The 72,089-nt window shown below is 43.9% G+C and overlaps 1 long non-coding RNA gene across 1 annotated transcript; it reads right to left on the bottom strand.

Annotated features, from left to right (window-relative positions):
- Positions 1 to 32,523: 32,523 nt before the first annotated feature.
- On the bottom strand, positions 32,524 to 37,839 carry LOC311004456. The gene is made up of 3 exons (XR_014596306.1): positions 35,938 to 37,839; positions 34,878 to 35,320; positions 32,524 to 33,035 (listed from the first exon to the last, which is right to left on the bottom strand). It is a non-coding gene; the product is annotated as an uncharacterized lncRNA (long non-coding RNA).
- Positions 37,840 to 72,089: the final 34,250 nt, after the last annotated feature.

Genomic DNA, 72,089 nt, shown 5'->3' with positions numbered 1-72,089 from the left:
CGGAGCTGCCTCCGCTGCATTCAGAGACGCACTGCTCCACGCCACAGACATAAAGAGCGCCGCTGGCAACCCCCCCCCCCCCCCCCCCCCCCCCCCCCCCCCCCCCGCTGAGATAATGACGTCATTTAGCGACTTTTAGCGACTTTTACGAAGGCCAATAGCGACTTTGCTTACTGAGGAGTTGGCAACACTGCCGCTGATCAGTAGCCTAGTGGGCCGGTCTGGACAGAAAATGCCCGGGCTGAATTTTTGTCCTGGTCCAGCCCTGCTGGTGGATCTTTATTGAGGACTGAGTTTAGAAATGTCCCAGCTCCCCTGAACGCCTCACGTCACACACACACACGCACGCGCACGCACGCACACGCACGCACGCACGCGCACACACACACACACACACACACACACACACACACACACACACACACACATTTGAAATATTTATTTATGCCCACATGGGACATAAACACTGCCAGTGCAGTTGACAATGGAAGACGGTCAGTCACAAAGCGCCTGGGCGGCTGAACACAGTTACATACAAAATGACCTACAGGTCAGATAGAAAACAGACATTTAAGGATACAAAAAACAACGTCTCCTCCAGATTGAGCGGCTACCAATAATAACTGAGACTGAGCAGCACCTGGCCAACTGATTAGCTCTTCTTTTAGGGAGGCCGGCCATCTGAAGGCCCCTCACAACCAACTTATGCACATGCCCCAGGCTACCAACGTCTGCCTGCACCTTCCTTCATGCACATTCTTCAGTTAATGACACATGAGCGGAGCCACAAACTGTTTATCTGGTGGATCTTTATTGAACACTGAGTTTAGAAAGGTCCCAGCTCCCCTGAACGCCTCACGTCACACACACACACACACACACACACACACACACACACACACACACACACACACACACACACACACACACACACACACACACACACACACACACACACACACACACACACAGCTCCAGTGAGATGGGATGTTTTCATATGACTCCACCAGACATTGCTTTTTATTAAGACACAACACTTTTTAGAGCTGCAACAATTAATCAATTAATGGAACAATAATCGATTATTAAATTAATCGTCAACTATTCTGATAATCTAATAATCAGTTTGATTGTTTTTAAATAAAAAAAAGTCCAGATTCTCTGATTCCAGCTTCTTAAATGTGAATATTTCTGGTTTCTTTGTTCCTTTATGACAATAAACTGAGTCTCTCTTTGGTTTGTGGACAAAACAAGACATTTGAGGACGACGTCTGGTGGTTTGAGGAACACTGATTGATGTTTTTAGACATTTTATTGACCAAACAACTAATCAATTAATCGTTTAAATAATTATTAATGATAATAATGTTTAGTTGCAGCTCCAGTTTGAATCCAGCAGCACATTAGAAAGTTCTTCACAGACAAACTGTCTAGATTTTTGTGTTTTGAATAACAGAATTATAAAATAATGGCGCTACTTTTTCCAGTAACAGTAATCAATAAAGTTCCTGTTTCCCAGTTACAACACCGTTACCGTTAGCAACAATAAAACGCTCCGTTACTTGACTCATGAAGTCCCGTCACTAAATAATAACACAACCTGTTAAAGTGTAGTAATACGTTATAAACTTTACTATCAGTTCATCAACTGGTTGGAAACTACCACTAATAACTATATATAAAACTAAAATAAAAGCATTTCAAAGTAAAGCGCCTAACGCTGCTAAAAGATTCACCAAAATAAAAGCACAAAGCAGAATAGTTGAGGGATGAGCTGGAGGCTGGAGCGAGCGGTGGAGTTGAGTTTACAGAGAGGGACTCCCCGAGGCTCGGAGGTCGTATTCTACAGGAGTATTATGGGATGGCTCAGGCACTGTCCTCTGTGTGTTCATAAACAGACTGAGAGTCACAGTCTCCGTGTGCAGTGAGTTCAGTTTGTAGTTGTGCAGTGAGGTTGCCAGACCAGGATGAAACCCCGACTCCACAACACAACACAGAGAGAAGACGTAAAACATGAAGCAATCCCTTTGATCAGTTATTGATCAGTTATGGATCAACAGTGTTACATAGAAACTTTGATCAAACGTATAAAATCTATAAAAATCTATAAAAAAAACCTCTGAAAAACTAAAGGTGCTGGTTCTGGAGTGAAGACGACTCAACGCTGCCACCTGGCGTCCAGCTGTCGCCATGACGACGATGAGGATGACGATGATGAAGGTTCACTGAGGAATCAATGTTGGATCAATACGACAATACAAAACAAAACCTCTTCAATGTCAAACACAAACAAGAGAAAGAATCAAAGTTAAATAAACTAATAAATAATGAACAAGCTCCGCCCAAAACAAAACCATTCCATTAACAATTAATCTGTTGATTGTTTAAACCATTAATCGATTAGTTGTTTGGTCAATAAAAAGTTAAAAAATGTTTAAAAACATCAATCAAAAATAGTTGACGATTAATTTAATAATCGATTAATTGTTCGATTAATCGATGAATTGTTGCAGCTCTAGTGTAAATGAAGCAAAGCAAAAACATATTTATCAACATAATTAAAGGAGCAATATATTTGTAATTAAAGCCGCAAGCGGCGATGACGGGCCCTCGCTCACCCATGCGACCGCGGGGCCTGAGGCATGTTGGGGCTGTGGCGTGAAGGTGAAAGGGAGGAAAAACCTGGAAGGAGGCAAAAAATGCAATGTTTCGTTCATCCACCAGGTGGCGCTAAGCAGTTGTGGGTGGGTGCGTTCAGGGGCGGCCCCTCATCACCCATGTGAAGTTTGGAGTGAATCGGACAAAGCATGAGGGAGTTATGAGCAGTTAATGGTTCATCCACTAGGGGGCAGTAATGGGATGCGTGCAGGTGTGTTCAGGGTCAGTCCCTCATCACACATGTGAAGTTTCGAGGAAATTGGACAATGTTAATGCAAAAAATGGCACTTCCTGTTTCCACTAGGGGGCGACATGAGCGACACCCCTATCAGATGGAAGAGGTCTCCACCCTGGACCTGTGTATCAAATTTCATGATGATACGAGTTCATTAAAGCCATCAAAAGGGCAAACGTAATTTCATGGCGAGGGACGATAGTCGCCACGTCGCCACACGGACGCCATTACTCGTAGCTTCACAGCGTTCATGATGTAGCTTCACCACCTTAGTCTGCATGTTTTAGAAGTGGAATGAAGTTGATGGGGTCAACTATGTGCCATCAGTACACGTTAAAGGAAAACCTGGCCACTTCCTGTTACCACCGGGGGGCGCTATGAGTAACGTAGGAAATTAATATATCGGGACGTTCAGGGCGGAGCCATCATCATGTCCAGCAAGTTTGAAGCTGATCAGATAAAGTATGTGGGTGTGAGAGCTGTTCGAAGGTCAAATGGCGAGCAAACGAAAAGTCGCCAAAATTCTCAAGGCCCTAGAAGCCACGCCCTTTGACCTACACACATTCTTTTAATATCTTTTGATCAGAGTTGCATCTAGATCAGGGGTCGGCAACAGGCGGCCCGCGGGCCGAATGTGGCCCGTCGGACCTTCCAATGTGGCCCGCGACTGAGTTCTAATAGTTTAAGTACTGTATTTCTCGGTCTCTGTGCCTACGGCGCCTGTAAGTCAATGCGCTGGGACACGGAAACACGTGTCCCAGCCTATGGTCCCAGCGCATTGTTTGTGTGTGCCTGTGAGCCCCAGCACTGGGCTAAGGAAACGCCTTGCAGCCGGCCGCAGCCGTTGGGGAGCCGGCTGGACTGCAGGGTTTTCCCTGCCTGTTGCAGACACGTAGGTGTGTGCATCATGGGGGGCCGTTCAGATGGAGACGCGCGTCATGTGCGCTCCCAACTCAAAAGCTGTAGCGGCGCGCATTTGATGCAACGCGGTTGTTTTTCCGTGCACGTCCGCGGCGCACAGCTGCAGGCGGGTGCACGGACCTGTGTAGCCGATGTCGATCTGGCCCTCTGCGTTGTGTTTCTTCGATCCCACGACCTCCCCCACCGGAGGTGACGATGCTAACCTCTTCGCCAAGAGGTTGACAACCACTTGGCAGGTTGGTTAGCACGTCTTTTATGGGTGGAGTGAGTGCACATCCGCTACACTCACCCCCGCTGAACTCACTCCACCCAGGGCATCCGGGTCACGGCACCACTGTAGCCGATGTCGATCTGGCCCTCTGCGTTGTGTTTTTCACGGCCTGCCCTAGGTGGGGTTTGATCCCACGACCTCCCGCACCGGAGGCGACGATGCTAACCTCTTCGCCAAGAGGTTGACAACCACTTGGCAGGTTGGTTAGCACGTCTTTTATGGGTGGAGTGAGTGCACATCCGCTACACCTGCTTCTCCCCCGGTGTTGTGTCCCGATGCCTTCGGCCTGTGTCTCTCCTAAAGTTTCCCACTGAGCTCTGCCTCGTTTGAAAGGCGAAGGAAGCCCGTGAAAGACGTCGCCTCTGAGATGTAGAATGTGTGTTATAGAAGAGAAACACATGTGTCAGGGCCAATGACTTGTATCATGAGAACAGACCTGATGGTCAGCCTCCTTTCATATTTAAACTGAAAATCACAGGGCATGTCTCAGGATACAAGCCAGCAGTGTAAAGTTCCAGCAGCATGATATGTAAATGATGATATGATGGGCTATGTCAAGATTTTTAATTTTATATCATACAAAACAAAACACCAAAGATGTGTATAAATAAAGAATGATGTGTACAAGAGAAATACAAATATAAAATATAAACAACCAAATTATTAAGCAAAAAGGTTAATTTAATTTCAATCTAGGCCTATTTGAATGTCCGGCCCTCGGGGTGTCTGTTGAGAAAAATTCTGGCCCTTCGACAAATATAGTTGCCTACCCCTGATCTAGATGGTCTGTAGCCAATTTGAAGTCAATCGGGTGAAATCCCTAGGAGGAGTTCAAAAAGGTCAAAAGTTCAAATCAAAATGGCCGACTTCCTGTTGTGATTTCACCATGTCGTTAAGAGGATTTTTCGTGTGTCTTGCAATGTTCTGTAAGCCCATCAAATTTCATGCGTGTAGGTGAAACACAAAGGCGGGGCTGATGTTTTGAAATTTTCTAGGGGGCGCTATTTATTTGGCCACGCCAGTCCTGATGTGCATGCCAAATTTGACGCGTTTTGGGGCATGTTGAAGCCTCCAAAAATGCGATTTTAGGGAGAATACAATAATGAAAGAAAGAAAGAATAATAAACAAAGCAATAACAACAGGGCTTTCGCTGGGCGACTTAAAGTCGCCGCTCGGGCCCTAATTAGTTTTAGTGTCTTAACCCTTCTGTTGTCCTCCGATCTGTTTCCAATGGTCCTTCTTTCCTCCCTTCCTTCCTTGTCTCTCCATCCCTCCTTCCTCCCTCCTTTCTTCACTCCTTTCCTTTCTTTGTTCCTCCCTTCCTCAATCCTTCTTTCCCTCCTTTCTCCCTTCTTCCCACCATCATTTTCCTTCCTTCCTTGACCCAATCTGTTCCCTTTCTTTCTTTCTTCCCTCCCTCCCTTCCCTCCATCCTTTCTTCTTCCTTCCTTCCTTGACCTAATCTGTTCCCTTTGCCCATCCTTCTTTCCTTCCTTTCTCCCTTCCTTCTTCCCACCATCCTTTCTACTTCCTTCCTCCTTTCTTTCCCTTCGTTCTTCTTCCTTCCCTGATCCAATCTATTCCCTTCCTCCATCTTTCTTTCTTTCTTTCCTTCCTTCCTTCCTTCCTTGACCCAGGAGGACAACAGGAGGGTTAAATAAAGTTTGATTCTTTCTGTTTGACATTGAAGACATTTTGTTTTGATGCAACAGTGTTTAGCGAACCACCTTCATCATCATCATCATCATCATCATCATCATCATCATCATCATCATCATCATCATCAGAGCCCCAGGTGCATGATGGGATGCGGCGGCGGCCTGCTGCTGCTGCTACATGCTGCTGGTGACGGTCCGGTATCTACCCGGATTCGGATCCAGGTCCTCGCAGGACTCGGAGTGGCTGGTCTTCCCGGTCCCGGTCCAGATGCCCTGCAGCCGGTAGCTGGTGGAGGTGGTGGCCCATATCACCGCGGAGACGGAGGCTCGGAACGACGGCTTCATGGCCGTGAAGAGGACGAAGATCTGGACGCCCTGAGGACACACAAGGTGAGAGACGCTCAGACGCCGCGGAAACTTCACGACACGCTCTACTAACACTTTGGTTTTATTTCACTTCCTAGATTATTTTCTACACTTTTAGTTTAGTCTTGGGCTGTGTCCTAACCTACTCTCTATCTAGTGACCAGTTGTTGTAGTGGTGTCTGAATGTTTAGTGATTATTAACTCATTGAGTGCCAACCACGTAATTTCTCGTTTTTCGTTCCCATGCGTTGAGTGCCAAAAACGAGATTTTTCGTTTTTTACTTTTTTTTTAAATTATGAAAATAGACACTTTAATACACATTATATGTAAATTTGGGGACTCTACGACGAGGAGAACTGAAATAGATGACGATCAAAGTCACATGACAGCTCATGATCTGGAAGTTTTTCATCATAACTCGGCTTCTGCAAACGGAGTTCTGCATGTGGATGCAGCAGCTGCTCTGCTCTCACCTGCGCTGCTGCTCCAGCTGCTCGAGCTGCTCGGAGCAGAAACAGGAAGCTCTCAGCCGACTGTCCCGCCCGGTCTTCATCTGGAGCAACACCGTGTCCTCCCCAAAGTCCTCCCGCGGTAAAATCTGATGGTCTCTGGGCCAAAGCAGACCGGCATCACCGACCCGTACCACAGAAGGACCACGACCACCGGTGGGACCGGTGTTCCGGAGCCGCTGTGGCCGACTGACCCTCACGTTCCGCGGCGAGAGGCTGTGACACGGCACGGTGCGTCCTTTGATCCAGAAATGCGAGTGTGAGAAGAGCGACAGGCACAAACAGAGCACCTTTCAGAAAAGACGCTCTATCTCCTTTTCTAGAAAAAAAGGAGGGATTTTGGTAAAACCCAGCCATGTTTAGCTTGAGTTTTCTCAGGAACGGAGGCACATAGAAACAAACGGTTTGTGGCCATTTGAAGCATAAAGTTAAACCTTTCAATTGAGCTACAGTATGTGTTGGTGGCAATAATATAGAATACACTATGACTCTACATAAAAAGTCAAAAATGGTCTAAATTGCCAGTACACCTGACTAAAACTTTGGAAAGGAGCGTGGCACTCAATGAGTTAATGTTCACTATAGTGACTGAATCTATCCCACAATTCACCACCAAATGTAGTGAACATCCGATGGTCACTAACCGGAGCAAGATATCCCATCATGCATTGCGGTCACGGATGGCCGTTACCACAGCGGCCCAGAACGACCGGTGTAGCTACCAAATAAATGCAAGTAGTGACCGGTGTAGCTACCAAATAAATGCAAGTAGTGACCGGTGTAGCTACCAAATAAATGCAAGTAGTGACCGGTGTAACTACCAAATAAATGCAAGTAGTGACCGGTGTAGCTACCAAATAAATGAAGTAGTGACCGGTGTAGCTACCAAATAAATGAAGTAGTGACCGGTGTAGCTACCAAATAAATGAAGTAGTGACCGGTGTAGCTACCAAATAAATGAAGTAGCGACCGATGTAGCTACCAAATAAATGCAGTAGTGACCCGTGTAGCTACCAAATAAATGAAGTAGCGACCGATGTAGCTACCAAATAAATGCAGTAGTGACCCGTGTAGCTACCAAATAAATGCAGTAGTGACCGGTGTAGCTACCAAATAAATGCAGTAGCGACCGGTGTAGCTACCAAATAAATGAAGTAGCGACCGATGTAGCTACCAAATAAATGAAGTAGCGACCGATGTAGCTACCAAATAAATGAAGTACTGACCGGTGTAGCTACCAAATAAATGAAGTAGCGACCGGTGTAGCTACCAAATAAATGAAGTAGCGACCGGTGTAGCTACCAAATAAATGAAGTAGCGACCGATGTAGCTACCAAATAAATGAAGTAGTGACCGATGTAGCTACCAAATAAATGCAGTAGTGACCCGTGTAGCTACCAAATAAATGAAGTAGCGACCGATGTAGCTACCAAATAAATGCAGTAGCGACCGATGTAGCTACCAAATAAATGAAGTAGCGACCGGTGTAGCTACCAAATAAATGAAGTAGTGACCGGTGTAGCTACCAAATAAATGAAGTAGTGACCGGTGTAGCTACCAAATAAATGAAGTAGCGACCGATGTAGCTACCAAATAAATGAAGTAGCGACCGATGTAGCTACCAAATAAATGCAGTAGTGACCCGTGTAGCTACCAAATAAATGAAGTAGCGACCGATGTAGCTACCAAATAAATGAAGTAGTGACCGGTGTAGCTACCAAATAAATGCAAGTAGTGACCGGTGTAGCTACCAAATAAATGAAGTAGTGACTGGTGTAGCTACCAAATAAATGAAGTAGTGACCGGTGTAGCTACCAAATAAATGAAGTAGTGACCGGTGTAGCTACCAAATAAATGCAGTAGTGCAGCAGCCTCTCAATAAATGTGTCCAGCTGCCAGAGTTGTCCGGTCGCGGCTACAGACTCCCACAACAAACGTCGGAGCAAATTTCCTAACAAGCGTTATAAACTGACCACAGACTCTGGATAGCGAGGCTAATTTCTGTTAGCCCATCCATGAGGTTTTACATTATACGTTAGCATTAAGCTAGCTGACTTTATGCTTAGTTGTGAGTGGCTGTGTGTGTTTTGAACGTGGTTTCAAATTATGTGGGTTTGATTGAGCAAATTTTGATGCTTAAAGAGCAACTAAACCCCTCAGTTTTGGATGACGTGCTCTAAGCTTGATTATGGGCGGGACTCAGGAGCACTCTCCGATCCGCCCTCCCCCCTCCCCCCTCCCCCCTGCACCCCATTCACACCCGCGAAATCACACAAAAGAGAAAAAAAAGTAATAAACACACATCGACACTTCTGCTAGCGCTAACGAGCTACTAACGAGCGACTCTAACAGCACTAGTAGCGCGGACACTACTAGGAGAGGACGCCAGAGCCGTGACACAGCATCTACAGCTGATCCGCCGGCTCGTTAGCTCGTTAGCTTGTTAACGGCTCGTTAGCAGCTCGTTAGCGGCTCGTTAGCGCCGGATGCCGGCCGCACTAACGATTCCCATTCAGTCAGCTGTTAGCAGCCGTTAGCCGCAGCAGAGCAGAGCGCCTAGCAGCCGTTAGCGGCAGGCAGCAGCCGGTGCTTATTGGTCGGGGAGCTGGTGGCCGGTGACGAAAGCTGCCTCCAAAGCGTCATCTGCCTCCACCTCAGCCAATAGAAAAATTCGATTGTAATAGCCGTGTTTCAACCCATAGAGGGCAGTCACTCTACATTTTTACTACAAAATAACAGATATGTTAATTACTTTTTATTATGTTATTTATGTTTACTGTGTCTACACTTTTTTCCTGATATTTTGATGGGCTGTTGACCGGCCGCCACTGATTGAACCCCACCTAGGGCAGGCCGTGAGAAACACAACGCAGAGGGCCAGACATCGGCTCCAAACGCACCTGTGTGGCGGTGCAGACGCAGAACAGGATGCTGAAGACCAGGTGCTCTGTTCCCGTGGTGACGAGGACCAGGTATCCCAGCGACCAGGACATGCCCAGGATGACGGCCACAGAGAAGCAGGTCAGGAACGCTTGGTTGGTTCTGCAGACGACACCACACGGTCAGCGCTCGCCACACGGTCGGCGCTCGCCACACACACATAGACACACACATGCTTCCTGTCACCTGGCGAGGTGCGGGTTGGTCCTGTAGGTTTCCATGGCGGTGAGGACCAGCAGCACCGTGTTGTAGACCAGGATCAGAGCCACGGGCAGAACGAAGCCCAAGAACAACGGCCGCCCAAAGCTGAAGCGTTGGTTCCGGTCCAGACCGGAGAGCCAGCAGCTGCAGGACCACACGGGGAAAAAAGTTTAAAATTTTACAGAAAAAAGTGGTAAAATAAAAAAATAAAAAAAGTGTTTAAAAGATTCTTGAAAAAGTGGTAACATTTCTTTAAAAAAGGGTTAAGGTTAAAAGTAAAAATAAATAAAAATAATAATAAAGAAAAGTGGTTAAAAAAAAAGTTTTATAGGAAAAAGTGGGAAAGTAAAAAAAAAAAAAAGTAAAAAAAAAAAAAAAAAAAAAACAATAAAGAAAAGTGGTAAAAAAAAGTTTTATAGAAAAAAGTGGTAAAAAAGTTTTATAGAAAAAAGTAAAAATTAAAAAATAATAATAATAAAGAAAAGTGGTAAAAAAGTTTTATAGAAAAAGTGGTAAAATTAAAAAAAAAAAACATTTTTAAAAAGTTAGAGAAAAAGTGGTAAAATTTCTTTTAAAAAAAAGATAATAATAATAATAATAATTAAGAAAAGTGGTAAAAAAAAAATTATAGAAAAAAGTGGTAAAATTAAAAAAAAAAAAAGTTTTTAAAAAATCTAGAAAAAGTGGTAAAATTTATTTTCTTTAAAAAAAAAGTAAAAATAGAGAACCGTCGTATTAGATGACATGACACTGACTAGGGGGCGGAGTTTAACATTGGTTCAAACATGCAGAACTTTATTGACACCTCCTACTGTTGATGTAAAGAAAAGAGAAACACGACCCACAATTCCTCCTGGCGGTATCTCAGCGGGTCGTCGGGCCGGTAGGTCGCCCCCAGGGTGATCGCCATGACGACGGCAGGAGCTCCTGAGACAGAGACAACGAGTTTGAACGGTTCATACAAACGTTTATATGGACGACCACGAGGGACACGTCGATTAAAAAGAGGAATTTAAAAAGCAACTTTAAAGGGATAGTTCAATATTTTGTCAAATTGGCCCATTGCCATAATCCCTATAGTCATAGCAGTAGGTTCGTTACCTTTAATTGTCGGTGCAAGCTGTTTTTAGAACGGCGGAGCAGAGCCGTTAGCTGCTCAGAGCTACGCTACGGAAGCTCATGGGATTTCTTGCTCCGCCGTTCTAAAAATAGCTTGCACCAACAATTAAAGGTAACGAACCTATGACTATGACTATAGGGATTATGGCAATGGGCCAATTTGACTAAATGTTGAACTGTCCCTTTAAAACAGTCATTTAAAAAACATTTAGAAAACACAAAGGTTGAAATTTTCAAACCCAATTTTCAAAAGTATTTTCTAAATCAACCTTTGAACTCAGCGTCTCCTCTGCGTCCGGTTGCTTTTTCAAATCCTTATTGAAATTCCTCTTTTTAACTCCCTTTTTAATTCCTGTGACAGCGGGTTTAAATGAAGCGGGCGCCGTACCCCAGCCCACGGCGATCCTGATCTCGCTGTAGCACGGCGGCAGCACGGTCTTCGCCGTCTTCGCCGTCCGGACGAGGAGCAGCAGCTCCGTTCCGTACACGGCGTTCCAGCTGAAGGTGGCCAGCAGGAAGAAGTGGAGAAGAGCCGCCACCACCGTGCACCGCCCGCTGTCCGCCGCCACAAACTCGTCAGACTCCAGGACGCCGTTGGTCTGACTCGTGGTCGGCTCGTCGTCGTCATGTTGATAGTTCTGCACCCCGGAGAGGAAGGTGATGATGAAGGCCAGCAGGCTGACGTAGATGCTGAGCATCGGCGTCCAGGAGTTCACTTTCTGGCTTGAACGCCGCTGGAAACTGACACAACAACCAGGGGCCGGTCCAGAATATTTTCTGAGGGGTGGCACAAGGGGTACCAACAGTGAATCTGGGGGGGCCGCCCAAAAGTAACAAAAATGAAGGCTGCCACTGATCGCTGTCTTGAATGTTTATATTGTACAGTTACACATGTCTTCATCTTGCTTTTATTGGCCACATTAAATCTTTCAACTTGTAAGGAAGATGCCTGTGACCTTCTCATTTTCCACTTGTCAATATTAAAATGATAGTCAATCAATAATCAACTCTGTCTTGTAAATAAGAAGTCTTAGCATGAACATTACTCAACAGGTGAAAATTGAGAGCAATAACAATCTTACACCATTTTCTATATTTGCTATACACAACACTATAGGATGTTTGCTGTACAGAGTTGATTAAGAGCCTACAGTAAACATAGCAGTGTCTTTATGCTGTAGCTCCCCTGAAAAAGAAAGTTATCAACCAGAAAAGAATAGCTCCCTGGTACAGCCCAAACTTGCGCACTCTGAAACAGAAGACCAGACAGCTGGAAAGGAAAACACATTCCAGCCAACATGAGGAAGACCGTCAAGCCTGGACGGATAGTTTATTAATATATAAAAAAGAACTCCGTAATGCTAGAAGCAATTACTATTCATCTTTAATAGAAAAGAATAAGAACAACCCCAGGTTCCTTTTCAACACTGTGGCCAGGCTAACCAAGAACCATAGTGTCGTTGAGCCATCCATCCCTCCAACTCTCAGCAGTAACGACTTCCTAACTTTCTTTACCGAAAAGATAGTTAATATTAGAACGAAAATTGCCAGTAATGGACCACAGATTACAGTACCCATAGAAGCACCTCCCAGACTTGGTACACACTTGGACAGCTTCTCTCCCATCGACCTGTCAGACTTAACTTCTGCAATTACTTCTTCCAAGTCAGCCACATGTCTGCTGGATCCAGTCCCGACAAGACTACTTAAGGATGTCTTCCCCTTAATTAACATTTCTTTTCTGAACCAAATCAATCTTTCCTTAGCCACAGGCTACGTGCCACAGGCCTTCAAGGTGGCTGTCATTAACCCTTTACTTAAAAAACCTTCTCTTGACCCAGATGTCCTAGCCAACTATCGGCCTATATCCAACCTTCCTTACATCTCTAAGATCCTTGAGAAGATCGTCCTGGAGCAGCTACATGAACATCTGCACAGCAACGAGCTCTTTGAAGCTTTCCAATCTGGATTCAGAGAACACCATAGCACTGAAACAGCACTTGTCAAAGTCTCTAATGATCTTCTTATAGCTTCAGACAGAGGTCTCGTCTCTGTACTTGTACTTTTGGACCTCAGTGCTGCATTCGACACCATCGACCACAGCATCCTGCTGCAGAGACTAGATCATGAAATAGGGATTAAAGGGCCCGCCCTGAAATGGTTTAAGTCATACTTATCTGACAGGTTTCAATTTGTCAATGTTAATAACGACCACTCAGAGTATAGCAGAGTTACGTATGGTGTACCGCAGGGTTCAGTCTTACGTGCGTTCACACCAAATGCTCAATGTAAATGGCGCGATGACACGCGATGGCGCGTCGGGCGGCGCGTTTCGGGCGATACGAGCGACGCGATGAAGCGATGACACGGCCATCGCATCATCGCGTCCATCGCTTGAAGTTGAAAAATTTGAACTTTTCAAGCGTCATCGCGTGACGCTGTGCTGCAACATCCAATCAGTGTTGATATTCAACCACGTCACCGACACAGCTGCAGACACACATTTCAAAACATGGTGGAGAAGAAGATCACTGTGGCTGTAGTCTCGCTCACCAGACCCTCCTTCAGAGAACCTGTGGCTGTGTAAAAAAAAACAAACAACCCAGGGGCTGTGTGTGTTTTCCTCAGATCAATAGGTCGTAATAAAAAAAGATAATGCCTGCAGAGGGTCAGAGGACCTACAGCTTCCTCCTTGTGAATATTTCATATGTATTTATATTTATTATTATTTCTCAGCCATGGTTGAGGAGAGAAAGAAAATAGCGGGAGGTGGGTTGCATCATAGCGCGATGAAGCGATGAAGCGATGGTGAATAGGTGGATATGTCAAGCGACGCGATGCTCGCGTTACGGGCGATGGCATCGCGTCCATCGCGTTTGGTGTGAACGCACGGTTAGGGCCAATCCTCTTCATTCTTTACATGCTCCCATTAGGTGGCATCATCCGGAAGCACTCAATCAATTTTCACTGTTATGCGGATGATACGCAACTCTACTTGTCCATGGAGCCAGATGACAGAAGCCGCCTCATCAATCTGCAAGACTGTCTGAAAGACATATCCTGGATGTCCTCTAACTTCTTGCTACTGAATTCAGATAAAACTGAGGTCATTGTGTTTGGACCTAAACATCTCAGGGACACTTTCTCTAATCAGATCGCTACTCTAGATGGCATCACCCTGACCCCGAGTACAACCGCGAGGAACCTTGGAGTCACGTGCCCCCCCCGTGCCACCATGGTAGACCCGCCTCTGACAACAACGTCCACACGGTTTATTCTACAGCATCGTCAAAGACCTCTGTGTTTCCATGGAGACGCGGCGAGGTGTCTTACTTGTCTTTGAAGTGGTAGACGATGGTGACGGCCAGGCCGAGCAGCGACAGAGACAGACCGGTGATGGAGATCCAGTCCAGGACCTCAGGGTACCGGAAGTCCTCCCTGAAGGACTGAGACAGACAGAGACATGGTGAGGATGGTGGGACGTTTCCCATCATGCACTGCTTCCTTCAGCGCGAGGCGGCGGCGTCGCTCACCCAGAGAGCGGCGAAGTTGGTGGTGTGGTTACAGAAGCAGGTGAGCATGCCACCGGACGAGTTTCCTCTGGAGCAGCCGGCGGCGCTCCACTCATTCACGCCGTAGTCCCAGAACACGCAGGAGAAGTCGTGGAGACGCGTCCCGTTGGGCAGCTGAAACACAGCACGCCACACGTTAGGCCCCGCCCACCAGTGGTGTAGTCAAATGTGTTGTAGTGGGTAAACTGCTTTCTAGGTGGTAAACTTTTCATACTTGTATCACATAGACCGGTGGTTCTCAAACTTTTTATATCAAGGACCCAAAACTGACACAAATTAGACCACGGACCCTCATTGGACAAAACACCAGAAATACACAAACAATCAATGTAAATTTGAATTAGGCGTACATTTTTGAAAGATTATATAGAAATTTCTAGAAAAAAGTGGTACAATTTCTCCCAAAAAGTTGAAACATTTCTAGAAAAAAGTGGTAAGAAAAATATACAAAAAAGTTTTTAACCTCTTCATGCAGAGGCCATTTTTGGCAATTTCCGCCTGTTTTTGTATCACTGCAATTAAAGCTTAATAACCACAGAAGTACTAATCCCACAACTATGGTTTATGGCTTAAATGAAAGACAACCTTTGTCCCTTTACATCTATATGTATAAAATATTGAATTGAGTCATTCCATAAAAAAATGGGCTTCTGAAATTACTTTTTTTTTTGAAAAAAAAAAAAAAACGAGTTTGAAATTTTTGGTGAAAAGGTGATATATCAAAATCCTAATTATAAAACAGGTTGAATTTTACATATATGGTTCACACACTCCCTGTCCACATATGTACCAAATTTTAGGTTGATGTGTAAAACTACTGAGGCACTATAGAGTTTTTCCAAACAGCCTTGGCGATGTACAGTGTGCAAAACCTGTCCAAAATTGTCCAATTTGGCTAAAATGCACACTGCAAGATTTCATTAACGAGAGCCTCTATTGTTTTATTGTACCGAGTACGAGAGGCTTGTTGTGAGCTGAGAAGCGGCTGTTAGCGGCGGATGCTAACCGAAGTTAGCGGCGGATGCTAACCGCTACCGCTAGTCGAATTTAGCATCGAGCTAGCTCAGCACAACGAACGCCCCTCATACTTGTTACCGGTCGAGGCTTTAGTTGTCAGTGATGGTCGGTAGTCAGTCCGTGGCTCCAGCGGTTCACTCGGAATGTATTTATTTATTTTAACTGACTGCTGCTGCTGAGACGACATGCTAGCACTAATACATCCATGCTAGCACTCGATAGCATCCGAGACAGCTAACGTTAGTGGGGATCGTGGGAGGGGGGAGCAGACACATGTCACCACACACAGAACTAGGAGCCCATAGGTGATGATTAAGACGGATTTCATGTAAGTCTAGCGTTTATGTTTGGGCAAAAATCTCCAGACTCAAGCCGATATGTCTCCAGGTAGAGCAGGGCAGACCGGTCACGGTGTAGGTGTGCTCGGGCTGCTGCTAGATCACGGACTCAGCCGTTACAGCCGTACAGTGACGCATGCGCAGTTGAGTACTCCCTGTGGAAAAATTGCAATTTAAACGTCATTCTGCGGTAAAGTCTATGTTTTTTTGGTTTTTATTTATCTTATTTCACTGGCTAGCACGTCTGTATGTTTTTTCCGTCCTGCTATCACGTTAAAGGGTGGATTTGACCATCCCTCCATTCATTTAGATAGGGGTCTGGTCTCTTTGGGCTTTTCGTGGTGTCGCCAAGATGGCCGTCGAGTGGCATGACTTGCCTAGAAGGACTTTGGTTACGCCCAGGAAGCAATACAAACAGGAAGTGCTCCGTGGACTCACCGTCGGTCTGAACTGCAACTCAATGTGCTGCGGCGCCACACGGTAGCCATGGCGACTCTCGACCGAGGCCGACAGGACGCGCACGGTGGCGCGGCCCCGCCGGTAGCGCCGCGACCTTAAGAAGTTGTCGTTCTGGTAGAGGACGAAGCCCAGGGACACGGCGGATGGCGCCTCCTCCTGGCGGCCGCTGGCGTTCCCTAAACAAGGCACAGGAAGTTACACATCCACCACAGCTGTGACATCATACTTCCCCTGTGACATCATAGACTGAGGAAGCGCTCTGACCTGGAGGGAACTGGACGTAGACCAGAGCGTCGGCGATGAACCCGTGTCCGACCTCCGCCGCCGACGCGTTGGTGTCGAGCCGAATCCGGTCGGCGACAAAATTCCCAGACGCTCCTGAAAGCATCAAGACAAGAGGTGAGTCAGCTGAACGTCCAGCGCCACGGCAACAGGGAGCCTCCTCCTCCTCCTCCTCCGACCAGCTCAGGTGTCCTGAAGTGTCAACTCGCTGAGACAATAAAAATAAAGTGTCTATAAAACTATAAAACACTCAAGAGTGGAACTAGGTCACAGTGTTTCTTTACTGGTCGGTGGCGGTGTGGGGGGCGTGTTGTGGCGTTGGTGGTGTGGGGGGCGTGGCGTGGCGGTTCTGACCTAAGAGCGAGGTGAACTGGACGCCACGGGTGTCGGCGGCGAGGAGCCGGGCCGACTGGACGACCAGGTTGGGTTGAACCACCTGAGACTGAGACGAGTTGAGGCTGGAGCTCAGGTTCAGGGACAGCTGGTCCAGAGTCCGAGTCAGACTGAGACGGAGACACGGTGAAGGACAGACAGCAAAGTTAATGCAACAAATTCTGATGGAAACAGTTTGTTTCCAGTAGAGCTGCAACTAATGATTATTTTCATTATCAATTATTCTGATTATTTAAATGATTAATTGATTAGTTGTATGGTCAATAAAATGTTAAAAACATCAATCAGTGTTTCTCAAACCACCAGACGACATCGTCCTCAAATGTCTTGTTTTGTCCACAAACCAAAGAGAGACTCAGTTTATTGTCATAAAGGAACAAAGAAACTAGAAATATTCACATTTAAGAAGCTGAAATCAGAGAATTGACCCTTTGTCAAGTCCCGCCCTCCATGGTTACTGTTGCTAGGTTGGACAAACAATGGTCACGGAAGGGTTAACTCCCATTGGAAAAATGGTGTCTGTGATAGAAGACAGACGTGGCTAAAGAGCGATTGAATAGGACTTTTCCGAAAAGTGGGGAAAAATAATTGTTTTGGTCACTCACTAGCTAGTAGCTAACGACGCTAGCTATCGTTAGCTACTAGCTTAATCTCCACTGATCTCCCGTTTCTCCCCGTAAAACTTCACAAAGTTCATTACACTACACAGACATTAGCAACGGTAATGTTACGTTTGCCAGATAACTTCCAAGGTTAAAGTAATATGTTATAGGCTACGTATGTTTAATGATGTCTTGGGTTTGGGGAATGGGATAAGAATTACTCCGGGAATACGTCCGGATATCGTGAGTCGCTATTGCAGGAACCCCAGGCATCTTTTAACCATATTCAAAAATATGAAGTAGTTTTTGCTGAACAAATTGCTATCTACCTGTTAGTGTTGGCCGATTTTGACATTCTCAGATCGTCCCAATCGCCCTCCCTGGAGATCGCCGATAGACCTATCTATCGCCGGGGTACGGGGGGGGGGGGGGGGGCGGCGGCGGCGGCCGTTCCGTACGTGTTCGTTCGACGGGGGGGGCCATCCTGTTTACCACAGAGATTTTGTGTGCGGCCATATGACTACCTGGCTTCGTCTGATTGGACGTCGACTCGCCAGTGGCTGCATTTGATTGGTGAAACACTGTCATATGACAGAGTATCTGTTGGAAGCAGCCAGAGAAGCGGCTTCATTAAAACAAAACAAACAGATTGCGCATTGGATCAATAAAAAAAGTAGCGAATATGTGTGTGTGTAAAATCGCCAAGAAAACAAAACATCGCCGATCGTCCTTCCAATCGCCAATAGACGATTGGATCGCCAATCGGCACAACCCTACTACCTATCTCGCTTCATCGGGTTTCATCCCAGGGTTGTCCAACCTTAGAACGTTGCGCAACACGTGACATGGGGAGAAGCTCTGATTGGTGGAACAGCAGACCAATCAGAAGGCCAACAAAGGGTCAATTTGGCGTTTAATTACCCCAGCGTGGCGTTGTTCTCCTTGGTGTCGTCCGGAGCGCTGAGCAGCTGGCTGACCGTGGCCACCGCCGCCACGCGGACTTCCTAAAGCACAGACAGGAAGCTGTGGTGTCACGGCTAAAGGTGTCCCAGTGAAAAAGAGGGCGGAGTGCGGTCTTACCTCCGTGGCGTTGGGGGACAGCAGCAGCGTGTTGACGATCTTAGCCGCTGCGGTGACGTTGTCGGCCGTCAGCTCGTCAGGTCTGGACGTCAGCAGCTGAGTGCTGGACGCCAGCGTCTCCAGATCGGCGGCGTCTGTGAGCTGAGACAGGAAACGTGTCATTGCTTCCAGGAAGGAAACTCGAACAGGAAGTTTAACTTTCCGGCGCTCGCGTCTCTTACGTTCTGCTGGATGTTGCCGAGCGTCTCTTCACAGTTGAGGAGGCGCGGTGGAAGCTCAAATCCCACCGATCCAGTCCTGTTGGAACATCTGGTGGAAGCCTGTGGTTTACCAGCTGCATGGGAAGAACACACCCGCTTATTATGGGATGGACAGATGTTGAAATGATGTCAGACAGTGACGTCTGGGTGGATGAAACCTACCATTGATGACTCCAGAGGGACATGTCTCCTTGGAGTAGGCGAACCAGCCGACGGGCGTAGATGGGAATGTGTGATGGTCCACTGTCTTACCTCTGCAGAAGTTCTCTGAGTTCAACAAGACACGAGACGAGACGAGTCAGGACAGGAAGTGTCCAACATCTGGACCAACATCTGGACCAATGAGGTCAGAGAACCAGGAACCAGACTCACCTTCAGAACAGGTCGGTCCGGTGTACTGGTCCTGACAGACACAGACTCCTCCCTGCAACACCCCACCGTTAATACACACTAGAGGAGGGGTGGTGGGGGCTGGAGTCGTGGTGGTGGTGGTGGTGGTGGTGGGGCCTGTGGTGGTGGTGGGGCCTGTGGTGAAGGGGCCTTGAACTGAGGTGGTGGGGGTATCTGGAGCCGCAGTGGTGGGGGTATCTGTAGCCACGGTGGTGGGGGTATCTGGAGCCGCGGTGGTGGGGGTATCTGTAGCCGCGGTGGTGGGGGTATCTGTAGCCGCGGTGGTGGGGGTATCTGTAGCCGCGGTGGTGGGGGTATCTGTAGCCACGGTGATGGGGGTATCTGTAGCCACGGTGGTGGGGGTATTTGTAGTCGCGGTGTTATCTGTAGCCACGGTGGTGGGGGTATTTGTAGTCGCGGTGTTATCTGTAGCCACGGTGGTGGGGGTATCTGTAGCCACGGTGGTGGGGGTATTTGTAGTCGCGGTGTTATCTATAGCCACGGTGGTGGGGGTATCTGTAGCCACGGTGGTGGGGGTATTTGTAGTCGCGGTGTTATCTGTAGCCACGGTGGTGGGGGTATTTGTAGTCGCGGTGTTATCTATAGCCACGGTGGTGGGGGTATCTGTAGCCACGGTGGTGGGGGTATTTGTAGTCGCGGTGTTATCTGTAGCCACGGTGGTGGGGGTATTTGTAGTCGCGGTGTTATCTGTAGCCACGGTGGTGGGGGTATCTGTAGCCACGGTGGTGGGGGTATTTGTAGTCGCGGTGTTATCTGTAGCCACGGTGGTGGGGGTATTTGTAGTCGCGGTGTTATCTATAGCCACGGTGGTGGGGGTATCTGTAGCCACGGTGGTGGGGGTATCTGTAGCCACGGTGGTGGGGGTATCTGTAGCCACGGTGGTGGGGGTATTTGTAGTCGCGGTGTTATCTGTAGCCACGGTGGTGGGGGTATTTGTAGTCGCGGTGTTATCTGTAGCCACGGTGGTGGGGGTATCTGTAGCCACGGTGGTGGGGGTATTTGTAGTCGCGGTGTTATCTGTAGCCACGGTGGTGGGGGTATTTGTAGTCGCGGTGTTATCTATAGCCACGGTGGTGGGGGTATCTGTAGCCACGGTGGTGGGGGTATTTGTAGTCGCGGTGTTATCTGTAGCCACGGTGGTGGGGGTATTTGTAGTCGCGGTGTTATCTGTAGCCACGGTGGTGGGGGTATTTGTAGTCGCGGTGTTATCTATAGCCACGGTGGTGGGGGTATCTGTAGCCACGGTGGTGGGGGTATTTGTAGTCGCGGTGTTATCTGTAGCCACGGTGGTGGGGGTATTTGTAGTCGCGGTGTTATCTGTAGCCACGGTGGTGGGGGTATCTGTAGCCACGGTGGTGGGGGTATTTGTAGTCGCGGTGTTATCTGTAGCCACGGTGGTGGGGGTATTTGTAGTCGCGGTGTTATCTATAGCCACGGTGGTGGGGGTATCTGTAGCCACGGTGGTGGGGGTATTTGTAGTCGCGGTGTTATCTGTAGCCACGGTGGTGGGGGTATTTGTAGTCGCAGTGTTATCTGTAGCCACGGTGGTGGGGGTATTTGTAGTCGCGGTGTTATCTATAGCCACGGTGGTGGGGGTATCTGTAGCCACGGTGGTGGGGGTATCTGTAGCCACGGTGGTGGGGGTATTTGTAGTCGCGGTGTTATCTGTAGCCACGGTGGTGGGGGTATTTGTAGTCGCGGTGTTATCTGTAGCCACGGTGGTGGGGGTATTTGTAGTCGCGGTGTTATCTGTAGCCACGGTCTCAGTTGGAGAAATGTTAGCATTAGTAGTAGTTGGAGTCGCAGCAGTAATCTCTGGTCCAATGGTTGGAGGTCCAATGGTTGAAGGTCCAATGGTTGAAGGTCCAATGGTTGGAACCACAATAGTAATCTCTGGTCCAATGGTTGTGGAGAGAGTGGACTGTGTCACAGCTGTGAGAAAACACATTGTTATCACAATAACAAGTTGATGCTAACATGCTAACACACTAACATACAGTAATAGCCTTCATCATGTTCTGTGGTTTAGTTTAGCAGGTTAGCATGCTAACAACCAGTGGCGGTGTTAAAGGTCCAGAGGTCACGTCAACAGCTATTTACAGTTGTTTCTGTCCACGACGACATCCCTCAGGTGTCGTTTCTCAGTTAGTGGACCAAAGGATCAAACTGGTAATGAAGCTAACCGCTAACCGCTAACACAGAGCAGAAACAACAATAGAAGTTTTTTTTCTTCTCACCCAGAGCGATGGCGAGCAGCAGCCACACGTCCATGCTGAGCAGCTGCAGTGGAGGAAGTGTGAGAGTGATCATAACTCATAACTCAGGTGAGTCGCTTTAATCAGCTCGTATACTCATAAATATATTGATTGATTATGATAAACAGTATAATCAAACGGCTCAGTCCAGAGGTTTCTACCTGTCACTCACAGTAGCTGGATCCTGTTAATGGTTGACACCTGCACTCCAGTCCAGGTAGATCTCTCTCTGTGTGGACCAGAGCTCTGTTGAATGAATGCTGAATGCTGAATGCTGAAGACATTCACATTTTAATTAATCAAATCTTGACAACTCAACCTTTTCTTACTTCTTCCCTTTTTTGTTATCTGACTACTCCTTCATACTTCATACATACTTCTTATGCTTCTTTGAACTTCAACAACTTCAGCACACTTTCAGCTACAGACTTCATTCAACCTTTAAAACGTTCACCAGATTTTCAGCTATTTGTCTATTATTCAGCTTTTTGATATCTTAAACAGTTTGTGATTGGTGACAGTTTAAAATCATGCTTTTGAACCATTTTAGCATTGCTTCAGACTCCTACATCTGATTTGACAGTAGCTATATGAGTCATTCCATAATTAAGGGTACATTTCAGCATATCCAAAACCAAAACATTCTGTATTCTTTTTTGAAAATTAAACTTGATGTCTCTATAGTATACCCCCTTAATGTGCTTAATTCATAATTTGCCAAGCTTAATCTTTAATGTCTATTTAAATATATTTGTGAAAATAATTATTGGATACATTATTTTGTCAATCGTGTTACAGACAAATGTTTGGTCATAGAAAGCATGTGTGAAGTGCTACAGATTTGATAACACATTTTCTTGAAAGCTTTCAGGTCCACTCACCAAGGGTTTTGAGGTTGTTTGTTTAACTAATTGGATTTTATAAATTTTGAGCTTTATCATGTCAATTCTGTGAGATATTACCATGAAGGATGGATCTTTTTTCCACATAAATCCACTGAATCCACTGAAAACACTGAATTCAGAAATATTCACCATATTTATGTAATATCCCCTTATCCAGAGAGAGCCCCAATCGTCTTTGTTACAGTTTATCAGAGTATTTTAAACATTTATGACAAAAAAACCACACGTAACCACACGGCTGCTTCATCTCTACCTCGCTCTACCACTCTCTCTCTACCTCTCTACCTCCTCTTCCTCCTCTTCCTCTACCACTTTCTCTTCTTTATCTTTCTGAAGTGTGTGTGTGTGTGTGTGTGTATGTGTGTGTGTGTGTGTGTGTGTGTGTGTGTGTGTGTGTGTGTGTGTGTGTGTGTGTGTGTGTGTGTTAGTCAGTCAGCTGGATCGGACCTTTGACCTTTTATCTGTGTGTTTTGTCAGTGAGAGAGAACTGAACAATAATTAAACACATGTTAGGTGTTTGGACTCTTCCTCAGCCCGTCTAACAATCAGCTGAAAGTAGAAACCTTGGATTCAGATGACAAGTTTTCTGTTACAGCGTGTTGGGGTCGTTCAGATGGAGACGTATCGATTAATCTGGTCAATAAAATGTTTAAAAACATCAACCAGTGTTTCTCAAACCACCAGACGACATCGTCCTCAAATGTCTTGTTTTGTCCACAAACCAAAGAGAGACTCAGTTTATTGTCATAAAGGAACCAAGAAACCAGAAATATTCACATTGAAGAAGCTGGAATCAGAGAATCTGGACTTTATTTTATTTAAAAACTACTCAAACTGAGTAGGAACTTGGTAATTGTGCCATGCCAGAATGAGCGGTCCGCCGCAAGGTCCTCCCACTTGTCCACAGGAATCTGAGACCTTTTGAGAAGCTGCTTGAGCTGGTCCTTCAGCCGTCTTTTTGGCCCACCTATCGGCCTCGAACCATGAGCCAATTCACCGTACAGAGTCTGTTTGGGGAGGGATGAGTCTTTCCTGCAACGTAAATGGCCGAGGAAACGCAGCTGGTTCTTGGCGATGAGAGCCTCCACACTTGGGAGGCCAGCGCAAGTTAGAACCTTAGAACCTTCCCATCTGATTCCTAAGATTGCCCGCAGCTTTTGCTGGTGAAACCTCTCCAGGGTCCTGATGTTCTTTCGATGGAGAGTCCAGCTCTCTGACCCATAGAGGAGGGTTGGGATTACAACAGCTCTGTAGGCGCTAATCTTAGTTCGTATGGACAGGCCGTGTTGAGAAAAGACGCGGTGGTAAAGCTTGCCGAAAGCTTGATGGGCAGAGCGGATCCGGTTGTTATTGTCGTCGCCAGGATCGCTAGTGTTGTTGATCGTAGACCCAAGATAGCATAGGGGGCGGGACTAGATAATCTTTTGCTTCTCCCGCTTTCCCTTTCGGCCATGTGTATTGTATTACTTGAACTAAGATGAAGTGTGATGATGATGATTTAAATTGACATGCCCGAAATAAACAAATTGATTGATTGATTGATTGATAGCAGAATCTTGGGACCTGTTCAACTGACTTGCCGTGGATGAAGATGTCAAAAGGCTGGAGAGGATGTGCAGGGTCGGATTGTGCCAGGACTTTTGTCTTTCCAACATTGACCTCCAGGCCTGCACTCTCATATGCTTCCACAAAAGCATCGGTGGACTCCTGTAGATCAGCAGAAGAAGAGGCTGGGGCACAGTTGTCGTCGGCATACTGGAGTTCTGAAATGTATGTTTCAGATGTCTTTGTTCAGGCTTTCAGCCGCCGAAGGTTAAAAAGTCCTCCATCCACCCGGTGTCTGATACACACTCCAAGATGAGGGTGAGTTGTTTTGACACGTATCAGAATGGCTGCAAGATAGAGTGAGAAGAGTGTTGGTGCAAGCACACATCCTTGTTTGACACCAACGGCAATTGGAAAAGATGGTGAAACTGATGATCCCTGGATGACAGAACCCCTCATTTCATCGTGCAGACCCTGCACTAGCTGGATAAAGTGTACAGGGCAGCCAAACTTCTCAAGCACACCCCAGAGGATCGCCCGGGGGACCGAGTCAAAGGCCTTGTACAGGTAAAAAAAAAAGACCATTGACATGGGTTGCTGTTGTTCTCTGGCTTTTTCAAGCAGCTGGCGAGCACAGAGGATCATTTCTGCGGTTCCACGGTCTGGTCGGAAACCATACTACTGTCAAATTGGCCCATTGGCATAATCCCTGTAGTCATAGCAGTAACAGAACGTTACCAGACAGAGTTAATAATAATAATAATAATACATTTTATTTGGAGGCGCCTTTCAAGTCACCCAAGGTCACCTTACAAAAAAGGAGTGGAGGCAACATAGCAGCGATAAAAACAAGACAAACAAAACATCAAGATAAAAAGTGAGTGCAGTGCAGAGTGTCTGGATTATAGAGAGTGTGCCAGTTTGAACAGGTGGGTTTTGAGTTGGGATTTGAATGTTGTGATGGAGTCTGACTGTCTTATGTGTGGTGGGAGGGAGTTCCAGAGTTTTGGTGCTGAGCAGCTGAAGGCTCGGGCACCCATCGTGCTGAGGCGTGATGTGGGGGTGGTTAACAGTCCAGCAGAGGTGGAGCGGAGGGAGCGGGAGGGAGTGTATTCGTGGAGAAGGTCGCGGAGGTAAGTGGGGGCTAGATTGTGGAGAGCTTTGTAGGTGAGGAGAAGATTTTTGTAGTGAATGCGGTATTGAACCGAGAGCCAGTGGAGTTGGATGAGAACAGGGGTGATGTGGTCAGATGATTTGGTGCGGGTGATGATCCGGGCAGCTGAGTTCTGGATGATCTGCAGTCTGTTGATGAGTTTGGTGGGGAGTCCGGTGAGAAGGGCGTTGCAGTAATCGATACGTGATGTGACAAAAGAGTGGACCAGGATTTCGGTGCTGGATTGGGACAGTGATGGGCGGAGTCTGGAGATGTTGCGGAGGTGGAAGAATGCGGTCCGGGTGATATTTTGAATATGGGGTGCAAATGAGAGGGTGTTGTCCAGGATGACGCCGAGGCTCTTGACTTGGTGGGAGAAGGGTACAGGGAAACCGTCGATGATGATGGGTGTGGCTGGGGTGTGTTGTGATTTGGCGATGGTGGATTTGGAGCCGATGAGCAGGGCCTCGGTCTTGTTGCCGTTAAGCTTTAAAAAGTTCCTGCTCATCCAGCTCCGGATGTCTTCCAGGCAGGTGATGAGGGAGGTGGGGGGGATGGCAGCGGTGGGTTTGGTGGAGATGTAGACCTGTGTGTCATCAGCGTAACAATGAAAATGGACCCCATGGTGACGGAGGAGTGTGCCCAGGGGGAGGAGGTAGATGGTGAACAGGAGTGGACCCAAGACTGACCCCTGGGGGACACCCAGTGAAACACCCGAACACCCAGACTTGTGATGGTTTAGTTGCACGAATTGTTGACGGTCGGTGAGGTAGGAAGTGAACCAGGACAGTGCAGCACCAGTGATCCCAATGCCAGCCAGGCGGTCCAGGAGCAGAGGGTGGGAGATGGTATCAAATGCTGCGCTGAGGTCGAGGAGGATGAGAATGGTGAGTAGTCCGGAGTCAGCTGCGCGGAGGAGGTCGTTGGTGATTTTGACTAGGGCTGTTTCAGTGCTGTGTTTTGGACGGAAGCCGGATTGGAAAGGTTCGTGGAGATTGTTTGTGTCAAGGTGGGACTGTAATTGTGCGGCAACCACCCTTTCAAGTGTTTTGGAGATGAAGGGGAGGTTGGAGATGGGCCGGTAATGGTTGAGGTCAGCAGGATCAGCTCCGGGTTTTTTCAGGATTGGTGTGATGGCAGCCAGTTTGAGAGTGGGGGGTACAGTACCAGTAGTGAGGGAGGAGTTAATTATGTTGGTGATCATGGGAGAAATGGATGGCAGACATGCTTTGACAAGGGAGGTGGGAAGAGGGTCGAGCTGACAGGTGGTGGTTTTGGCCTTGCGGATGAGTTCTGAGACGGTCTGTTCTGTTACTGGGGTGAAGTCGGAGAGGGAGCTGATGAGAGGTTGGCCAGTGGTGATCATCCAGGGTGGGTCATCAGAGGGAGTGCGAGATGTGGCCAGTTGTTGGTGAATGGTGTTGATCTTGGAGCTGAAGAAGTCCAGGAAGGCAGTGCACTGATTGGTGGAAATGTCTGGAGGGAGGGTTTTAGGAGGCTGAAGTAAGTGGTTGACTGTTGAGAAGAGGACTCTGCTGTTACCTGTACCGGTGTTGATGAGGTTGGAGTAGTATGAGGATTTGGCAGTGGTGAGGGCGTTCTTGTAGTGATGGAGGTGATCCGAGTACATCTGGCGGTGCACAGTGAGTCCAGTCTTTTTGAAGAGGCGCTCCAGTCGACGGCCAGTGGCTTTGAGCTGGCGGAGCTCAGGGGTGAACCAGGGAGCAGTGTGGGTGAATGAGACTGAGCGGGTTTTCAGGGGGGCCAGGGTGGTGGGGGAGGAGGAGAGGCAGTTATTGTAGTGAGTCACCAGGTCAGTCAGGGAGGATGCTGAGGGGGGGGTGGGGTAGGAGCTGATCAGGGTGGAGAGATCTGCGGTGTTGACATGTTTGATGTTTCTGAAGGAGATGGTCCGTTGTTCCTTGCCTTTGTGTAGTTGGGTGTGAATGTCAAAAAGTACAGCTTTGTGGTCGGAGATGGGGAGATCAATGATGTCGAGGTTACTGGGAGTGATGTCAGTGCAGCAGATTAAGTCCAGTATGTGACCTTTGTTATGGGTTGGGAGGTTGACATGTTGTGCGATGCCAAGACAGTCCAGGAGTGATGTGAAGTCGTTAGCAAACGTACAGGATGGGTTGTCAATGTGGATGTTGAAATCACCAAGGAGGATAACAGTGGGGGACATTGCACATACAGATGTTAGTAGGGATGAAAATTCATTGAGGAAAACAGCAGAGGGTTTTGGTGGTCTGTAGATGGTGACAATGATAGTGGGTTTGGGGCCAGTGAGTTTTACAGCTAGACATTCAAAGGAGGAGTGATGGGGAACTGTGACAGCAGTGACTTTGATGTAATCACGGTGGAGGAGAGCGAGGCCACCCCCCCTCCCAGTGGCACGGGGTTTACTAATAAAAGAGAAACCTGATGGGACAGCCTCATTAAGATGGGAGAAGTCGTTTGGTTGCTGCCAGGTCTCAGTGAGGCAGAGAATGTCTAGGCTCCGGTCAACAATAAAGTCTGCTATCAACAGGGCCTTATTACTGAGGGATCTGGTGTTTAACAGACAAAGTTTCAGACAGGTGAGTGGAGTGTAAGAGGTTGCTTTGAGCACGGGGGACAGCACACTGTGATTGACAGGACAGACAGGACGGGCTGTGCGAGGAGGGGGGCGGGGCCTAGTGGACCAGAAGGAGCGGATGTTTGTGTTGCTGTTGTGAGTGACCTGAAAGTTCCGTCCAGAGCCTCGGTGGATGTATCTTGGTCGTTTCAGGATGTAGTGGTGGGATGCAAGCTGAAGTGGGGGGGTCCTTGAGAAGATCCGGAGACGTAACAACTCCGTTGCTGAGTAACGGAGCGGGAGAGACGCGCTCGCGAGAGCCAAGCATAGCGCAAACCAGAGGAGCAGGTTAAAAATCCACATGATGTGAAGTCGGCGGCGACGTAATCCAGCGGTAGATGATGATCCAGGTGGTGATGGTGAAGCCACAGAGCCAGCACAGCGGAGGGAGAGGAGTGGAGCGTGCCGGTTGTAGCTTCGCTGGAGCCGGGGAAGTCAGTTGGACGGCGGCGGGGGTTAGCAGCAGCCCAGCCGGCCAGCAGGTGAACACTGTCGGGTAGCGGTGTAGCAGGGAGGCGGCGTCCTCCGCGTTGACAGCAATCCGCGGGCGCAGGTAAACGTCCAGGAGAGCTGGCAGGGTGGCAGCGGACCAGTCCGAACTGGTGTGCTTCGTGGGGCACACCGGCGCAGGCTATCCAGCCACAGTGCGGAGAGGAGCCACAGAAGTCCCGACAGGTGAGCCCTGTGTCGGCGGAGCTAGCTTCTGGCTAACGAGAGACAGTCGCAGCAGGCAGGCAGAGCCTAAACTGCTGTTTCAGTGTCGCAGAGTGGAAAATCGAGCGAGCCGAATCGAGCAGATGGTTTAGAGGTCCAACGTTCATAAAAGACAAAGCTTGATTAATCAAAATGAAGCGTCAAAATAGCAAAAATAACGAGAACCAGGGGAGGCGCGGCAGCAGCTTGCCAGCGGTCCCTCACACCCGGAAGTCTGTAGCTCTTTTTTGTTTTAGAGGGAAATACAGAGACTGTTGATGAAAAACTGTCCCTGAAGGCAACGTGCATCAATCTATCTATCTATCTATCTATCTATCTATCTATCTATCTATCTATCTATCTATCTATCTATCTATCTATCTATCTATCTATCTATCTATCTATCTATCTATCTATCTATCTATCTATCTATCTATCTATCGTTCTATCTACAGTAGGAGCCACATAGAAATTCCCCTGCCATGCTGCTGCCATGCTGTTCCCATGCTGTTCCCATGAGAGTTCCAGCAGAGCTCCAGCAAAGTCCCAGCAGCTGGAGTGACCCCCTCCTTTTCCTGGGTGTGACTAGTTTTTACTGGAACTCCACCCATTCAATGAAATACATGACATGACCAGGAGATGGCGCTTCTCTCACAGAACAGTACATATCGCCAGAGGCAGCATTTAAAGTGCTGCCCGCTGGTGGTGAGTGGAAATTCACATAATTCATAGAACCACGAGTACATGTTTGATTTAAGAAGTGAAATTATGACAGACCTAGCTACTGGAGATGCGCTGGCCACTGTTTTATCTGGAAATAAATTGTTGTAGCTAATAATACCTACTGTCAATTTTTTTATCACAATTTATTTACTGTGAATCTACATTTAAATAGGAAAAAACTAAGGGAGTGATGAAAGCCTTTTTAAGATGTTTGCAGTTGCAGGTATTCAGTGCATGCCTTCGACCAGGGAATTAGCATTATCATTGCTCAATCTTTTGTTTGCCCTAATGGGCCGCCTATTGGTCACCCATTGTCACACAAATCGCACAGAGCCTGCAATGGAGCTGGCTGTTCAACTTTGAAGGAGGACCGGGGGAGGGGAGGTTATGTTGGAAGGCTAGCTGGACCAGACTCTCTCCTGAGCAACAACACACTCCAAACCCCTGAACATTCACACCTGCTCCAGAGCATTACCATCTCCAAGCATCCCCCACCGATTTGACTATGAATTGATTAGAAAATGAGCAGGTATTTCCTTAAGGTCCTGCTTTAAACATTTTTATTTTCATGATTATCTTACATTATTATCTATCTTACAAAAAATGTTGTAATTTTGCATATGGAGTCAGTGCTGGAATTTCATTTTGGATTAAATTTATTAATTAAATGTATTGATTTTTCACTATAATTTACTAGTTATAGCACTAGCCTATACTGTCAATCCCCCTATAAACCCCATTCCGATTTGATATCACAACTTCACAAACTTGAAGACACCTGCTGCACCTAGTCTAATCTTTGTATGACTGAATTATTCTGCATAAGACCCTGACTAATACTCATAGTAATGCTGCATTAGCATCAAAACAAAGTAGGCTAAATAAAAAATGATCATACACTTAGTCTAAGAAAAAAAGTGGAAAAGTCAGGAGCCCACTTTAGTATTCTTTCAGGGGCCCCAGAATTTCTAGCAACGGCCCTGATTATCTGACTAAACTTGCTTATTTCACTCAATGGACCGGCGGATCAGCTGGTGTGCAGTGCGTGCGCTGTATAGTCTACTATGGTCTCTCTCTCGCCCTCTCTCGATCGCGCTGTACGTCTTCACAAGACACAGGTCGACGTGTGTGGGGTGAGATGGAAATAAGAGCAGAGCGCACCTTCGCTCTCATGTTGAGTTCCATATTAAGACAGGTGCGTCAGTGCCAGTAGATCGCGCGTCAGGCATTTGGCTCTCCTAATGGGAATGGCTGGTTTGACGTGACTTTATCATTAAAAGTGAAAAAAAAGAGAGAGAGAGAGCGCTGTCAACCACTAGATGCGTCAGGTCAGCATAGCGCAGGGGGAGGGATATTAGTATTCTGTGGTGAAAAATACACTCATTCATGAAATTTTATTGTGAATTTTACAGAGGTGCACAGCGCATGTTTACGGTGTCCGACTGTCCGGCGACTAGTCTGACCCCTACACCGCAGCAGCCAGCAACAGACTTTTACAAAATAAAAGCATGTGAGCAACATGCATTAATGCGCAATAAAATAAATGTCGGCGTTGATAGTTTAATGAGTTGCCATAACGCAACTTGCCCAGCCCTAATAAATACACAAATGTAGCCCGTGGTTCTGAGACGTGACGCGCTGTGGTCACTAGAAATGTATTTATTTATTCGCGGATCGGGAGTGAATGAGCAAGCCAGAGATGCACAGCAGATTTCATGGTTGCCGACTGGCAAAAACTGAAAGAGGGGCTTGTAAATAACTGTTTATATTACAGGTTTCACACAAACAAAACAAAACACATCCAGTAGCCTATGTTAAGTCTCAGCTGTGCCATGGCGATTTAATTTATGAACCTCATAATTATTTATTTTTCCTCTTGTTTGAATATAAGGGCGGTCACTTATAGGACCACACTTTCATTTTACACACACAGTCTCATGCGTGTATATTCACGGACACGTTGGCATGTTGTTTATTTATTGGTTAGGGTTTATTTGCTTCAGTGTTACCATTAAAACCAACACAAGGCAAACATTTAGTAGAATGCAAAATCTGTAGACAGGTAAACTGCGAGTGATATACATTTTTATTTGTGCTCTGTCGGTGTTTATTTATCTTTGAAGCTACTTATAGATCGCCTGTTTTGGTGGCAATTATAGCAATTCATCTGAGGGAAAAAAGAAAGGAGGAGGAAAAGTGATTGACAGATTATCTCAGGTCAAAATCACTGCTCCTCCCCGTGGACAAATGAGACACTGCAGCTGATTTTCACACAGGCTGCAGAGGGGCGTTAACAGTCGTGGCTGCGTTCGCTACGTCATCGCGGGGGATTAAATTATCGCCACGGGCCAAGCGGGAGCCCGTCACGGACCCGCCACGGACCCATCACGGTCCCACAGAGGTCCCGACAGGGACCAGGGGGAACTTCTAGGTGGCTACATCCCAGTGAGCAAAAAGTGGTCCAAAATACGTCGAAAAGACGTGTTTTCCGAACGTCCAGAAGACGTCTTCAGAGGAGCCAGAATGAAAGTTTTTATTACGTCTTTTCTAGACGTTGAATAGATGTGTATTTTAGATGTCATATAGACGTCATTAAAATACGTTTCGGGACGTAATTATTGAACGTCCAGAAGACTTCTTCAGAGGAGCCAGAATGAAAGTTTTTATTACGTCTTTTCTGGACGTTGAATATACGTTTTATTGTGGATGTCATTTAGACGTCATTAAAATACGTTTTCGGGACGTAATTATTGAACGTCCAGAAGACTTCTTCAGAGGAGCCAGAATTAAAGTTTTTATTACGTCTTTTCTGGACGTTTAATAGATGTGTATTTTAGATGTCATATAGACGTCATTACAATACGTTTTAAAGACGTAATTATTGAACATCCAAAAGAAGTCTTTAGAGGAGCCAGAATGAAAGTTTTTATTACGTCTTTTCTAGACGTTGAATAGATGTGTATTTTAGATGTCATATAGACGTCATTAAAATACGTTTTCAGGACATAATTTTTGAACATCCAGAAGACGTCTTCAGAGGAGTCAGAATGAAGGTTTTTATTACGTCTTTTCTGAACGTTGGATATACGTTTTATTGTTGATGTTATGTAGACGTCATTAAAATACGTTGTCAGGATGTAATTATCAAACTTCCAGAAGACGTCATTTAAGGAGCCAGAATGAACGTTTTTATTATGTCTTTTCTAGACGTTGTGTAGATGTGTTATCTTGGATGTTATATGGACGTCATTAAAATACGCTTTATTTTTTTTAAAATTATTTTTATTATAAAATAATAATAAAATATAAAGCAAAAAACGCAACAAAGGCATCTCCTTTTGTGTACAACACAGGAGGAAATTATAAACAAATCAAACACATCGACACAAACATCGACAAAAAGAAAACGTTTTCAAGACATAATTATTAAACATCCAGAAGACATTATTTCAGGAGGAAAAACTGCTACTTTAAAGATTTCAAATGCAAATACATGACTACAATAAAACATACTTACTGCACTATTTAATGATTCAGATCAAACTGTTACATTTCTCATAAATATAATATAATGGAGGAATATAAATGCATTTGATAGGTCAATAAGACTTTCAGCTCAACTTAATTAAAAGTAAAATACACAACATCATTGCCTGTGTAATGTATTCAGCTTTAAATTTACAACAAACTACTGTTCACAAACAGTTGTTCAAAACAATTACACAATGCAATGTAATAACGAGTAAAATTAAAACATCACAGAGGTCAATGATTCTATACCAGAAGTCATGCAGCAGATGAAGCAGATGAAGAGACGTCCACCTTCCAATTGCTAGTATTCAGCTGGCTCCTTGGTGCATGTAGGGAAGAGAAGAGGGGAGAAAAAAAAATTAGTTTTTTATATTATTTAAATTATGCGTACAAATAATGCTCTGGCATCCTTTGCTGCATTCTAATGTCCAACCTAAGTTGTGCCACACTGCACCAGTCTCAAACTAGCAAAGATAGGCTATTTAAGTTGTGCTTTACACCTGATGAAAGATAGAACGCATACACTCGCGTGGAAAAAAGTAACCACTAGATGGCAGAAAACTTAATTCATATGAACAAGGAGAAACAAAGACAGCAGGGGTGCATTTCACAAAGCAGGTTCAACAAACTCTGAGTCTAATCCTAAACTCAGAATTCAGAGTTTTGTGTTTCAGAACAGGTGATAACAGTTAGTTCATTCAACTCTGAGTAACTTGACCCTGAGTTACGGGGAGATGAAAAGCCCTCATCAATGGAACAAAGATAACAGGATTCACCATGGTAACCAGCAAAAAAAAGCCTCACCCCTCCCACTTCTCACAGTGGAGTGAACACACACACTACAAAAAAAAAATTAAGAGAGAGAGAAGTGTCTGTGTGGTGTCATGTGAGGGTTGTTCAGATAAACTGAGGGTGCAGAACAACGGCAACGATCAAACAAATCCTCATGGAGAATAAAACATCACGTCCTGTCAGCCGCTGCTTTCAGTCTGCAGCTTCAGATAAAAAGGAGAAACTCAGGGTTAGTTGGAGAAAACCTGCTCCCGACCAGGTTAGGTTCACGTGTGCGTTGGAGGTTGCCATAGTAACTGACTCTGAGTTTCAGTGACCTCTCTTTGTGAAACGGGCTGGAGTTACTCCTCTTTACCTGGTTTGAGTTACCTCCCTTTCTGAAACGGAAAACCCAGAGTTTGCCTCATTTCAGGGTTAACAGACTCAAGAGTTTTCACTAAACCTGCTTTGTGAAACAGACCCCAGATCTGTGAATACCTGGAGTCCAGACTCAATACCAGTAACATCAACATGCTACATGTCGTTTTCAATTCAAAAAACCTACTCTTGGTCAACAAAGCAGCTCCTGGTCTGGCTACACAGTACATCAAAGACAGTTTAAAACCCCAGCAGACTGCCAGTTGGAAATCTCCAACTCTGCAAGTAAAGATGGCTTTTAATATTTATCCACCTAAAACAGTTTACCTACTAATTTTATGACTTTCTCCATTACTGTGTTCTTTTAAAACCAAACTCAGGACCTCTCTATTTTCTTAAATGTTAGTGGACGGGGCACAACAGCTACACTGCACTTGTTGGAAATTGAATTCCACTTATTTTGAGCAACTGAGGTGAATTACAAACAATGCGTGGTCTGGCAGATAGATGCTCATCAATGACTATTATTGTCAGAACAGTACAAATCAGAATAGAACAGAGACGCCAGAGAAATTTCCTCCAGTGAGAGGAGTTGAACCCCTGACACCTGGTATATGCTGACTGTTCTTCATCAGATCCTACACAAGTTTGATAAATGAGGGGGGGCCATAGTCACTATCTTGGGTGTAAAAAAGTGTTGGAAGGAAAATTCTATAGAGCAGGGCTGTCGCCTTCCATCTAGTTTTGACTTGAACATAACACACATTCATCAGAGATGTGATGATTAAAATTTAAACAATAATACGGTAATCTGTAACTGTATTGAAAGCGTTAGCTGTTTCATCTCAATGTGTGTGTATCTGTGTTTGTGTTTAATTCCTAGTTTGTTCATTACTTATGTAGGGGGAGGTGCTATACAAATAAAACTGAATTAATCTGAAATAGGTTTTACTGTATGAAAAAATTTAGAAACAAAACTGCATTTGGTGTAGATCTTGGTCTGTTTTCCTACCTGTTTGTGTGCTGAACTCCCCATCATCTTTTGCTCTCTTGTGGTTCTCCAGCATGATGATCTCACAGGTGAAGCACTGCTGTGGGTCCTTGGCTGTGTAAAATACAGTTGGACATAAAGAATATTCAGTCATATTTCACATCTAGTACTTTGGGATATTTGTCATGTGGGGAGGTTCTTGAACGGTGATCTACCCTGCACACATCAGTGTTTACATAAACAGATATAGATATTTTATTGGTCCCTACAGGGAAATTTAGAAACCTCATGTGAACCTAAACACAAAACCAATGAGGACATCTCTTCGTATCAGGTGGAATTATATGTGAATGAAGAGCACTACCTACCAGGCTGAAGTAAGACATAAAGTGAAGTTGTTGATATTTTGAAGTCCCCAAAACAGCATCACACCATCTTGCCGCGCAGTTCTTGATCTCAGCAGACTGGAAAGAGATGAAGGTTGTGCCTAGTAGAATTTAATGCTACTCCATCTCATATCAGTTAATGTTGTTTTCTTCAATGGCCAGGAAAAAAGAGGTTGTTTCCAGTTTAGAATTATAGGGATAGTTCGCCCAAAATTCAAATTTCCCTCATTATCTACTCACCCTCATGTTGACTAAGAGCTGTGGGAATTTTCAGAGTCCTCTGCTCCTTCTCTGAGTTACGGGGGGGGGGGTCCACGCAGCAGTATTTGTCCATATAATGGTTGTCAACCAACTTTTTTCGTCCACAGAGACACACCAAAAAACATCCAAATACCTCCATAGTGCTCGTCTGTAATGTCCCTCTTGTATTGAAGCCCCCACATGAGAAATTTTTCCGCCGGTCAATGGAAGAGCAGTGAACTGAGACACTGGGAGCTTCCGCTACAAACAAGCTTAAAATATAGACTTATTTCATTTTTTGCGGACCCCCCTGTAACTCAGAGAAGGAACGAAGGACTCTGAAAATTCTCACAGCTCTTGACATGAGGGTGAGTAGATGGAGTGAAATTTGAATTTTGGGTGAACTGTCCCTTTAGTAATAGCCTATTATTAGTATTAGTTAGACAATTACTTACCAGTCCGAGGGGACCATGAGCAGCAGACTGGAAACAACTCAGTCCAGATGAAGTGAAGGTTGTGCAGGAAACATCTGCTGTTCTGCTGCTCCTCTCCTCATCCTCTGTAACTGTACAAGTATATGACAGTCACTTTTCTGTTATTCACCGACTCTATTCATTTACCTGCAGACTTCAGACCTGGTAGCAACATACACTGAAATTCGCTACTTAATACATTGTGAAACTGTTAGTATAGCTCATGTGCTAATGGCAGGTAATTTTTCATCTCAACACACACGTTAATGAAGCTGCACTGGTTGCAATATCGTCCTCACCTTAGTAAGATGCAGGAAAAAAATACTGCCACGGTCGCAATTACAATCGGCGTTCCACGTCCGTTACCCCGCCCGCAGACACACACACACAAAGGCACACACAAACACAGACACACACACACACGCACGCACACACTCACACACGGAGCTACTGAAACCGATGGCACACAAACAAACGTCACAATAATAACAGAGGAATATTATCTTACCTGTTCCTTTTTTGAAGAATTTAAATTCACTTGGTCTTGACCAGGTTCCGCCCGACGGTTTGTCCATGCCTTTATCCGTTTATCCATGGCATAAAAAAATCCACATGACGGTGATGCGCATTGTCGCGGTTACCATTTCCCAGCTGCTGTAGCGCGTATTTTCAAATTTGACGGAAAGGCGCGCCCATTGGCCGCGCTGTGATGACAGTCAAACTAACCAATCACGGTCAAATGCTCAGGTTGAGACAGCCAATGGGTGTTGTTTACTATGGTTACATAGTAATAGGGGGGAAAAATACTTAAACGTTTTTTATATGTGCTTAAAACCAATAAATGTGTGCATTTAGTTAATATCATTCATTGATTCCTTCATGATCAAAAGAGAAAAGAGCTGATGTTATGTACATTGTCCTTTTTAAATACATGAATTAAATTAAATAAGTGAAACATTGTATTTTTCATTAATTTATTGAATACATTTTGAATTAAGTGTTTCTGACAATGAAGAGCACCAGAGGTAGAGACAAGAGACAAAGATGCGGCACTCCATGCATGTTTTTTGATTGAATATTTTGAATGATGTATTATGAAGTTCTGGGCTCACACTGGTTCACACATGTAGAAATGAAGACAACATCCACAGCTGGGTCAAGCTTCAAACCTGATTCTTGCTTCCATGTTCTACCAGGGATCTGCCATGCACTTTTATTGAATTGAGGACCCTTGTCCATACAGTATATTCGTTTTACTGATATACAAGCTGCTCTGGGGCTAGCACCCAAGGCAACTCTGTCGGTGAATTGGCAGCAATGCAAAAAAAGTTTCCTATATTTACATCCAGAATTAGAAAAATTTAAATATTAAAGTGCACAAAAACCATGAACTGTAAACAGAGATTACCTTGGTAAAAGCTCCACATTTATACAGATATACTTTCATGTGCTTAAATAAAACAGAGAAAGATAGTAATGTTTCATTTACAAAATGTGAAATAAATGAAATCACATTTTTTTTCACATTGAAAAAGACTACGGTCGAAACGTCTACCTGCCTGTCCTACATTAAAGATCACCTTATATTCAGAGTGTGCTGGTTTTTCTCCCTTTCAAATAAATGAAATCCACCATAATCCTTACAGGACATTCCTGTAATTTCATTGGCCTTTGCACACTTTCAAAAACACTAAATTTACTTCATAAACATTAGAGTTATACAAGTAATTATAAATAATCTTTTAGCAGAACATCATTGTAACTCCTTTTGGTTGTCTATTGACGTCCAGGACCGGGTCAGGCTGGACGTATAGTCTCAATGTCATATATCAACTAATTCTGGCTGTCATAGACGTCCAGATCAAGGCCTAGCAGAATATCTATTTGTAACTCATTTTGCTTAGACGTCCAGAGCCAGGCCAGGCTGGACATATATTCTCCATGTCATATATCAACTAATTCTGGCTGTCGTATTGACGTTCAGATCAAGGCCTATCAGAACGTCTATTTGCAACTCATTTTGGTTGTCTATAGACATCCAGAACTGGGCCAGGCTGGACGTATAGTCTCAATGTCATATATCAACTAATTCTGGACGTCGTATAGACGTTCAGATCAAGGCCTATCAGAACGTCTATTTACAACTCAATTTGGTTGTCTATAGATGTCCAGTAGCGGGCCAGGCCGGACGTATTGTCTCAATGTCATTTATCAACTAATTCTGGATGTCGTATAGACGTTCAGATGAAGGCCTAGCAGGACGTCTATTTGCAACTCATTTTGGTTGTCTATAGACGTCCCCAACAGGGCCAGACTTGACATATAGTCTCAGTGTCATATATCAACTAATTCTGGCTGTCATGTTGACGTTCAGATCAAGGCCTAGCAGAACGTCTATTTGCGACTCATTTTGGTTGTCTATAGACATCCAGAACTGGGCCAGGCCGGACGTATAGTCTCAATGTCATTTATCAACTAATTCTGGCTGTCATATTTACGTCCAGATCAAGACCTGTCAAAACGTCTATTTGCAACTCATTTTGGTTGTCTATAGACATCCAGAACCGGGCCAGGCCGGACGTATTGTCTCAATGTCATTTATCAACTAATTCTGGATGTCGTATAGACGTTCAGATCAAGGCCTAGCAGGACGTCTATTTGAAACTCATTTTGGTTGTCTATAGACGTCCCCAACAGGGCCAGACTTGACATATAGTCTCAGTGTCATATATCAACTAATTCTGGCTGTCATGTTGACGTTCAGATCAAGGCCTAGCAGAACGTCTATTTGCGACTCATTTTGGTTGTCTATAGACATCCAGAACTGGGCCAGGCTGGACGTATAGTCTCAATGTCATATATCAACTAATTCTGGCTGTCATATTTACGTCCAGATCAAGACCTGTCAAAACGTCTATTTGCAACTCATTTTGGTTGTCTATAGACATCCAGAACCGGGCCAGGCCGGACGTATTGTCTCAATGTCATTTATCAACTAATTCTGGATGTCGTATAGACGTTCAGATCAAGGCCTAGCAGGACGTCTATTTGAAACTCATTTTGGTTGTCTATAGACGTCCCCAACAGGGCCAGACTTGACATATAGTCTCAGTGTCATATATCAACTAATTCTGGCTGTCATGTTGACGTTCAGATCAAGGCCTAGCAGAACGTCTATTTGCGACTCATTTTGGTTGTCTATAGACATCCAGAACTGGGCCAGGCTGGACGTATAGTCTCAATGTCATATATCAACTAATTCTGGCTGTCATGTTGACGTTCAGATCAAGGCCTAGCAGAACGTCTATTTGCGACTCATTTTGGTTGTCTATAGACATCCAGAACTGGGCCAGGCCGGACGTATAGTCTCAATGTCATATATCAACTAATTCTGGCTGTCATATTTACGTCCAGATCAAGACCTGTCAAAACGTCTATTTGCAACTCATTTTGGTTGTCTATAGACATCCAGAACCGGGCCAGGCCGGACGTATAGTCTCAATGTCATATATCAACTAATTCTGGATGTCGTATAGACGTTCAGATCAAGGCCTATCAGAACGTCTATTTGTAACTCATTTTGGTTGTCTATAGACATCCAGAACCGGGCCAGGCCGGACGTATAGTCTCAATGTCATATATCAACTAATTCTGGATGTCATATAAACGTCCAGAACAAGGCATAGCAGAATGTCTATTTGCGACTCATTTTGGTTGTCTATAGACGTCCAGAACCGGGCCAGGGTGGACGTATTGTCTCAATGTCATTTATCAACTAATTCTGGATGTCGTATAGACGTTCAGATCAAGGCCTAGCAGAACGTCTATTTGTAACTCAATTTGGTTGTCTATAGACGTCCCCAACAGGGCCAGACTTGACATATAGTCTCAGTGTCATATATCAACTAATTCTGGCTGTCATGTTGACGTTCAGATCAAGGCCTAGCAGAACGTCTATTTGCAACTCATTTTGGTTGTCTATAGACGTTCAGAACCGGGCCAGACGGGACGTATAGTCTCAATGTCATATATCAACTAATTCTGGCTGTCATGTTGACGTTCAGATCAAGGCCTAGCAGGATGTCTATTTGCGACTCATTTTGGTTGTCTATAGACGTCCAGAACCGGGCCAGGGTGGACGTATTGTCTCAATGTCATTTATCAACTAATTCTGGCTGTCATATAGACGTCCAGATCATGGCCTGGACGGGCCGACGTGATTTCAACCTGTATTGGACGTCCATGGACGTTGCTTGCTCAGTGGGATCTGTATCGTTCTATCTATCGTTCTATCTATCGTTCTATCTATTTATCTATCGTTCTATCTATCTTTCTATCTATCTATCTATCTATCTATCTATCTATCTATCTATCTATCTATCTATCTATCTATCTATCTATCTATCTATCTATCTATCTATCTATCTATCTATCGTTCTATCGTTCTATCGTTCTATCTATCGTTCTATCTATCGTTCTATCTATCGTTCTATACTATAATAGTGGCATAAAATGATCGGAAAAAAAAACAGGTAATCGTTATTATTTGTATAGAAATGAATCAACTAAAATTTCATGACTGTGACAGGTGTGTGTGTGTGTGTGTGTGTGTGTGTGTGTGTGTGTGTGTGTGTGCATGTGTGTGTGTGTGTGTGTGTGTGTGTGTGTGTGTGTGTGTGGCAGACGGGTGAACCCCAGGACTGTAGCTGCCTACTGAGAAGGAGGAAATGATTAAACCACACGGTGCTATACTACTACTGCTGCAGCTCTACTCCTCCTCTTCCTCTTCCTCCTCCTCCTCCTCCCCCCCCATCCCTCCGTCTTACACACAGCTCTGTTGGCTTGACAACCCACGGTGAGATTATCTGGATTATATCATGACACACACAGCGATATGATGAATAAGAGCAAACAGACAGCAGACAATGGGATTAGAAGCAGCTGATGGAGAATTCCTCCTGAGCTGAGCTGCTTTTACATCAACACCACTGATTAATCGTGTTTTCATCGTCATGGGCGATACAAACAGCAACAATAAATGATGAGTAAGAAGAAGAGGATTAAAGGGATAGTTCACCCAAAATTGAAATTTCTCAACTCATTATCTACTACTCCCCCTCATGTGGACTAAGGGCTGGGAGAAGTTTCAGAGTCCTCCGTGGCTTCTCTGAGTTACAGCGGGTCTCGGCGTAGCAGTGCATGTCCATATGACGGTTGCAAATGGATACCAACTGTCTTCGTAACAAAAAGACACACCAAAAAACATCCAAATACCTCCATGCTGCTCGTATGTAATGTCCGTCTTGTATTGAAGCCCCGAAATTGCGAAATTGTCCCGAAAAAAATTAAATAAGTCTATATTTCAAGCTTGTTTTGTAGCGGAAGCTTCTCGAAGCTCCTCTTCCCAGTTCGTCAGATTCGGACGAACTGGGAAGATGAGCTTCCGCTACAAAACAAGCTTGAAATCCATTTGCAACCTGTAACTCAGAGAAGCCACGGAGGACTCTGAAACTTCTCCCAGCCCTTAGTCCACATGAGGGGTGGGGGGTAATGAGTGAAATTACACAATATAGATCAGATACTGAATTATTTTGCAGACCACTAGAGCCAGTTATAATCAGCCAGCGTTGCTTTGATTTAGCTCATTTTCAGTCCCTTTTTTTTATTTGAGTCGATCTGAAACAATAATAAATATTAATTTTTAACTTTATCCTTACTCATCTCTGCCTTTCTTAACCTCAGGTGTGAATATTAACTATTAAAAATGTTATTGGTTATCGGTATCAGTGGGAAGAAAAGGATTTTATTGTGCATCTCTATAGTTCATATGCACACTTCGATAGCAGCCTATTTGTCATATCTTTGTCGCACATTTTGTTGAGATCTTGCAGGCCTACAGTACTATTGTCAGAGATGGAGTATTGATTATTATTAGTGATGATTAATACCAAACGATCCAGGTCCAATAGTTGCGAAGGAGCCACAGATTGAATTGAATTCCTTTTTTAATACCAGTACAAAGGCTTCTATTGAGAGGAAGACAGTGTTTAACAGTAACTGCCTCAGAGGTGGAGAATGTGTTCAGACGTCTTTCTAATGGAGATGAGATCTGAGAGAGAAAGAAAGAAAGAGAAAGTAAGAAAGAAAGTGCAATAATAATAAATGGTGTTTTTGAATGGAGAGGGTGTTAATGGTTCTGTCTGTGTGAGTGTCTCTGCTCCAGCTGATCATTAATCTGAACTATCAGGACTGATAAGAGGATCACTCTCAGGCTGACAGGTGTGTGTGTCAGTGTGTGTTATTGTGTCAGTGTGTTAGTGTGTTATTGTGTGTGTGTGTGTGAGGCTATAGGACTCTAAAGGACCTTGAGTTTGATGGTGGTGGTCATTCACGCTGCATTCCTTGTACATTTTTAAAGGAAGCTCATAATAGACTTCTTATCTGAGCCGAGGAGACAAAGACGCCTTTCAAGACAGAGAGAGAACAAAAAAAATAAAGAGAACTAAAGAGTCTACGAGGCGGAGAGATGGTGCAGACGGCTCTATACCTGACCACACAAAGACAACCGGCTGTAGAGAGAGAGAGGGGGGGTTTAAAGGTGCATTGTGTAGGAATTCCTCCCATCTAGCGTTGTGGTCGTATATCTCAAGCAATTCAATCGTACTTTTCATGCTGCATTCACCTGAAATTTGGCAGACGGCAGACGAACGACAGCCGCTGCACGTAAGGCCTTAAACGTTAAAAGTTTGTCAGATGTATTATAGCTACTTGTTTGATTGACAATCCCATTTGCGGGGCGGTGTTTAGCTCAGTTGGTAGAGCACCCGCCCCGTGTTGAGGCTATAGTCCTCCCTGCAGGCGGCCCCGGTTCGAGTCCCGCGTCGGACGGCCCTATCCTGCATGTCATTACCCCCATCTCTGCCTCCCATTTCCTGTCACACTCTCAACTGTCCAATCGAATAAAGGCATGAAAAGCCAAAAAAAATTACACTTAAAAAAAAGAAAGAAAAAAAAGACAATTCCATTTGCATCAATAAAAATGACTGAGGAGAGATGAACAGACTAAGAAGTTTATCCTATTAGAAAAGAACAGATGTTTTTTATTTGAAAAAAGCTCATAAATCACAGCATATTGCAATATTTTAAAGGTGCACTGTGTAGGAATTCCTCCCATCTAGCGTTGTGGTTGTATATCTCAAGCAACTCAGTCGTATTTTTCACGCTGCATTCAGGTGAAATTGGGCAGACGGCAGACGGACGACAGTCGCTGCACGTAACGGCATAAACAAGCCTCTATGTAAACAAGTGGTCCGTCAGCACGAGGCAAAACAATACATGTGACAATATGTTGTCATGGTGATGTGGTATTGTTTTACCGTCTTTCTCTGGACTTCTGTGACTAAAATGACATCTGGTTTGTTAGCGACGGCCGTCTGCCCGACTGCAGGTGAATGCAGCATCAGTGTAACGCTCCATTCCTCCTCACTGCGTTACCGCGGTGACTTTTCACAGACGCCACCTCCACCTGAGCCGACAGCTCTCCATCAATAAACACCATTATAATATTATTATTATAATATAATGAACAAAAATTCATGAATTTTTTCCTCTTAAGGTATAAATACAAAACAAAACAGTAGGTATTCACTTTTTTTTTTTTTCTAATTCAGGAATTTTTCATACTTTTCGTGTCTTACCTAACCCTAACCCTAACCCTAACCCCCTAACCCTAACCCTATTAAACTAAAAAAAAAGATATAATTCTCACTTATGATGAAAAAAAACTTAAGGGAAAGGAATTGTTTTTGTTGAATCTTTTTATTTTACAAGGGAAATATTAGACTACATCCATAAATGCAAATGGTCATCCAAAAAAACAAATTTTTATGAGTTTAAAATAGAAACCAGATATTTTATGCAACTACTACAAAATATGACAGACAGAAAAGCTGTAAAAACCTTGGAATATTATAAATGACAGTACCTGTATCTTTGTCAGCAGCCTGTGTCTCTGTGTGTGGCCAGTAGGGGGCAGTAGAGACCAAGACAAAACAGCAGAAGCAACAAGAGGAAGTGCCGTCGGTCGGTCGGAGAGCAGCTGAATAATGATTCTTATGTGTCATCAGTGGAAAAAAACACAGAGAGTTCAGTGTTTAAATGTTTTTTTAATTTTATTTTCACTTTTATTTTAAGTGGTTTTCTTTTAAGGGAGGAGCAGAGGGAGAGGGAACAGCAGCAGCTCGTTCAGCTTCCACCTCGTCCCTGTTGCTCTGACTGACACTGTGATGATTGTGTCTAATGGTTGGTGCCACTGATAGATGAAGGATGAAGGATGAAGGAGAGACCATGGATGTATTATATTATCGGGAGAAGAGACTCGGCTGCTGCACTCGGCACAAATATCCACTCTGCTGCTGCTGCTGTCAGAGACTCTCTACCCTCTCTGTACAGTAGGTGTGTGTGTGTGTGTGTGTGTGTGTGTGTGTGTGTGTGTGTGTGTGTGTGTGTGTGTGTGTGTGTGTGTGTGTGTTCAGAGCAGCAGTTTGTTTCTGTGATTAGATTCCTGCTTTAACCCTCCTGCTCTCCTTCTGGGTCAAATTGACACAATCCTTTTCCCCTTCCTTCCTTCTTTCCTTCCTTCCTTCTTCTTCCATTTGATCCAATTGACCTGATCTGTTCCCTCCCTCCATCTTTCTTTCCTTCCTTTTTCCCTTCCTTCTTTCCACAATCCTTTTCCCCTTCCTTCCTTCCTTCCTTCCTTCCTTCCTTCTTTCCTTCCCTCGTCCTTACTTCTTCTTCCTTCCTCTTTTGACCAATTGACCTGATCTGTTCCCTCCCTCCATCTTTCTTTCCTTCACTTCTTCTTTCCTCCATTCTTTCCCTTCTTCTTCCTTCCTTGAACGAATCTGTTCCCTCCCTTCACTTTCCTTTCCTTCCTTCCTTTCTTCCTCTTTTGACCAATTGACCTGATCTGTTCCCTCCCTCCATTTTTCTTTCCTTCCCTTTCCCCTTCCTTCTGTCCTTCCTTCTTCTTCCTTCCTTGAACAAATTTGTTCCCTCCCTCCATCTTTCCCTTCCTTCTTGCCACAATCCTTTTCCACTTCCTTCCTTCCCTTCCTCCTTACTTCTTCCTTCATTTTTGACCCAATCTGTTCCCTCCCTCCATCTATCTTTCCTTCCTTTTACCCTTCCTTCTCTCCTCCCACCTCGTCCTCTCCCTTTCATTGTTCCTTCCTTCCTTCCTTGACCCAGGAGGACAACCTCCTCCTCCTCCTCCTCCTCCTCCTCCTCCCTGCATCATCTCTCCTCTGCCCTATCACAGTGCACTTGTCTCTTAATGTAGTGCATCCTCATCCTTCCTCTCTCTCAACCTGCTGCCCACCCAGAATGCACCTGGCCTATAAGAATGAGCAATGAGCGAGAGGAAACTGTGGAGCGTGTAGTGGCTCAGGGCGCACGGCGGCCATTACGGGGCTAAAGCTCTGGCAGCGTGCTTGATGAGGGGGAACAACGGAGCCTCGCCCTGGGACACTCCATTAAACTCCCCCGCTCTGTCTTTCTGTCTCTAGCTCTACACACACACACACACACACACACACACACACACACACACACACACACACACACACACACACACACACACACACACACACACACACACACACACACACACACACACACACCTTCCTGTACATGACCAACAGCCATGTGTTTTATCTGGCTGTGCTGGTGCTCGGCCTCCTGAAGCTCCTGCAGAAACAACATAATTAACTCTCCTGTTGTCCTCACGGGTCAAGGAAGGAGGGAAGGAAGGAAGGAGGGAAGGATGGAAGGATAATGGGAAAGATGGGAGGAAAGAGGAAGGGGAAAAGGAAGGAAAGATAGAAGGAGGGAGGGTCAATTGGGTCAAAAAGGAAGAAAGAAGTAAGGATGAAGGAAGGAAGGAAGAAAGGACGAAGGGGAAGATGGGAGGGAAGGAAGGAAGGAAAGAAAGAAAGAAGGAAGGAAGGGAAAAGGGAAGGAAAGATAGAAGGAGGGAGGGAACCAATTGGGTCAAAAAGGAAGGAAGAAGTAAGGACAAAGGGAAGGAAGGTAGGAAAGAAGGGAGGAAGGAAGGAAGGGAGGAAGGACGAAGGGAAGGAAGGAAGGAAGGAAGGAAGGAAGGAAGGAAGGAAGGAAGGAAGGAAGGAAGGAAGGAAGGAAGGAAGGAAGGATAGAAGGAGGGAGGGAACAGATTGGGTCAATTGGGTCAAAAAGGAAGGAAGAAGTAAGGATGAAGGGAAGGAAGGAAGAGAGGGAAAAGGATTGTGGAAAGAAGGGAGGGAAAAAGGAAGGAAAGAAAGATGGAGGGAACAGATTGGTTCAAGAGACAACCAAGAGAGGAAGAAAATGGGAGGAAGGAAGGAAGGAACGGGAAAAGGATTGTGGAAAGAAGGAAGGGAAAGATGGAGGGAGGGAACAGATTTGTTCAAGGAAGGAAGAAGAAGGGAGGAAGAAGGGAAAGAAGGGAGGAAAGAAAGATGGAGGGAGGGAACAGATCAGGTCAATTGGTAAAAGAGGAAGGAAGAAGAAATGAGGACAAAGGGAAGGAAGGAAAGAAGGAAGGATGGAGGAGGAAGGAAGAAAGGGAGGAAGGACGAAGGGAAGGAAGGAAGGAAGGAAGGAAGGAAGGAAGGAAGGAAGGAAGGAAGGAAGGAAGGAAGGAAGGAAGGAAGGAAGGAAGAAAGGAAGGAAAGAAAGGAGGAAGGAAGGAAGGAAAGATAAAGGGAAAGATGGGAGGAAAGAGGAAGGGGAAAGGAAGGAAAGATAGAAGGAGGGAGGGAACAGATTGGGTCAATTGGGTCAAAAAGGAAGAAAGAAGTAAGGACGAAGGGAAGGAAGGTAGGAAGGACGAAGGGAAGGAAGGAAGGAAGGAAAGAAAGAAAGAAGGAAGGAAGGGAAAAGGAAGGAAAGAAAGATGGAGGGAGGGAACCAATTGGGTCAAAAAGGAAGGAAGAAGTAAGGACAAAGGGAAGGAAGGTAGGAAGGAAGGAAGGAAGGATGGAAGGAAGGAAGGAAGGAAGGAAGGAAGGAAGGAAGGAAGGAAGGAAGGACGAAGGGAAGGAAGGAAGGAAAGAAAGAAGGAAGGAAGGAAGGAAAGATAAAGGGAAAGATGGGAGGAAAGAGGGAAGGGAAAAGGAAGGAAAGATAGAAGGAGGGAGGAAACAGATTGGGTCAATTGGGTCAAAAAGGAAGGAAGAAGTAAGGATGAAGGGAAGGAAGGAAGAGCGGGAAAAGGATTGTGGAAAGAAGGAAGGGAAAAAGGAAGGAAAGAAAGATGGAGGGAACAGATTGGTTCAAGAGAGGAAGAAAAAGGAAGGAAGGAAGGACGGAAGGAAGGAACGGGAAAAGGATTGTGGAAAGAGGGAAGGGAAAGATGGAGGGAGGGAACAGATTTGTTCAAGGAAGGAAGAGGAAGGACGGAAGAAGGAAGGGGAAAGGGAAGGAAAGATAGATGGAGGGAGGGAACATATCAGGTCAATTGGTCAAAGAGGAAGGAAGAAGTAAGGATGAAGGAAGGAAGGAAGGAGGGAAGGAAGGAAGGAAGGAAGGAAGGAAGGAAGGAAGGAAGGAAGGAAGGAAGGAAGGAAGGAAGGAAGGGAGGAAAGAAGGAAAGAAAGAAGGAAGGAAAGATAAAGGGAAAGATGGGAGGAAAGAGGAAGGGGAAAAGGAAGGAAAGATAGAAGGAGGGAGGGAACAGATTGGTTCAAGGGAGGAAGAAAAAGGAAGAAAGAAGGAAGGAAGGAACGGAGGAAGGACAAAGTGAAGGAAGGAAGGAAAGAAAGAAGGAAGGAAGGACAAAGGGAAAAATGGGAGGAAAGAGGAAGGGGAAAAGGAAGGAAAGATAGAAGGAGGGAGAGAACAGATTGGGTCAAATAGGAAGAAGTAAGGATGAAGGAAGGAAGGAAAGAAAGAAAGAAGGAAGGAAGAAAGGATAAAGGGAAAGATGGGAGGAAAGAGGAAGGGAGAAAGGAAGGAAAGATAGAAGGAGGGAGGGAACAGATTGGGTCAAGGGGGTCAAAAAGGAAGAAAGAAGTGGAAGTGGATGAAGGGAGGGAAAAAGGATTGTGGAAAGAAGGAAGGGAAAAAGTAAGGAAAGATGGAGGGAGGGAACAGATTCATTCAAAGGAGGAAGAAAAAGGAAGGAAAGAAGGAAGGGAAAAAGGATGAAAAGAGAGATGGAAAGAAGAAGGAACAGATCAGGTCAATTGGTCAAAAGAGGAAGGAAGAAGAAATGAGGACAAAGGGAAGGAAGGAAAGAAGGAAAGGAAAAAGGATTGTGGAAGGAAGGAAGGGAGAAAGGAAGGAAAGAAGGAAGGATGGAGGAGGAAGGGAACAGATTGGGTCAATTTGACAGGAGGATTCAAACCTTTCTAACCAGCGACGGCCTGCAGCTGTTGAACGTTACTGCAGCTTCACACTCAACCACGAGGTTTGTTGTTTTTATTTTTACTGCTGCACAAAGAGGAAGACGTGCAGCGTGTGTGTGTGTGTGTGTGTGTGTGTGTGTGTGTGTGTGTGTGTGTGTGTGTGTGTGTGTGTGTGAGAGAGTGTGTGTGTGTGTGTGTGTGTGTGTGTGTGTGTGTGTGTGTGTGTGTGTGTGTGTGTTGGTGTCTCACACTCATAAAGCTCAGACAAGACAGAATAAAAATCAATGGAGCTCCTAAGGAAAGCTGGAGGATCAGCTTTCATAGCCGTGGATATTGATCATGAGTGATGTTTGTTTGCCGACTTGTTTAATGCAGCTCAGCTCCTCATTACTCCGACACTCCGACCGTCTCGTTCCTCAGCAACTAAACGTCTTCAACCTGTTTCCCACAGTTTGTCTGGATGAGAAATGGGCCATGAAACTAAAAAAACTCGACTTTTATCCCAAACACGTTATTTTCCTCTGACGTGATGCAGTGGGGTTGTGTGCTGTGATTGGTCTGGAGTAATCAGCATGCTAATGGGTTAAAGGGGGGATAGTTCACCCAAAATTGAAATTTCACTCATTATCTCCTCAAGAAAGGCAAAAAAGGAGACCGCACACATCAGCTCCCTTATGTGCAGATTTATTAGCACATCAACAATAGTAACGTTTCGAGCGCACTGCTCTTCTTCAGACTAACTCATACACATCATTGAACCTTCCCCTGAGGGTCACATGATGAGTCACATGGTAAAGGGAATGTATAAATCAGAACACACCTTGTGCAAAATAAAAATATACAAAAAATATATCTGTCAAAACTCCATCATAATTTAAATAGATCAAAACCCATCAGGCCGACTGGCCGTCATAAAGATCTAATAAATTAGAGGCGCCTCTTAGCAATAGGATGGCTAATTTTCAAAGTCTAATACAAGGTTATCACATTTTTTACATTATAATCATGTTTAGAGATTTAACATATTTTAGATGTTTAACATGTTTAGAGATTTAGAGATTGTGTGTGGTCTCCTTTTTTGCCTTTCCTGTCTACATTTTTGAGGCCAGCACCTTTTATACTGGATGTGCGCGACCTTGTCTACTCTTTGTACTCATTATCTCCTCCCCCCCATGTGGACTAAGGGCTGGGAGAAGTTTCAGAGTCCTCCGTGGCTTCTCTGAGTTACAGGGGGTCTCGGCGTAGCACTGCATGTCCATATGACGGTTGAGAACGGAGCTCACTTTTCTTGGTCCAAAAAGACACACCAAAAAACATCCAAATTAGAGGTCTTCCTCACGGGTCCAATTTTTCGTTACTTTAGAAGTTTTTTTTTTTCCAATGCTCCCATTAAATAAAGGTTGATTGAATTCCCCTCTAGCCTCATTTCAGTTCTGTAGCCTACTGATGCTGATGAAGAAACACGTGTTTTTATCTGTACAATTTTACCATCATCATGCTGCATGATGTCAGCAGCAGCTTGACCTAACTGCAAAAAAATCTCGAGTTACGTTTAAGACTGTTTTCAGTGACGGAAGTAAATTCACTCCAGCGGTATTTTTTTTATCGATCGATCAGCTGTGTTTACCCAGAGCGATCAGCTGTGTTTACCGTTCAGGCGTCATAATTCGAGTCCGTCTGTCGGACTCCAACCGCTGCTGCTCGGTGGAGTGGGTGCTTGTGTGTGCGCGCTGTGACTCCAGCTGTGTTCCAGTTGAGGGGCTGCAGCCTGAACTGACACACAGCTTCGGTCTCGGATGCTGCGTTAGCAAAGTTACCTTAGCTCGCCGTCATGCCGTACCCAGAGAATCGCTCTGACCTGCCCAGTCCTCTTCATGGAGCGTGTTTGATTACGTGTGGGACGCTAGAGGGCGGCCACCAACTAGTGCTTAGTGTCTGTGCTCTGTCTTTCTTTCAATTCAATGAAACTTTATTGATCGCTGAAATGTTATAGGAATGTTGTGTGCCGCTGTAAAACCTCACCAAAAGGAACGGAAAGGAACGGAGTAACGCAGCGTTTGGTAACGGGAACGGAGTTACTGATTTTAAAAAAACTACGCGTTACGTTATTAGTTACTGAAAAAAGTAACGGCGTTACGTAACGGCGTTACTAATAACGCGTTACTACCAAACACTGACTGTAATCCTTCTTCTTAGCCGTTGCTAACGCCAATCCACCGGTCATTTCCTCTTGTTTAATTAACGTTATCATTTTGGAGTTTCCATGTGCTTTGCGGAGCATAACGTTACCGCGGTAACAACACGCTACGGCAACTCGATTGTTTAACTATTTTGAACCATTAACCATAACGTTACGTTAATAAACAAACTTCTTAACTGCCCCGAGTCCTGACCGAGGCTCTAACTTTAGCTTGAACTGTCACCTTTGACGTGATCATAAGAGTTATAAGAGTCGTGTAGTTGTTTTGATCACGTGACATAAGTCACACAGGCAGCTCGCAGCCTCGCATTGGACGGAAGGGGGAGGGCGGAGGTGATTGACAGCTGTGACAGCCAATCGCCGGGTCCTCTCGGGTACTGTAGGACCCGGCCTTTCACAATAAGAGCCCCGAGACAAACTCTACCGGTTCGGGTCGGAACCTCGGGTTTTTGGGTTGTCGGGTTTTTCTGAAGACCTCTAATCCAAATACCTCCATGCTGCTCGTATGTAATGTCCCTCTTGTATTGAAGCCCCAACATGAGAAATTGTTCCGAAAAAAATTAAATAAGTCTATATTTTAAGCTTGTTTGTAGCAGAAGCTCCCAGTGTCTCAGTTCACTGCTCTTCCTGTGTCAGTGCAAATCTCGTGAGATTTGAGACTTTTGTCGGAACAATTTCTCATGTTGGGGCTTCAATACAAGAGGGACATTACATACGAGCAGCATGGAGGTATCTGGATGTTTTTTGGTGTGTCTTTTTTTTTACGAAGACAGTTGGTATCCATTTGCAACCGTTATATGGACATGCACTGCTACGCCGAGACCCCCTGTAACTCAGAGAAGCCACGGAGGACTCTGAAACTTCTCCCAGTCCTTAGTCCCCATGAGGGGGAGGAGATCATGAGTGAAATCTGAATTTTGGGTGAACTATCCCTTTTAATAAAAGTCTCCTGGTTGTACGTTGCCTTTGGAGTTGAGATATGACAAAGCACTTTTTAATGAGGATGTGCTAGTGTGTTATTGCTTTTTATTGGACTCATCTTTCATCGTAAAAGTTTTATTGAAAAACTTTTACAAAGGATTTCTACATCTCTTTCTGAGGGAAATAATTGAGTTCGACCAAAGAGCACGCAGAGATTTAAATTAGAGTTTGAGGAGGAAAAAAGAAACAGAGAAAGAAAAGAAAAGAAAAGAAAAAACCCTCAACAAGACGGAGAGAGGGAATGTTTCACCTGCTCAGGTGTCAGGGGGCGGAGCCTGAAGTTTACCATTTATTTATTTATTTATTTCTCATTTTACACAAACAAGTCAAATCAAAGTTTTAAGAACTGTGAAGAAACTACAAAGACAGAGGAGGACTGTGTGTGTGTGTGTGTGTGTGTGTGTGGACTGCAGCTGCTGTTAAAGTGGCAGATAATTTAAATTATGGAGCCTAATATTGCTCGTTACACCCGTTACTGTGGAAACCGTAGCTTGTTTTCATCATTTCTGTTTTTAATTGTCAACCAAGTTTTTTTTCTGGTTAATTATAGAGAGAGAGGAAGTGTGTGTGTGTGTTGCTCTTTTTTCAAAAATAAACTTGTGGTCTGAACGACTTAAAACCAAGGGGGCAGTTGTGGGTCTGAGAAGTGAAGTCACTTCCGCGTTCAAAAAACTGCAATCCCCTCTTCTTCCTCTGGGGGCTGGTGTCAGAAAGCAGCATTCTCCATAGACCCCCATGTTAAAATCACCCACTTTACATCCTCAATAAACATGTTAAAAGCCTGGTGTCAGAACGGTTTTTTTTCTCAATCGATAGTTTCTACCCCCGCACACACTCTGAGGGGGGTGAATTTTTTTTTAACTCTACCGTTTTACTGTTATTAGGTTAAAACTCTGGCCAATTAGGGAGCGGAAACGTTGAGTGACAGGTCCGAGCAGCTCCGTGGACAGCTGCTTCGAAAAAATGAAATTCAAATTGGTCAAATAAACAACATTTATCATTATTGATTTATATTTTGCACTTGATTTTTAAACCATTACAGCAGTGGTTCCCAACCTTTTTTGGCTCGTGACCCCCTTTTGACTTCACAGCAGTCAATCAAGATGCACCAGCTCAGATATTTTTATATGCTGCATTTTATTTGAACTCGATTTATATTCAAGAAAGTGAAAGTATAGAATACAGTTGTTCAAGATTATGTGTGGTGTTTTTAATCATAATTTTAAAAAGAATAATAGTTAGTTAAAGGTAGGGTCTGGAGTTTTGTTCATTGCAGTTTGTAAACAAAACATTGAAACTGGGCCCCTCCTCCTCTGGGGCTAATCTGTGTAGCCTCCTGCCCCAGACAGCAGCGGTTGTCATGACAACAAAGGAAAGGAAATACAGTCTGAGTGAAGCTCTGGAGCCGTGGGCCGATAGCCGACCGTCACCGACACCGGGAGCCTCCGGTGTTATGTTGTTATGTCGTTGTGGTGAACTGGGAAGACGGTGTTAGCGGCGGATGCTAACCGCTACCGCTAGCCGAAGTTAGCATCGAGCTAGCTCACTACAACGGTCCTCGTACTTGTTACCAGTGGAGGCTTTAGTTGTCGGTGACGGTGGGGAATCGGTCCGCGACTCCAGCGCTTCACTCAGACTGTTTTTCTTTTACTTTGTTGTCATGATGCTGCTGCTGAGAGAGAGAGAGACGTGCTAGCTGCTAGCACTCGTTAGCATCAGAGACAGCTAGTGCAGCTAGCAGCCCTGAGCCTCGTAGCTTCACCTGAGCTCCGTCATTGGCTGGAGAGAAAACACCTACTCTCTCGCCATAGATATCTATGCTCTCTGGCGACTCTCTAGCTCTCCAGCCAGAAACGTCCACGTGCACAACAAAACCTGAACAAAGCAGAGCAAAAGACCAAAATACAGGCAGACACAGCCCCCACCACACAGGACTAGAAGCCCAGAGGTGACGATTAAGACGGATTTCATTTGTACAAGTCTAATGTTTAGCTACTTACAAAACTCCAGACCCAACCTTTAAAGAAATATTTTCATCAGGCGACCCCATGTGGGGTCCCGAACCCAAGGTTGAAAAACACTGCATTACAGTGATAAAAGTAAAGAAAGTTAACTCTTGATTATTCCACAATTGAAGAACTTTTCCCAACTACTGGATAATTAAACAAAGTTTAAAGTTTGAATTTGAGACACGTAGAAAAATATTCACAATGTATTTGAGTAGGTTTACTCTAGCCTATATTTGCTTTTTTATGTAGGTTAGCCTATATATAGCCTAACCAGACCAGATAAGATAAGATCAGTCTGGCTGGTTAAAGGAGCTGGAGGACAGAAGGTCGTCATGGAGATGAATGAATATCAGTTTCTCTCTGGCTGTGACACCACAAGACAAACTACCGGAGCTAAAAACTAAATATTTATTTCTCCTCCCATTGTTTCGTAGTATTCCTCCTCTGGACTAAAGTGAGTTCATGATGTCCTGGAGTTACCACGGCGACGTTGTGCAGCAGCAGCCTCCATCTCTCAGGGAACATCGATCCTGTGATGATGAGCTCAGTCTGGTCGTGATCGGGATGTAAAACCTCTAGAGTCTGGAACAACATCTTCACTTCCTGTTCCATGTTGCTTCTGCACACGGACTGAGAGACCAAACCTGTCTGGATTCATCTGGAGAGAAGTTGGTCAAGGCCACGATTCAGTTTCCTGTTGCAAAAATTCTAAATCTTACCAAAAATATTTGTCTTATTTCTAGTCAAAATGTCATTTCTAGTCAAAAATAAATCTAATTATACTCAAAATAAGACTCATCACATTAAAAAGTACCTTGTTTTTAGACACTTTTTTACTTTTTTCAAGCACATTTTCACTTGAAATAAGTAGAAAAATCTGACAGTGGAGCAAGTTTTTCTTTCTTATTACAAGCACAAAAAAACTGCTTTCACTGGCAGATTTTTCTACTTATTTCAATTGAAAATTAGTTTGAAACAAGTGAAAACTGTCTAAAAAAGAGTTAAGTTTTAGGTGATGAGTCTTATTTTAAGGGGAAAGAGATTAATTTTGACTAAAATTGAGACATTTTGACAAAAAATAAGACAAATATTCTTGGAAAGATTTTGAGTTTTTGCAGTATATAAATGTCTATGAATCCTCAAACGCTCTAATTATCTCCAAGTACGTCTGACAATATTTGAGATTTTTAACAAGGAACTACTGTACATACATAATTTAGGGCATACACTGAAACCATTATTTACTCATCATACTACATTCACACCATTCATTCATACTGAACTCAGACCAGCTGCAGACCTGCCAGGAGTTGGTGCTACGTCAGGCTTCTGGCTCCAAACCAGACCAGAGCTCCTGTGGAGGTGGAGGAGACCCAGAGGACTGAAGCTCCTCACCGTCTTAAAGGGATAGTTCAACATTCTGGCGAATTGGCCCATTGCCATAATCCCTATAGTCATAGCAGTAGGTCCGTTACCTTTAATTGTCGGTGCAAGCTGTTTTTAGAACGGCGGAGCAGAGCTGTGAGCTGCTCAGAGCTACGCTACGGAGGCTCATTATGGGATTTCTTGGTTTCCCTCATCATCAAACTCATCAAATACACAATCCAACAACTCCACAACGCTCTGGTGGACAAGTTGTGAGCTGCACATTCACCACGCTATGAGATAACAACACAACGTTACCACACAGAGTTGTTTTAGAGGGAAATACAGAGACTGCTTGATGAAAAACTGTCCCTGAAGGCAACGCGCATCAGTGGTTTTGCATGAATTTTCCTCTAAAACAACTCTGTGTGGTAACATTGTGTTATTATCTCATAGCGTGGTGAATGTGCAGCTCACAACTTGTCCACCAGAGCGTTGTGGAGTTGTTGGATTGTGTATTTGATGAGTTTAATGAGTTTGAAACCAAGAAATCCCATAATGAGCCTCCGTAGCGTAGCTCTGAGCAGCTCACGGCTCTGCTCCGCCGTTCTAAAAACAGCTTGCACCGACAATTAAAGTTAACGAACCTACTGCTATGACTATAGGGATTATGGCAATGGGGCCAATTTCCCAAAAATGTTGAACTATCCCTTTAACAGGACTGAACCGTTGGGTCTGAGTTCTTAGTGTCACGTCGTGGTCGTCCTTGTATTTAACCTGGCTGAGAGAGCAACAGAAGCAGCAGCAACAGCAGCAGCAGCAGCAGCAGCTCACGTCATAAAAAAACCATTAAACATTTAAACACCATGAACAAATAATTTACAAGATAAAGTGCAGCAATTTAAACATTATGTAAATTTAAGAGAAAGTGCAGCAGTTGCGTTTATTAATAACCACTTAAAAACAAGTCTGAACTCTGTGAACGTGTCAGAACTAAAATAAGAGCTACAGACCCAACTGGATTAGACCGATTCACATTAATAACATCACAGCAGCAGTCGACATACGTATATAAAAACAATCAGCGCCCTGAGATCATCACAAAACAAGTGCACGCTGGGTTTGTGTTGACTTTCATCTGTCATGTCACAGACACAATGTATTTTCCATATCCTGTGCTGCTGCTTGTGTTCTGGCTTTGATATAAGAAATAACATCCTAATATTACAGCGGAGGGTATAAGCTATAACTGGAGTTCCAGGGAGAGAGGGGGTGAGAATAATAAAAAAAAAATAGATTATGATCTCCTTCCTGTCAGCACGGAGCAAATATCTAAAATGCAAATAGCTCTGAATCATATTCATATATATGCATCTCTCCGTAAACCGCAAAACAGATGAGACTTGAAAGCTGAAACAAATTCTCAGTTCAATATGCTGGACGGCTCAGATTCCTCCTGAGGTGACAGCCTCCATATGACGCTGACAGCATATGGCTGCACTAACGGCTGCCTATGAACATGACTGAGGCCTGTGTGGACAAGGAGGAAACATGAGCTGTGTGTGTGTGTCTGTGTGTGTGTGTGTGTGTGTGTGTGTGTGTGTGTGTGTGTGTGTGTGTGTGTGTGTGTGTGTGTGTGTGTGTGTGTGTGCTAACAACTAGACTAGACTCAGCTTTGGTACCAGGTTTTATTCTGCAGGTTGTTTCCATTACAGGACAGAACCGCCTTCAGAGTAAAGAGTTAATTAGACTGAGATATAATATACAGTGTCATGCAAGAGTTTGTCTCCCCCTTGGTCCAAATGTCTGTTAAAGGGATAGTTCATAGTTCCCAAAATTGAAATTTCACTCATTATCTCCTCCCCCTCATGTGGACTAAGGGCTGGGAGAAGTTTCAGAGTCCTCCGTGGCTTCTCTGAGTTACAGGGGGTCTCGGCGTAGCAGTGCATGTCCATATAACGGTTGCAAATGGATACCAACTGTCTTCGTAACAAAAAGACACACCAAAAAACATCCAAATACCTCCATGCTGCTCGTATGTAATGTCCCTCTTGTATTGAAGCCCCGAAATGAGAAATTGTCTCCTCTTCCTGGTTCGTCAAATTTGACGAACCAGGAAGAGAAGCTTCCGCTACAAACAAGCTTGAAAAATAGACTTATTCAATTTTTTTCGGGACAGTTTCGCATTTCGGGGCTTTGAAAATTTTACCACTTTTTTGAGAAATTTTTGAGAAAATATTTCACTTTTTATTTTTATTTTTTTTAAAGAATTCTTACCACTTTTTTTCTAGAATTTATTAAAAAAAACGTCTTTACTGTATTTGAATTTATTTTTTTTAATCACTCTTTCCCCCCAAAAAAAGTCTTTTTTCCAGAATTTTCTCGACAATATTTCCACAAATTCATACCACTGGCCCTAATTTGAACATAGCCTATGCATTAGTGATGCGCGGGCCGGGTTTTTTTCCAACCCGCGGGTCCCGCATCTATGAAGTATTCTGACCCGCCCCGCACCACCGCATCTATTTTCACAACCCGCCCCGCCCCGCCCCGCCGCTATTAAACGTCAGACAGCGGCTTTTTTACTTTGAAAGGGCAGACAGAGGTGCTGTGTTGCCGGTAGCTTGTCAGTGTGGACTGTGGAGCTCATGAGGAGTGAGAGAGTCACAGTGCAGCGTGTAGCAGCCGCGGTGGCCGCCGCCTCTCGTCCTCCCCAGTCCCTGCTCTCCGTCTCATCCGGTTCCCTCACACCTCCGCCGGCTTTCCCCTCAACATCAGCGCGGGGTAACACTTTATTTTAAGGGGTCCTTGTTCCTGTGTATCTACCTAATTAATTACAGTGTAATTACCTATGTAACCGTATGTAATAACATGTACTTACATTGTAAATACATAGTGTATTTTGGTGTACTTACAGGTCCTTGTTACACTTGTAATAAGAAATGCTTGTGCAAAGAGAGAGGCCACTTTGGCATTTACTTTGGCAGTTAACTGTGTTTAATTAAGGTAAAAATGTAGCAGAGCCAGGGGAGAAATCCTGCTTAGTTCCTCTTTAACGTGACACAGTGACGACTACAAACCAATCAGTGTTCTGCAGTGTTTGCATGTCACCAGGTACTTTAACCTGATGGAAACACAGAGCAGAGCAGAGGAAACACAACGTTGTATCTGTGTGCTTGCATTGCATTGCATGGGGATTGTGCGCTAATTGCATGTGATAAGGAGATGTAGCAGTGTGTGTAGGACATCAGAGGACATCGGAGCGTCTTATCGTCACTAACAGAACAGTGAACTAACACGGTCGCCACCATCTACCAACACAAGCTGTTTCTCTCATCATGAATAATGGAGAGGAAACCTGCTCGTTGATGAAGCGGCTGCTTTTAGCTGCTGCAGCTCAGCTCAACAACTCAGAGTAAAGAGGCCAAAAGCTAAATGTTCCTCCTCCTCTGACATTAGATGAACTTTATGTAGAATTATTTTTGCTCCAGAGAAAAGAGGTGATGCAACATCTGACCACATCATGGCAATAAAAGCACAGGAAGGAGCAGAGATGGAGTCTCTCTCCTCTCTTTCCTCTCTGTTCACATCTAAATAATTCTCTATCATGAGTCCACCTGAGCGAAGACGGCTTTCTAGACTGTGGCAGCACACAGCTTGACTCAGAGTTTCTCCACTTATGAAATATTAACTGGGGGTTAAGAGCAAGCGCAGGCATTGATCCTGACCAGGGCTTTGAGAGTGCAGCATTTATAAAGCAGCCGCAGCTGGAGAGCATGACATGACAGGCGTGTTAGCAAGGCTGCACATAAAAGACACACGGAGGAATTTGCATGGTAAAGCGCTGCTGCTGCCTTTCTTCCAAATAAAGGGGAGTGGATCTGTGTTTGGCACATCAAACTGATAGCTGCAGGTGAGACAGGCAAATTCCTCCGCTCTCTCTCTCTGTTTGTGTGTGTGTGTGTGTGTGTGTGTGTGTGTGTGTGTGTGTGTTGAGGAGAGGCTTAAGAGCTGGAGCAGGGCCTGAGATGTGCCCTCTAAACATCTGCTGGCTCAGCAGCATCAGGCTCAGATGATCAACAGTCTCAGCTCAGAGCCGTTCAGTGTCTGTGTCTCCGTTCGAATACTTCCATACTTTAACTGTTTTCAGTGTGTAACTGTGTATACCAAGGCCGTAACCATGGAGTCAACATCGGGGGGCACCAAATTTCTCTCTTTCTACATACTGTAGATACACATACTATACCTATACACCGTACTTTCGGGACTATAAGCCGCTACTTTTTTCTCTCTCTCTGCACAGCAACACAAACGCGCTCCGTAACCCGTAATCTTTTGTTTATGACGGTTAAAACTACAGAAACACACACGCCGTAACATCGTATATGTTATGTAACGTTATCCACCGCTCCATTTATTGATTTTTCGCCGGCTTCGTTGTAAATAAATGCACATGGGCGAGAGGAGCGTAACCAGAACAGACTGTCACAGTTCTCTACTGTCTTTCTGTGTAAATATCTCATGTTACAACATGAAAACCTGCAGTTTGTATCCAAGTGCGGCCTATATACAGTATGTATTTTCTTTTAAAATGTAGCTGGTGTGGCTTATATAGGTGTGCTGTATAGTCCGGAAAGCAGCCTACGGTAAATTTGCTAACACATGGGATACTTTTTTTTTTTTTTTAATCAGCTAGCTATACATTGGGGGGAATGTGTCCCCCCCAATGTATATGGTAATTACGGCCTTGGTGTATACGCTGAGACGTATACGTATATGGCAGATGTGTTCCAGACAACTCGGCACTCACACTCAGTTTTTCCAACCTCCCACTTGAAAAAGTGCAGTCGAACTCCTCCTCATGTCGGAGCTCCTCCCACTTTGGAGAAAATCTCCCCCGACTTCTCAGAGAATCAGTTCTCTGACGTCACAACAATCTGCGCCGTACAGAACCAGGTCACCGTCAACGGTAGAACATCGATTAAAATGAATTTTTAATGCCAAGATCCATTTAAACGTTATGGAATATACAATATTTACTTACAGCTACAGATGAACCTACTGGTGATGTGGAACACAGTGAAATCATGTTGTTATTTCTCTTTGATTTTAAATGATCTGTTTCATCATTTCAAAATGCTTCTTTTTTAAAATGTTTTTGTGTCCTTTGTAATGTTTCAATGTCTTAGCTACGAGTTTGTCCCGGTCCAACATGTCTTTGGTTTTTCACTTTGGAGTCAGAAATCAGAGTTTTCAACTGGGAGATTCAGAGTTCAGAGTCGTCTTGAGCTCAGCTTAAGAACCTGGATGATTCACTCATTAACCATCAAAAAGTTGAGTGTGGAACGATGGAGACTTCCCACCCTCAATGATCACCGTCTTGGCTACGTAGAAGAATATAACACACACACAAAAATATAATATTTAGTATGTAAATCAACATACAGGTAGTCCAATGTTTTCCTCCAATGTTTTCCACCAGTAAGATGAGTCGGCTGACGCGATGGCATAATCTCCACTTCACATTAAACAGTTTGCCCATACAGGCAAAAAAAGTAGAGTAAGACGTTCATTATCACTAATAGAAACACAACGAGCCGGTAGATGTGTTGACGGGCGACAGTAGCGTCCAAATAAGAAGACGTTGTTGGCAACTGTTGTGGTTCCAGTAAGTTCACAACAACAATATTTGATTTGAGGCACTAACTGTGTAAATTCACACACTACAGTGTAGTGTCCTATTATACTTTATTAGTAGCCTAGGCTATTTATAAAACATAAAGGTGAAATCTGGCGATCTGATTGGTTGTTAACCGTGGTATAATGAGCATATACCATGGCTACTATTCTAAAGCCTTAGGCTACATGCCTATGCTGGCATGTAGCCAGCATAGGCACGTATGACTGGTATGAATGGAAGTTGTTGTCACGTATCCATGACAATGCAGTTGGTAGCAAAAGACAGTTGATGTTTTTAATGTAGTAAAATGTTAAAAAATGGACTAAAGTAGTGTAATTGACATGTTGAAGGTGAACTTTGACCTCCAGAGGGTTAACAATGGTAGAGGGGACTGAGCAGTGACAGAGGAAAAGACCAGATGCAGAGCTACTTGGAGCTAACGTCTGGACAGCTGGGAACAGTTTTTTCACAGTGAGGCTATTTTATTGGATATAAAATTATTGGATTGTATTTCTGGTTGAATAAAACTACATGAAATAGATTGTGTATCCCTCTTTTCATATTGTCATTATTGGTAACCGTTTTATAAAAGCGTTCTTCGTCCCTCTGCTTTGCGTCCTGCCGTGGTATAATGAGCATAGGACCACGGCCTGTCGTGATATATTGCTTAAATATATTATAAACTACATGACTGTGTGAGTGAACTGATGGACGGATTCAAAGTGAGACTCAGCTCTGGTGTGGAGGGTTTCTGTTGCCTCTGCTCTGACTCTGTGATGTCAAAATGATGATGACAGCAGATGGACAGAGTGAGTATCCTGTAATGTAGACGACACAAACTGTTGGTGTGTGTGTGTGTGTCTGATTGGTATTAGCTGTGGGCCGCGGTGTGAGATTCTGACTGTGTGATAACCTGAAGCAAAAATATCACGGTTTCATTGTGTTGTGATAACTAGTCTGAAATGTGTTGTGTTAAAAAACAACTTCTCCATTGAACACAGTCTTTATCTTTAAATAACATCTAAAATATCTGGAACACAAGTAAATCGAACCTGTAACCTGAGCCACAGCACCAGATGCATCAGAAACAACAACAACAGATACCAACGCTTCTGTTAAAGGGATACGCCAACATTTTTTTTCCATGACCAGCAGATAGACACCATCCTTTCGACTGTGCGTGCAGTAACAAGGGAGATAGAGCCGTATCGCCCGTAATTAGCTTAGCTCAAACACTGGAAGTGTATAGGTAGTGTTAGCCTGTCTCCATCTAAAGTCGCTAATTAGCTTAGCTCAAACACTGGAAGTGTATGGGTAGTGTTAGCCTGTCTCCACCTAAAGTCGCTAATTAGCTTAGCTCAAACACTGGAAGTGTATGGGTAGTGTTAGCCTGCCTCCACCTAAAGTCGCTAATTAGCTTAGCTCAAACACTGGAAGTGTATGGGTAGTGTTAGCCTGTCTCCACCTAAAGTCGCTAATTAGCTTAGCTCAAACACTGGAAGTGTATGGGTAGTGTTAGCCTGCCTCCACCTAAAGTCATCAGAGAAACTCTTCAGCAACTCTAAAGGGAAACCGGCGGGCCGATCTTGGTCTCAGAGCTGACAAAACTCTCCGGTAAGGCATCTTGAGCGGTCAAATGCCGCTAACGGGACGAGATCGGTCAAAACGGAGCGTTCAAGCAAAGACGCTTTATTTTGGTTCAAGCTAGCTACATCGGGGGTAGCTTAGCTTCCTATTTCAAAGTAAAAGCACAAATTCTATTGTCATGGTTTTCTGTATGTAAAGGGCAACGGGTGTTTTATTTTGTGAAAGTAACCGGAAGTGAGTTGGTCACAACGGCTAGCTTGAGTAGCGCCGAATTTGTCCCAACAAAATTGTAAACAGCTGGTATTTAGACAAATTAACAACACACTGCTGATCTAAACGGCTACTTTCTCACCTAAACATGTTTGAAATGTGGATAAAGTGATATATTTACAGAGTTTAGAGCTAAAATGAAATCAGCTTCTGACTGCTGATTTCGGCTCGGGTAGGAGGCAGGCTAACACTACCCATACACTTCCAGTGTTTGAGCTAAGCTAATTAGCGACTTTAGATAGGAGGCAGGCTAACACTACCTATACACTTCCAGCGTTTGAGCTAAGCTAATTAGCGACTTTAGGTGGAGGCAGGCTAACACTACCTATACACTTCCAGTGTTTGAGCTAAGCTAATTAGAGACTTTAGGTGGAGGCAGGCTAACATTACCTATACACTTCCAGTGTTTGAGCTAAGCTAAGCGTTCATACCGCTGCCTCAGGGTTGGTCAAAGTAAACGACGAGTTGGCCCTGACTTTGTTTCTGCCCACTCGATTCAGCAGCTCTGACATTGACCTCTATGCAACATAAGAGAGTGGGCAACACTAATATAAACCACTGAGTCTGTAGCTATGTGATGATGAAGAGGAGGCTTCTCTAACCTCTGGGCAGAAACATGTAAATTATTCACATGTTCATTCATGTTTATTTATTCATGGTACATATTCATTGTATTATCCACTGTATATTATTGCTATTGTATTCAATATATTTTATTCTAACGCCTGACCAGGGACAAAGACTGCAAGTTAGCTGAACACTGCAAAAAACTCAAAATCTTTCCAAGAATATTTGTCTTATTTCTTGTCAAAATGTTTCAATTTTAGTCAAAACTAATCTCTTTCCACTTAAAATAAGACTCGTCACCTAAAAATTAACTTGTTTTTAGATCATTTTCACTTGTGTCAACCAAATTTTCAATTGAAATGACATTTTAATTATTATTTATTTTAAGTATAATGAGTTTTGGGTAACACTTTATTTTAAGGGGCCCTTGTTCCTGTGTATCTACCTAATTAATTACAGTGTAATTACCTATGTAACTGTATGTAATAACATGTACTTACATTGTAAATACATAGTGTATTTTGGTGTACTTACAGGTCCTTGTTACACTTGTAATAAGAAATGCTAAAGTGGCCTCTCTCTTTGCACAAGCAAGAGAGAGGCCACTTTGACCAGGTATTGTAACAAGCATTTCTTATTACAAGTGTAACAAGGACCTGTAAGTACACCAAAATACACTATGTATTTACAATGTAAGTACATGTTATTACATACAGTTACATAGGTAATTACACTGTAATTAATTAGGTAGATACACAGGAACAAGGACCCCTTAAAATAAAGTGTTACCAAGTTTTGTTTTGACTAGAAATAAGACAAATATACTAGGTAAGATTTTGAGTTTTTGCAGTGAAGCTATACGTCTGAAGAGGAGGCTTCTCTGACCTCTGGGCAGAAACATGTAAATTATTCACATTTAAACCATTTGCATTGAATTGTTTCATACATGTTTGCATAACGAAATCAAAACCATATAAATTCAGATTGGTTTGCTGCAAATCTACATTTCAATGTTTTGCTCTTCATATTATACACACCCACACACACAACTAAATTAAACATGGATGTGTGTGTTCCTCCCTGGACGCTCGACCCTCTGGTCTCTCTGAGGTGAATATCTGCAGGTTAATTATTGTGTTGGTTGTGTTTAGCGTCAGAGTGAAGATGAGCTGATGGTGTCCAGGCCTCGGGCTGCAGCAGATCCTCCTGTGATTAACTAACGATGCTGCAGCAGAACGACGCTGCAGCCTCTAATGTCCTGTGATCCGGTCGTTATCGGACGGTGGCCACCGAGGGACACAACAAGCCCAGCAGCAGAGACACACTACAGAGATGATTCAGTTGTCATCACGTCCTCCAAACATTAACACACAGTGGAAACATCAAGATTATATTCTAATAGTTTCATTTTATGGACGTCATATAATGGCATTTAAGTTTATTTCCTGTTTTCTGCCCTGACAGACACAATCTGGTGTCGTCTACTGCTGCCATGGAGACGGAATAACGACTGTGTGTGTGTCGGTGTGTGTGTAGTCTAATGTGAGCCACAGTTTGAGGACAGGTTTGGACTGGTTTTATATTAGTCTTTGGTCTGTGAGCGCCCCCTACACTGCAAAAACTCAAAATCTTTCCAAGAATATTTGTCTTATTTCTTGTCAAAATGTCTAATTTCTAGTCAAAACAAACCTCTTTCCACTTAAAATAAGACTCATCACCTAAAAATTAACTTGTTTTGAGGCAATTTACATTTATTTCAAACAAATTTTCACTTGAAATAAGTAGAAAAATCTGCCAGTGAAAGCAAGTTTTTTGTGCTTGTAATAAGGGCGAAAAACTTGCTCCACTATCAGATTTTTCTACTTATTTCAAGTGAAAATCTGCTTGAAAGAAGTAAAAATTGTCTAAAAACAAGTTGATTTTTATGTGATGAGTCTTATTTTAAGTAGAATGAGATTTATTTTAACTAGAAATAAGACAAATGTTCTTGGTAAGATTTTGAGTTTTTGCAGTGTGGCCGATGTGACGTGGTGGTAACATATCAAGTTTTAAACTGTACAGAGTTTCAAACGGCCTGAGACTCAACGTGTGTTGTTTTCAATATTAAGTCTGTTTTCACACAAACAAGTGCACAAAAATGATCCATAGTTTCATTTGTCATGTTCACACACGTTTGTTTTCCCTCGGGTCCAAACGCCGCACCACTGGCAGAGCGTCCTGTTTCCATGGCTCCTGATTGTTAAAACGAAACTCTGAGAAGTGCGTAACGCTAAATTCAATTTAAAATGAATACTACTGTTGTAAATATGATTTGATTCGATTTCGATTATGGGAGCTGTAATGTTGTTGTGCATGCAATGTTGTAGTTCGTCCAGAAGGAGGCGCTCTTCAGTTATTATTGTGTTGGTTAAGCCGGAAGAGAAAGAAATAAGGTTCAGAGAGAGACGGATAGCATGGGAGTGTAACACGGGTTTTTGCATAAGAGTTACGCTGTATTCTTGTGTTTTGAAAAGCTAACTAAAAGTGTGTAAGAGTCACGAAGTGCATCAGAGTCTTCTTTCTAAAACTTTACAGGAGCTTCGATTCTTCCATTATTGCGATTTTTAATGCTTTTTTTGATACAAGATTTTGTCTTCATCTGTGGCTACATTTGAAAATAAATAGCCTATCAATTAACTCAGTTCCTCTAAAACTACACTCATTAAATAAATAACAAGGTTTTTTGAACATTTTCTTGTATTTTTCAAAGACACAAAATATTTTATTTTATGACTATGTAAACATTTGGGGCCTGTAGAGGCGCTGTAACACTGCCAGGACAAATGATCAGTGCTGCGTGGACGCGTTTTCTGAGCGACCTGATGGAAGTCTGTTACATCTAGGGGTGTAGCTCAGGTTACAGGTGTGTGTGTGCAAAAAGTCTATATTTCAAGCTTGTTTGTAGCAGAAGCTCCTCTTCCCAGTTTGTCAAATTTGGACGGACCAGGAAGAGGAGCTTCCGCTACAAAACAAGCTTGAAATAGACTTATTTAATTTTTTTCGGGACAATTTCGCATTTCGGGGCTTCAATACAAGAGGGACATTACATACGAGCAGCATGGAGGTATTTGGATGTTTTTTGGTGTGTCTTTTTGTTATGAAGACAGTTGGTATCCATTTGCAACCGTTATATGGACATGCACTGCTACGCCGAGACCCCCTGTAACTCAGAGAAGCCACGGAGGACTCTGAAACTTCTCCCAGCCCTTAGTCCACATGAGGGGGAGGAGATAATGAGGGACATTTCAATCTTGGGTGAACTATCCCTTTAAAGGAAACCTTTGTGGTGTGTTTATCGTGCATGTTTATATCGTGAAGAAGACGATGAAAATAAGATGAACGGTGCAGCCATGTTTATATCCAACATTCACATGTTCTGCATCTTTTAGTTTCTGTCTCCAGAGTCTCAGCAGCTTTGTTTACATCACTTTATCATTTAGTTTGTTGCTTTGAGTGGTGGAGTTGTTGTCTGAACACAACCAGATTCACCAGAGTGTACACATGTACTGAACATGACACACACACACACAGACACACACACACACACACATTAGTCCGGGAGTGTTTTCTTGTGTTTGGGCCCTGATCTGAACCATCTGGTGGCTCGTAGAGGATTTACAGCTCTGTGCATTAGACATGGTTAAACACAGCAGGGTCCAGAGGGATGAATGATGGCTGCAGGTTTTATTCTGAGACACTTTAGGAAACTGAAACATTTTTTTTACTGTGGCGGCTGATGTCTCGGCTGCAGGTCCAGGTCGCTGGGCCCCAGTTTCACCCTTTAAAAGCCAAAGTGCAAGTGAGTCTGGAAACTGGATGAAGACGCATGTGAAATAATCCACAGAGCTTCTTAATGGAATCAGCAGATGTATGCAGTCCAGACGGTTTAATACAGCAATTTCCTAAGGTTATAATTTGCTCTATTCATGTTCTCTTTTCATTTACATAGACATTGATATCACATTCTCAGGCTTATCTTATGGCGGCGTTTAATAGACTGGAAAATGGAGGCTCCATATGAGTATGGGTGGCAGCACATCCACCAATTAAATGGTTTAGATTATTGTCATTATGATGATTGCTGCTGCTGCTGCTGCTGGTGTTGTATTGTGTTTTTACGATGTGCTGTTGCATATTTCATCTAATGAATGGTCTCATTTTAAAATGCTTCCAGCCTGCAGCGATGTTCTCTGATATAGTCCACATTCAGACGTCCTGTTAGGAATAAATCTGGTCAATAAAAATCAACATTAGTCAGAATAGCGATGTCTCAGATTTTTATTAAGACAGACAACTGTAAGACAATGACAAGGAGCATAACTAAGCAAAACTGTAAAATTAGAAGATGCTTCTCTCAAGTCATTGTCAATACAGCACTTTATTAATGTTTAATGTTAAATTCAACTTGTGTAATTGTTTAATCTTAATTTTGCAGTGGTGTTTATTTATTCATGGTACATATTCACTGTATTATCCACTGTATTTGTATTATTGCATTTATTGTATTCAGTATATTTTATCCTATTCTAAAGCCTGAGCAGGGACAAAGACTACAAGTTAGCTGAACACTGGAAAAACTCAAAATCTTTCCAAGAATATTTGTCTTATTTCTTGTCAAAATGTCTAATTTCTAGTCAAAACTAATCTCTTTCCACTTAAAATAAGACTCATCACCTAAAAATTAACTAGTTTTTAGATCATTTTCACTTGTTTCAAACTAATTTTCAATTGAAATAAGTAGAAAAATCTGCCAGTGAAAGCAAGTTTTTTGTGCTTGTAACAAGAAAGAAAAACTTGCTCCACTATCAGATTTTTATTTAAAGTGGAAAATGTGCTTGAAAAAATTTAAAAAGTATCTAAAAACAAGCTGCTTTTTATGTGATGAGTCTTATTTTACAGTAAGTATAATTACATTTATTTTGACTAGAAATAAGACAAATATTCTTGGTAAGATTTTGAATTTTTGCAGTGTATGGCTCGTTTCTAGACCCACGGAGCAAATTAACTTGTTCTTAGACAGTTTTCACTTGTTTCAAACAAATTTTCAATTGAAATAAGTAATAAGTAATAAGTAAAACTTGCTCCACTATCAGATTTTTCTACTTATTTCAAGTGAAAATCTGCCTGAAAGAAGTAAAAAGTGTCTAAAAACAAGCTACTTTTTAATGTGACGAGTCTTATTTTAAGTAGAATGAGATTTGTTTTGACTAGAAATGACATTTTGACTAGAAATAAGACAAATATACTAGGTAAGATTTTGAGTTTTTGCAGTGAAGCTAGACGTCTTGTATACATCGCATATACCCATTTTTTTGTGGCAATGTTGTATGTATTGTCTCTGTTACAGATAAAATAAAATAAAATAAATAAATAAACTTAAAAAAAAAATTGAGTTCAGAGGGAAATAAAACTCAACATGAGTTACAATGTATTTTTCTGTTTAAACACATTTTAAAGTTCATGCTGTTTTCCCAATCGATCTGGATCATTGATCATCATTGATTAAAGCAGGTGAGCAGATGTGAAGCAGCGTTTTCTTTTTATTGTGATGAAACAAACGATGTGTTCAGTGACAGAACTCAGAGCTGCAGTCGCCTCACACACCACCTTCCTCTACACACACACACACACACACACCCTGTCTCCAATTAGTTCCTTCAGCACATTTTCCTTGACCTTTGACCCCCCCGCCCCTCCCTCCCGCCTGCTAATAAAAAGCAGCGTGACCCGACAGACAGACGTATAAAATCTGATGTAACCAGAAGTTTTAGAGCAGCAGGAATAATTTCATCAGCAAAACTAAACTGGAAACTGTGCTGAGGAGACAGACCAGAATAGATTCTTCTACACGAGCTCATTTCATTTCCTACGACATGACGGACACAGTTTGAGGAAGATAAGAGCTGCGAGTTAATTTATCTCTACATTTAAATGTAAAATATCATCTCTCTCTCTGTCTGTGTTTGCACTTTCTGACAGATCTGAGAAGTTTCTCTTATTTCATCACAAAGAGAAAAGAAATGAAAGCATCTGCAAAACAAGAAAGTGGTTTGTGAGGAGACAGAGAGCGGCTCGGTTCGGTGCTGCAGCCGCGGCGCTGACGGGTCAAACAGCTGGAAGGTGTTTTCCCTCCAGACACCCTCAGGGTTCCCACGCTTCCTGGAAAACCTGGAAAACCTGGAAAATGGTTGACCAATTACAGTATCCAATAATGGAAAACACATGGAAATTGAGAAAAAGGGTAAAATGTCCTGGGTTGTGTCTGAAATCCCTCCCTCATTCCCTCCTCCCTACTCACTATATAGTGAATTCAATATAGTGACTATATAGTGACTCACTGGTCAAATAAAAAAACACGTTCCGACCGCGATCGTAATGGCCGGCGTAGGTACCATGGATACAACCATGGTAACGGCCGGTGTAGTATAGACCTACGGATGTACCAACATAAAAAGAGGAGTAAAGCAATATGTTAAGCAGCAATATATATTTAAGCATCAAAGATGTTCAATCAAACCCACATAGTTTGAAACAACGTGTCACAACTAAGCATAAAGTCCGCTAGCTTAATGCTAACGTATAATGTAAAACACCATAGACAGGCTAACATAAATTAGCCTCGCTATCCAGAGTCTGTGGTCAGTTTATAACACTTGTGAGGAAATTTGCTCTGACGTTTGTTTTGGGAGTCTGTGGAAGCTGCGACCGGACAACTCTGGCAGCTGGACACATTTACTGAGGCTGCTGCACTACTTCATTTATTTGGTAGCTACACCGGTCACTACTACATTTATTTGGTAGCTACACCGGTCACTACTTGCATTTATTTGGTAGCTACACCGGTCACTATTTCATTTATTTGGTAGCTACACCGGTCACTACTTCATTTATTTGGTAGCTACACCGGTCACTACTTACATTTATTTGGTAGCTACACCGGTCACTACTTCATTTATTTGGTAGCTACACCGGTCACTACTGCATTTATTTGGTAGCTACACCGGTCACTACTTCATTTATTTGATAGCTACACCGGTCACTACTTCATTTATTTGGTAGCTACACCGGTCACTACTGCATTTATTTGGTAGCTACACCGGTCACTACTTGCATTTATTTGGTAGCTACACCGGTCACTACTTGCATTTATTTGGTAGCTACACCGGTCACTACTTGCATTTATTTGGTAGCTACACCGGTCACTACTTGCATTTATTTGGTAGCTACACCGGTCACAGGTCATCAGGGGAGTTGAATTTCTGCTCAGGAGTTTTGAAAATTAGAGGGAACATTGGTGTGAACACTGGCCCTGTGTGTCTGTGTGACTGTGAGGTAAAGACAGAAAACAGGAGTCGTCCCTCTGAAACATTCATGTGCACGGCGAGCGGCCGCTCTGCTGCAGATCACCGGCCTCAGCGTCGACTCCGGCTCCGCCTCTTCTGGAACTCATGCAAACATGTTTTTACACTGTAAAACTAAACTTTGCATTGTAAAACACGGCGACAGACAGAAGCCGGTGTAAAGTGTCCCTGTGTGGTCAGTCAGGACACTAATCAGCCTCTGCTTGTGCTTTATATCATAAATAACACATGTCGTGGCTTAAGCTGCAAACTCAATTATTAATCTGAGTCTGAATGTGGCCGACGAGGCTCGGCTTTAATTTTAGCTCGCTGTCATTTGCAGCGTGAAATGTGACGTTTCCAAACAACAAAAGCTCTTTAGGAAACACCAGCATGACTCAGAGAGGCAGAGTGAATTAAAGTCTTTATTGTAAAAGCTCAGGTTCAGTTTGATGGTGAACACCTCCACCTGCACAACTAGGCTCACAGCAACAACTACAGCTCGGTCATTATCAGACTGACAGTTTATACACTGCAAAAACTCAAAATCTCTCAAAATAAAACCACGCTATGAGATAATAACACAACGTTACCACACAGAGTTGTTTTAGAGGGAAATTCATGTAAAACCACTGATGCACGTTGCCTTCAGGGACAGTTTTTCATCAACAGTCTCTGTATTTCCCTCTAAAACAACTCTGTGTGGTAACGTTGTGTTATTATCTCATAGCGTGGTGAATGTGCAGGTCACAACTTGTCCACCAGAGCGTTGTGGAGTTGTTGGATTGTGTATTTGATGAGTTTGATGATGAGGGAAACCAAGAAATCCCATAATGAGCCTCTGTAGCGTAGCTCTGAGCAGCTCACGGCTCTGCTCCGCCGTTCTAAAAATAGCTTGGTAACACTTTATTTTAAGGGGTCCTTGTTCCTGTGTATCTACCTAATTAATTACAGTGTAATTACCTATGTAACCGTATGTAATAACATGTACTTACATTGTAAATACATAGTGTATTTTGGTGTACTTACAGGTCCTTGTTACACTTGTAATAAGAAATGCTTGTGCAAAGAGAGAGGCCACTTTGGCATTTCTTATTACTAGTGTAACAAGGACCGGTAAGTACACCAAAATACACTATGTATTTACAATGTAAGTACATGTTATTACATACGGTTACATAGGTAATTACACTGTAATTAATTAGGTAGATACACAGGAACAAGGACCCCTTAAAATAAAGTGTTACCAATAGCTTGCACCGACAATTAAAGGTAACGAACTTACTGCTATGACTATAGGGATTATGGCAATGGGCCAATTTGACAAAATGTTGAACTATCCCTTTAAACATTTTTTTTTTACAGTCTATGGCCTGAACAAAGACACGCCTCTTTATTTCTTAGGTTCTAGTTTTTGTAACCAGATGATGATGGTGGTTGTTTGTGCGTCGCTCCTTCCTGCAGTCGGTCAGACAGTCAATGATACTAATGTGAGAGTATTATGGTCTGGTCTGACTGAGTCGGCCTGTTGAAAACACCTTCGTCCTGATCTCATATTACATATTACATCCATTATCCGTATCGCAGTTAAATATGGAGAGCTGCTTCTTCCTGCAGGATATTAAATTATGAACCAACAGAGTCTGCGTTGCCATTGGCTGCTGCCTCATCAGGCCATCGTAGCTC

The sequence above is a fragment of the Trachurus trachurus genome, assembly GCF_905171665.1.
Source record: "Trachurus trachurus genome assembly, chromosome: 3".
Taxonomy (NCBI): domain Eukaryota; kingdom Metazoa; phylum Chordata; class Actinopteri; order Carangiformes; family Carangidae; genus Trachurus; species Trachurus trachurus.
This window is presented reverse-complemented; position numbering and strand designations above follow the sequence as displayed.